Genomic DNA, 68,141 nt, shown 5'->3' on the forward strand with positions numbered 1-68,141 from the left:
CTGGGCACAGGCTGGACTCAGTGTTCTGGGAGTTCTTTTCCAGTGAGAGATCCTGGGATTCTCTCTCCATATCCCAAAGCACAGCCCAGCCAACACAGAAATATTTGTAGGACTGGATTTTCAGGTGCTAAATGCGTTGGAAAGAACAACTACTGCTGGAACGGATCCTGGCAGAGTCTCGGTGGAAGTTTCAAGGAATGAGCCCAACATTAATTCCACACTTTGCCTTCAGCACAAAGCTTGGGATGAGAAGCTGTGAACAAGAAAAAGCAGCACAGTCCTGATGCTGTCTGAGTAACAAAAGGATGCTAAAAATATTCCCAGACGTTGTTATCAGCCCAGATATTATTAAACACTGCGAGGCCTAAAGGAAATTACAACACCCTGGAGATTAAAGGAGCTTTATCCCAGCTGCCTGTGCCGTCTCGTCCTCCATGCTCATGGAACCTCTGGAATGTTTATTTGTGGGATAATGAATAAACAGAGGGAAGTGGTAAAACACTGGCACAGGGTGCCCAGAGCAGCTGTGGCTGCCCCTGGATCCCTGGAAGTGTCCGAGGCCAGGTTGGACACTGGAGCTTGGAGAAACCTGGGATAGTGGGAGGTGTCCCTGCCCATGGCGGGGGGGGGGATGGGATGGATTTGTTCTGGAATTCTCTGATTCTTTGCTGTGCAAAGCTGGCAGAGGAAGATGGATCTGAGATTACTCCTGAAAATTCCCCAGACCCATCCCAGTTGAGCAGACCCCGTTAGCACAAAACAGGGAATCACTGCTGCTCGAATGTAGGGAATAATTGGTCCTAAAAGACCAAAACCTCATGGATTTAAAGGATTTACTCCCCAGGCGTGTTAAACCCTGAGCTGGGAATGAGCAGCAATCCAAACTCCAGCAGGTTCATCACGAAATCGTTGTCTTGGCCAGGGAAGCAAAGACCAACTTCCAGGAAAACATGTGGGGCCTCATTTAAATCCCAAATCCTGTTTAACTCCAGCGTTAATTACCATGGAAAGCCAAAGGCTTCTGTTCACATTTAAAGGGTTTTAAAGCCTTTTTATGCTTCACCTTGAAGGAGCTGCCACTCATCAGCCTCACATCAAAGCTTAATTTGCTCTGCTCCAGCACAAAGTCCTCACTCCTTGCTTGGCAAAGCTCCTTGGGTTAATTACCAGCTCCCAGGAAAAGGACAAATTAAATGTAATTAGCCAAATAATGGAAGAATTTCCTGTTGCATCACACTTTGCATCTAATTAATGACATCACCTCTCTTTTCTCTTCTTTGAATGGATTTGGAAACGTTCGGAGAAGATACGAGGCAGAGGTTTTACTAATTAAGCCCAAATTTGCATTTTCCTTGGAGTAATCCAAAGTAGGAATTATTTCAGCTGTGCATCCCTTGAAAAGGAGGGATCAGCGCTCTCTCTTGTACAACTGATGAACCAAAGCTGCCCCAGTCTCCAAAACTCTGTGTTATTCCTGCTCTTCCCTTTTTTTCCCATCAAAACAGCTTTTCCCAGTTTTTTTTTCTGTGCTTTCCCCTGCTTTTATCACTGTTGGGCATCTTCTGTTCACTTGAGAAGTTAACTGAAGAAATTATGGAATCATTGAGGTTGGAAAAGCCCTTTGGGATCATCGAGTCTAACTTGTGCCTGATTCCCATGTTGAGCGCCATGTCCAGGAATTCTTGGGACACCTCCAGGGATGGGCACTCCAAAGCTCCCTGGGCAGCCCCTGCCAAGGCCTGAGCACCCTTTCCATGGGGAAATTCCTGCTGATACCCAAGCAACAGAAGGAGGACTCCTGAATTTCCCATTTCTCATGGCCTCGTAAGTCCAAAAAAAATCCAATCTGAACAGCACTGGGGAAAAAAAAAAAAAAGGAATTCATGTTTCTCAAGGTCTTGTTTTAAAGATCTCAAGGCAAAACTTTTCCAAATAAGAACTTCACAAATGGAGAGGAAAAGCCTGGAGAAAGTTGCCTCTCCCAGCATTTTAGGAAGATGTCAGGAGGTGATAAAAATCAGAAGGAATTTTCCGAGTGCCTGATCACGGGAAAGGAAAAGAGATGTTTTAATGGAGCTGATCTGTTGGAATGGGTCTTTTTTATCCCCAAACTCGTGTCCACTTCTCCATACTCAACCTCCACGTGCTGAAGGACACAGAGAATATCTGTGCCATGGGAATATCGGCATTTAGGAGGTGACAAATGGCCTGGAGAAAAAATCCTGGGAAATTTGACCAACCAATAGTGGGAATAAAGGCTTTAAAAGACATTTGACACATGGATGTGGCATTTGGGGACATGGGATAGTGATGGGCTTGGAAGTGCTAGGGAATTGTTTGGATTTGATTGTCTTGGAGGGTTTTTCCAACTGGAATAATTCTGGGATTCTAGGATTCAAAACAAAAGGGAAAAAAATTAAAATGTTTTTCCATGCAAAACAGTGATTTCCCTGTGGAATTCATCGCTTTGGAGAGTCAACTAAAAACATGGCAAGAGCTGGAATTAACAGGCGGGGATGAGTATTGGGAATATCCGGAGTGGCTGCAAATTAGTTGTAGGAAAAATACCACGGAAGAGATGAAAATTCATCTTTTCCACTCCAAGTAATCCCCAGATCTAAAGGTAAAACCTCCTTTGTGGAGTGGATTATTCCTGAGCCGTTCATTCCCGCCTCTGCCTTTCCTTGGAGAGATCCATTATAAATTCCTGTATCAGAAACTGCACGTTTTTAATGGGAATTTTGAGACTCGTTCAAGGAATTGGAAGTTTTGACGCTTCAAAAATGCATTTGAACAGGAGAAATCCCTGCAAAGGAACTCTTGGAATGTGTGAGTTACAGGGAACATTTCCTTTTTTATTTCTTTTCACGGCTGAGGTGATTCTGCCCTGGATATTTATGAATAATGCCAGGTTTTTTTTCCTTTAGTCAAGGATTGTAAAACAAAAAGTTTGCAATTTTGTGCTCTGTGTGAAGGCTACAGCTCACAAACTCAAATCATAACTATGTTTAGGGTTTTATGACCAGGTTGGAAGTTTATTTTAGGGTTATCTCTGCATTTTTCCCACTTCCATTCCTTCAGGAGGGCAATTTCCAAGGAAAATTAACCCTTCTCAGTCTGATTTCCCCTCCACACCATCTGATTGATTTGATTTAATATTTAATCTTTCTTATCAGTTGACAATCACAAATTTCACTTCAGCTGTCTTGGTTTTTTTAAAGTATTATATGAAATTAATTTTCTCTAAGTTAAAAAAGAATAATTAGAAAATCAATTATTTCAGTATTCCTGTGAATTTAAGTTTGGAAGAGTCTTTATTTGGGGAAGGTGAGGATGGGATTTATTTCTAATTTTCTTCCCAAAAAAAAAAGATGGATTCAAAGCTTCAATTCCTTCATTTCTTTCAATTGTCCTTTTCCTTCCGTCCTTTGTGTTCTAACAAAATGGGAAGGGAATAAAGGAAAGAGGAGACAATGGAAAAATTGAGCTATTCCATAAAATTATGGGATCACAGAATGGATCGGGATCTTAAATCCCATCCACTTCCATGGGCAGGGACACCTTCCACTATCCCAGGTTGCTCCAAGCCTCATCCAGCCTGGCCTTGGACACTTCCAAGATTTTGCAGGAGGAGGATGAAGCACTTCCAGTTCCCATTCCTGCCTGGATGGGCCCTTGACTGCCCACTGCTTCCCATATATAGAATTTTTTCCATAAAATCTCTTTCCCCAAATGCCTTCAGAGAGGGATAGCTGTGTGCAATTCCCTTATCTTTCCTAGGTGTGCGCTTCCCAGATTTCTCCTGTAATTTTCCCAGCCCTGGTTTGAACAGTTCCATCTTTTTGCTAATAATTTTCCTTCACTTCTTGCTCCCAATTAACCTTTCTGACTTCCTTTAATCCCGTAAACTGCGCTTCCCGCCATTTCCATTTTTCCTTGGCCTAATGGAGTTTTTTCATCCCTTTCCTTTTGATTCCCAGTTTAATGATGTTGTTATTGCTGCTGTAAAACCAGCTGGTTATTGATAACTCCTGCTCATTACTAAATTAAACTCGGCCTTATCAGCGCTCAAGGCTCAGCCTTGATGTGGAAATCAACCCTTCAGTGCTTTCCACTCATTCCCAAGGTTTGATTTCCTGGATATCTGATGTTAAATCGTTCTGCTCAGTGCTTCAAGAAAAAAATTCCGCTGTGGCTTTGTCCAGGCTTTATTAAAAATATGCCCAGGAGATTAGGCTGTCACTCGGGGAGAGGTTCAAGTGTTCTGAAATTAAATTCCTCCTAAATTTTAAAGAAACAGAGGAAATGTTTCACAAAAACCTTCAGAATCACGGGAAAATGTGGAATTTTTTAGTGCGTGTGGTACAAACATCCTTCAAATAAATTCATGTTGCCTTTTGTGTCACAAAGGGAGGAATTTTTATTTGATTTTATTTTCTTGGGCCTACAAAATCCAAGAGCTGGATCTTGGGCCTCCAAAACCTTGCGCCTACAAAACCCATGAGATTCCCTATTTCTTTAGAGGGATAAACCAAATGTTAATTCCCAGATGGTTCTGAGAGAACAAAGCATTGGAGCACTCTGGGATAGCGGGAAGTGTCCCTGCCCATGGCAGGAGTGGAAGTGGGTGGGATTTAAGGTCCCTTCCAACCCAAACCATTCCAGGATTCTCTGATCTCCTTTTCTCTTCCCACTCAGATTTCAATATGGGCATTCCCAGGGATGATTTCCTTCAAAGATGACAGGGCAGGTGATTTTTTTCCCAAGTTTTTTTCTCAAGGATGAAATGTTGCTTTTTCTGTGATCCTGCTTGAGTCTCCCAAGCTTCCAATCCACCAAATCTCCACGATCCAATGCCTGGAATTAGCAGATGTCTGGACACCCTCAGTTGCCAAATAAACTGAGTGGAATTACATTAAGAAGGTAAGAAGGAGGTGAATCAGTTGGAGTGGAGGATCAGAGGAGGCCACAGAGATGCTCCAAGGCTGGAGCTGGGCTGGGAGAGCTGGGAATGTTCACCTGGAGAAGGGAAGGATCCAGGGAGAGCTCAGAGCCCCTTGCAGGGCCTAAAGGGGCTCCAGGAGAGCTGGAGAGGGACTGGGGCCAAGGCCTGGAGGGACAGGAGCCAGGGAATGGCTTCCCAGTGCCAGAGGGCAGGGCTGGATGGGAGATTGGGAATTGGGAATTGCTGGCTGGGAGGGTGGGGAGGGGCTGGAATTGCCAGAGCAGCTGGGGCTGCCCCTGGATCCCTGGCAGTGCCCAAGGCCAGGCTGGACATTGGGGCTGGGAGCAGCCTGGGACAGTGGGAGGTGTCCCTGCCATGGCAGGCGGTGGGGCTGGAGGATTTTTAAGGTCCCTTCCAACCCAAACCGTTCCAGGATTCCATGAAAACTTCCTGAGAAACCCATCTCAGGCAGTTTCTACTCAGAGCAATCTTGCCAAGGCCACACCAGCTGCCCTGACAAATCTTTCTCCTGAAGGATTAGCTCATCCCAGATGGAATTTAGGCAGCTTTTGCAGCCAGAGACAAAGCCCCTTGTTCCGAACAAGTGCAAATCAGGAGTGCAAAGTGAGGGTCAACAGCATGAAAGAGCAGGATTTCTCAAAATTTAGATGTATTCTCTTCCTAATGGGAGAAGGTCATGGAAGTTCACGGAGAGCTCGAAAGGGTGGTATTTTAGGGAATAAGAAATCAAGTCAGGTATCAGCTGCATAGAAATGAAATTAAACTGGACAGCTTTGTTCCTGAAGGAGAAAATGAGTAATGGGATGAGCAGACAAAGGGATCAAAAGCAAGGAGGGCAACTGGCAGGAAATTATATCCAACAATTATTGGACAAGATGGGATTGGAGCTTTCTTACGGCACGAGGATAATGACGGGTCTTCCTAATCTTTCTGAGGAAGAATATTCAGGAAAATGTCAAATTTAGTGTGATTTTGCTGAAATCACTCCAGAGGCTGCTGGAGCCCTGGGAATTCAGAGCACAAAGAGGCTGGAATCCTGTGCCAGTGAGGTGGGAACAGGGAATGGAGCTTTCCCGGCTACAGGAATTATTTCACCTCGGTCAGATGTTGATGCCAGTGAGTTTTACACACAATTCCTGTTGTATTTCCACATAACCTTGTGGCACTTGGAAATACCCCTTCCCTAAAATCCCTGAAATATTTTCCAGTTCCTTCCCATCCTTAGCAGAGTTCCTTTACCACCAGCTCCAGAGATGTCTGGTTATTATCCTTCCTGGAATTTTGTTCAATTATTATCCAGGTGTCCAATTCTTATCCTTCCTGGAAGTTTAACCAAACCCAAACATGCGGATAACTCGCTTTGCTTGTTCCCAGCCACAGCAAAGTTTTAGATCCTGCCTTTCCCTTTCTCCTTTATTCCTCGTATTCCTCTCAAAAAAAACATGGAATTTTGGGATTTTTTAAAATTAGTTTTCAATTTTTACCCTTCCTTCCTGCTTCCCTGAGGACTGGAATGCTTTGAATGATGCAGTGAATGGAAGGGGAGATTCCCTTGTGTTTTTTCCATGGAAGCTGCAGTGCAGACGCAGCTGAACTTCTTCTCCATCTCTGGAAAAATTCCCGCCCAGATGGACTTGAGTGACCTTGCTCTGGGTCTGAGAGTTTCCAAACCTTTCGTTTTTGAAAACAGGGGAGTTTTGGGTTTTGAATAATGAGTGGAATATCCGGCGCAATGAAAATTAATGAGTATTCCCAGTTTTTGATAAATTATAATCCAAGTCCCACTCTGGAAGGAACTCAGGGACATCTCAGACTTCAGGGAAGCTTTTCCCATTTGCACCCACTTGGCTTCTGTCTCCTAAAAAGCTGCTAAGTCCCACCATGAGGCTTTCTGGGGACCTGTCAAGGTGTGCTGCCATTTAAAGAGATGCCAGCACATGGAATTTTCACCTTCCTTAAATTGCTTAAATAGGAGTGAATGCCTGGACACACTGGAATATTCCGGGTTTTTTCCCATAATTTTAGGGATCAGGTACCTGAATGTAACATGGTTGTGTGGGATTTGTTATTCTTTGTGTTGTGCATGGACAGCAGGATATGGGAAAACCTTTAAACACTGTTTTTGATTCACTGGAATCCACCAGGACGCGTATTCCTATGGAAAGCCTTTAAATCATATTCCCAATTGATTGACATTAAGATTTTTCCCACTAATTTAATGCAAATTCTGCAATTTTCTACCAGGCAGCTCAAGTTTTCCATTTGATAACTCCCCGTCCGACAGCACAAACCAAAGATTCTTTCCCTGCCCCTGAAACCTGGGAAAATATTCCTTTAAAATCCATCCATCAGCATCTTTCTCTTACCTTGGATGTCCTTTCCCTGCCCAGGGAGCCCTAAACTCTCCCAGAGCTGGAGGGGGGATGAAACGTGGTTTGCTGAGCCTGAAATGAGAGCAGCAATTCCAGCCCCGAGAGCTCCAGGAGTGGGAGGATTTGCACATCCATGGAAGTGACTCCTGAATCTTCTGAGGATGCTCCAGGGAGCAGCTCCTCCCTCCTCATCCAGGGCTGATTTTCCACATCCTTCTCTGCCTTTTATCCCCAAGGATGAGAACAGGAACTGTGTCAGACCAGGCTGGCAGGTTGCATTTTGCATCTTTCCTTTCACACGGACAAGGCAGCACCTGGGAAATAGGGAAGAAAATCGGGAATGGGATCAACACCTGGGAAGCACAAGGTGAATTTGCCCACACACGTTATTTTCTGATAATATTTTTTGGTTTATGAAGAAGTTGCCATGTCCCCCCTGAGGATTTCCATGATTTGATTTACACCAATCCACATTTGGAGCAGCAAATCTAGGAATTATGGAACTCGATAGTAAATATGGAATTTCATAGGACTGGCTTATGGGGCTCATGGACTCTCCCTTGTCTACACCTCCTTCCATGGAATCATGGAATGGTTTGGGTTGGAAGGGACCTTAAATCCCATCCAGTCCCATCCCCACGGGCAGGGACACCTCCCACTATCCCAGGCTGCTCCAGCCTGGCCTTGGACACTGCCAGGGATCCAGGGGCAGCCACAGCTGCTCTGGGAATTCTATTCCAGGGCCTCCCCACCCTCCCAGCCAGGAATTCCTGATTCCCAGTATCCCATGTATCCCTGCCCTCTGCCATTCTGGATGGGCTTTAAGGTCCCTTCCAGCCCAAACCATTCCATGACTCTATCTTAAGGAAAAGCAGCCCCACCCTGTGCTGTTGGTGGCGTCACCTCTCCTCACCTCTATCCCAGAAATCCACATCCACCGCTCCCCTTTCCACTACACAGAAGCGAACAGAGCATTTCCCTCTATGTTAAGGATCATCCCCTTGGGATTCTTCCCCTTTTCCCAAATTCTGGGTGCTCCTGGCTCTGCTGGAGAGGCCTCATCCCTGGAATGAGCCCGTCTGCCCTCCCAAATATCCATAACGGAGCAAGCACCGAGACTAATGCAGATCTTAATAGGAGTTTTGAACGTGTTTACTGTGACTGATTAATTAAATGTCTCATAAAGAGAGGGAAGGGAGCTGCAATTCCCGTTCCGGAGAAAAATAAATCCACCTCCTGTAATAAATCTGGATTTAAACCTTTATGGATCCTCTCACCTGTGAACAAGCAGCGCCTTTTCTCTTACTGTCTCCAGCAATGAATCAATTATCCCGACGCCTTCCAGCGGATGTTATATCCCAGCCATTCCCAACCCCCTGGCACAAACTCCTCGTTGTTAATGCAACAACCTCTGGAATCATCCATTTCCGGAGAACGGCAGAGGGGGATCAAATTTGGGAGCATAACAACAGTGTCAGGGTAGTTTCTGGAACCATAACAACGTGGGAAGTGACAGCTGGGGAGCCCATTGCGCACGGAATGGATGGCTGGCTCCGATGATTCCTTGGAGTTCCGCTTGCTCCAGAACGGATGGGTGGCACTGTGCCACTCAAAGGAAGGAGAAGCACTCCTGGAATATCAAGTGGAGGATAAACTCTGCTTCAGCAGGCAGGTGGTGGCACTGGAATGTTGATGGGGACGCCCTGCGGGAATGTCGGGAGAGACGGCGGGAGAGGAGCAGCCCTGCGGATCCATGAAGGATCTTAATTCCATAAAGGATCGTAATTCCGTGAAAGGTCTTAATTCCATGAAAAATCTTAATTCCAGGAAGGAAGGGCTGATCTGGGGAGATGATTTTTTATTTACACGGATAGATTTTGGTGGATATCCAGAGTCTGGGCAGTGACACCCCGGCGGGATCTGTTGGGTTTGGGTGCAAAGGTTTCATAGGGGAAAGGGGGAATGGATTAAGCTTCAGGAGGATAAATTTAAATTGGATATTGGGAAGGAATTCTTCCCTGAGAGGGGCTGGGATGGAATTCCCAGAAAAGCTGTGGCTGCCTCATCCATGGAACTGTCCAAGGCTGGGTTGGATGAAGCAGAGCACAGGGTGGAGGTCACCGAGCCATTGGTGTCACCAGCACGTGGTGACAAGGATGCTTCCAAAAGGAGCAGCATTCCCATAGAGGGTTTTCCAGAGGGAATGTGAACGGGGCAAAATGCTGGATTTGAAATGTGACCCCTCAGGGCCAATCTTGGTGTTAATTACAGGCACTGATTAATATAAAATATGGATATTGATTGTTATAAGATATGGATACTTTCCAATTGGATTATGTCATTATTTCCAATTTAATTATTTATCATCACACCCCTTGGAGACAGGGAAAATAGGAGCGATCCTGAGTCACCTCAGCATCCAAGAATTTGGCAGGCAAGGATTTAGGCTAAGGACCAACCAGCATTTCACCCACGGATAAAGTGCAGAAAAAGGCCCTTTCTGAGGGAATTTCATCCTTCCTGTCTTAGACCCCTTTCCATTGAGGTCTTCAAGGCCCTGGCCCACAAGGATGTCTGTTTATGTACCTAAAACCCCATTTATGCACCTAACCCCCCTATTTTTGCACCTAAAACCCCCCAATCTATGCACCCAGAAATGTCTGAGACAAAGGCACAGAATCCCACTAAAATCCACACGAGAACTGAACCCCAAACCCTGCATCTCCCATTCGTGTCCCAGTCAGCTCCTGGATCACATCTGGAGTAATCACAGAGAAACTCCTTCCCAAATCCAGGAAAACTCTTCCCTAAATCCAGGAAAACTCTTTCCTGAATCCAGAATAACCCTTTCCTAAGTCAGGCTCTCCAGTTTCTGCACAAGTCCTAAATGTGGTGCCTTTATTTGCACAATTTTGGTTTATTTGGCATCGTGACCCTGCTCCACCATCGAGGTGACACCAAAACATCTGAGAAGAAGACAACAAAGAGCTGTTGGTTCGTTTAGCCCTGGGGATATTTTTTCATGGCACGGAGGAATTTATGGATCAATGTGGAGGGCGATTCCAAGGGAATCACAACTGGGAGCGAATGGAATGGGAATTACTGTTAATAGGATCCAGCAAATGTGACTTTGGAATTCAGGCCCCAGCTGTGTCATATTTTAGAAATATCAAGTAGAACATGCATCCATCTCTTCCTCCTTTGATTTAATGTCCTTTTTTAAGGATGTTTTGTACATTCCAGTGCCACTTTCGTGCCTTCCAGGATTACAACATTGAAGTGGAGAATTCTAACAGCAAAGTTGTTGTTAACAAGACCCAGCAAAGTGGATCTTGTTATCAATTTTAACCTTCAGATGTATCAAGATCACTTCCAAGTCTCAATTTTTAAAATAAAATTGTTACTTCTTTTAAAATGTTGTTGCAGGCTCCTAACAGGAACGCAAATACGTAAAAATTAAATCCTTTCAGGCCTCCCCAGAGCTGCTGCTTATTTATTTATTTAAATGTAATTCGTGATGGGGAGAAACCTTTTTGATATTAAATTATGGGCAGGGAAACAGAGCTCGGCTCTCCAAGCAAGGTCTCAGTGGTGGAGAGAACTCATTAATGTCATTCAAATAAATTGGTGTGAAATATGATCATCCCAAGCAGTACATTTATTTACACTCGGAAATCAGGAATAATACAGTTAGGATATATGAGGCAGCAATTAGGGAATATGGCTGCAGGTATTCAAGGAAATATCATTCAGCTTCTGCTGCAAAAAAAGGAATATTTTATTGCTGCTGTCTCTGTCTAATTGAATAATGAGGATTCCAACGCTCTTTTACAGGTGGGGCTGAAATGGAAATTTCAATTGAGTAAGGGATGAATTCCCCTGGAGCAGAGTTGGGATAATAAAAGCGTTTGTGTCGGCTCCGTGCAGAATCTTTGTTCTGCTTTAATTGCAAACCCCTGGGGCTGTTCCGGTGGATGTCCTGTTCCATGTGGGGCTGGAGAATGAAATAGAAACAAGGGAATCATGGAATGGTTCAGGTCGGAAGGGATCTTAAAGCCCATCCTGTTCCACCTTTCACTATCCCAGGGTGCTCCAAGCCCCAATGTCCAGCCTGGCCTTGGACACTGCCAGGGATGGGGAGTCCACAAATTCTCTGGGAAATCTGATTTCCGGGTGGTTTAATCCAAATCTTTTCACTCCTGTGCTGCCCTAATTCTTTCTTCTGCCCTGTCCCCAGGGAAAGGAACAGGGCACAGCCCAGGGTAGGGCCAAGAATTCCTTGTTCCCAGGAAGCACCACCCCTGAAGCCACCACCCAGTGATGTCCACAGGGCCATTCCAGCTAAACCCACCTTTGAACTGAATCACAGAATTATGGAATTGTTAAGGCTGGAAAAGACCTTAAAGGTCACCAAGTCCAACCATCAACCAGCACCACCCTCATGGTCACCACTAAACCATGTCCCCAGGTGCCACATCCACACATTTTGGGAACATTTGCAGGGATGGTGAGTCCACCACTCCCCTGGCAGCCTGTGCCAGGGCTGGACAACCCTTTCCATGAAGAAATTTTCCCTAAAATCTGATCTGAACCTTCCCTGGTGCAACTCGAAGTTATTTCCTCAACTGTGGCCCTTCGGAGCAAGAGGAACAAGAGGAAGGAGGCACTGACAGCTCGGAGCCATCCAAAGGGATGAACACTGGGATTGTCACTGCTCCCATCCCACCTTCGGGCTGAGCTCTGGGATTGTCACTGCTCCCATCCCATTTTTGGGCTGAGCTCTGGGATTGTCACTGCTCCCATCCCACCTTCGGGCTGAGCTCTGGGATTGTCACTGCTCCCATCCTACCTTTGGGCTGAGCTCTGGGATTGTCACTGCTCCCATCCTACCTTTGGGCTGGGCTCTGGGATTGTCACTGCTCCCATCCTATTTTTGGGCTGAGCTCTGGGATTGTCACTGCTCCCATCCCATTTTTTGGGCTTTGCTCCAGTTTTATGATATTCCTTCAGCACACAGGGAATTTGGAGACAGCAGCTGGGACATCCCAGGATTTCCGAGGCCTGGAAACTCATCCCATAAAACACCATCCTTCAGCATTACTTCCAGCTTATTCCAAAAGTCAATGGCTTTTCCCTGTGTTTACCCACCACTAGGAAAAGCTGCTGCTCTTATGGGGTCTTGTCCCATTAATATTTTTAATTAATTATATTATAAAGGCCCATGGCAACACTTCGAGCATCAATACCCAAACTTTTAGGAATTTTATAACCACCACAACACCCTGAAATTCCTTTAGATTCCTGGAATCAGTGGAAGCAGCTCAATTCGGGGGATCACAAAGCACAGCTGCGTTAGGCGATTGGGATTGCTCCACGCATCCCTGTCACATCACTCATTGAGCAGTCACATCCTCATAAAGCACCATGAAATTCGTCATTTCCAAGTCAGATAAACGCAGATTCCCATAATAAAGTCATCCCAGCACATGGAGAAGTAATTATGCTCCAGCTTCGTCACTGCAAGGAATTTCTGTGTGCCGGAACACCCAGGGTGGCTTTTTTTTTATTTTGGTTGCTGTTTTTTTATTGATGAATGACCCAAAAAAGCTCTTTAATAACTTCCTTCTGCAAAGGTGTTTTAATACAAATCCAGAAACGGAGAAAATTAAATTCCACTTATTTGAATAACGTAATAAGCAGTGGATTTCTTTGGGAGCCTGTGGATTCATGGCCCAGATCAAAGGACTGAATTCAGCTGTATTTCCATGTTTGTGCACAGAAAGAAGGAATAAGTTGGAGAGTCAGCATATGTTGGAGTGAGGAACAATCTGTTCCGGCAGGAGTTTCATTCCTGCTGTACCACAGCTCATTAGAATCGGTGGATTTTGGTTTGTTCAACCAGTCGTGGGCAAAATATTTGGCCAATTTCACAGCGCTGCCATCTGTGAAGGCAGCAAGGTTGTCCAGCAGCATTGGAAATGTCACTGCTTCCAACAAGGCCCTAATGGGAATTTAATCAGAGGGATCTTTCTGATTAATTAAATGGCAGCTGATTAATGGGATGTGGTTGGGTATGGAATGACTGTGGCCAGGTTTGGGTCCTCTCCCAGGGGTGGGAACTGACTCAGCCCAGCTCTGCTGATACGGAAAGAATTCCCCAAGAAAGCATCGGAATCCTGCCCAGCAAACATCAGGAAATGCCATAATTACGGTGGGAGAACAATCCTGATCCATCCCTTCCATTTTTTCCGGTTGTTTTCCCTCTGGTCCCTCTCAGCATTCATGCAGTGCTTTAGGTGTGACCCTTGGGGACATGGGGTAGCGGTGGCCTTGGCAGTGCTGGGTTGGAGGTTGGGCTTGATAGTCTTACAGGATTTTCCAAGCTCCAGGACTGTGTAATTCCATGATTCCATGTCCTGGAGTTGCCATAGTGCACCTTGAGACACCTCCAGCCTGCTTCCCAAACCTGTTTAACTTCACAGGTTTCTCTTTAACACTTTTGTAGAACTTCTCCCAGCGATGTCCTACTATCCCCTGTATTATTCAGAGCATTCCATGCAAATCCCTCCTCCAAGATGAAGGGATAATACACTTTCCCTCTCATAAATAGAGGATGAGGCAGATTTGTGGTAGGCAGCCAGATGGAGCCATCCAAGGATTGTTGGGAACACTCCTTTGGAAAGAACAGGATGTGGCTGGAGGAGGCAGGGCAGCACTTTTCTGGGAATGCCAGATCTGGCTTCTGGAGATCTGCACAGCCCAGCTCGGGGCAGGAATGAGGCCGGGAAGTGACTGTGGACTGGAGGGGGATCAAGACCACCACAAAGCCCTGGAGCCTCCGACCCATCCCTGACGCTGGTGGGGTTGCCCGAGGCCGCACAGCATCCAGCTGCAGCCGTCCTTGGTGCCAGCTGCAGCCTGCAGGGAGAGCTGGCTCCTTCGCAAGGAGCGAGCCCCAAACAAAGGTGGTGTAAAGGCATCGGTGGAGGCAAAGGACAAGAGAGGGGACTCTGTGTAGGTTCCAGCTGGTTTATTGCCGGTGGAGAATCCAGGGACAAAGACCAAGGAAAAGGGGAGCACAGCATTTTATATGGGGGGGTGGAACAAAGGGAAACAACCAATGGGGATTGACTGAGGAGGAGGAGACAACAGAGAAATAACCAATGGGGATAACTTGGGGGAGGGAATTACATGAACCAACCGATGGGGTATGAAGAAGGGAGACCTTTCTAGAACTAATACACAAGTAATTAGGGGAAATACATAAACATGAACTTATTCATAAAACTGGTGGAGAACCCCTAAACCAGTAACCTTGAAATCTGCAAACTAATTCCCACTGGGATCATGGGAAGTTGGCGTAACTGAGGGGTGAGGGTTGAACCTCTGTGTCCTGGAGGCCTGTCCACCAGCCCTCCGATTGTTCTGTTGAAGTGGCCACTGCCACATGCACCGCAACACATCCCCAGGAAGGTCTGCAAGAAGCGACTGTGCAGAGTACTGATTTCCATAAAAAGGGAGGAACTCTTCAGGGTGGGAAACTCATCCCTAAAAAGGTGTCCCCAAATCCTGGAAGATGCCCCAGGACCCTGCACCCCCACTTTTCCTCCTCCACATCCTTCAGCTCCCAAAATCTGGATATTAACTCCATAAGATGAGTGGTGGTGGCCCTGTGGAAAAGCCCCGATGTCAGGGACATCCTGAACTCCCTGAGGGAGCTGAGTGAATCCTGAGGAGAGAGAAAGGAGGGGATTGTGGAGGAGTGAGGGGATCATCACCTGAGCAACACAAACTTTATGTCTTGACCCGGGTCCCTGGGAGCTCTGGCAGAGGCAGGAACATAAAACATCCCCTAAATCTTGGCGTTGTTCCTTCTCAGAACATCTCTTTTATGACATCTGATAAAAGAGGTTCTTTTATGGTTTTAGAGGTCAACTGCCTCTTCTGATCTGATTTTTCTCTTTTCCAATTAAGTTACTGTGAATCCCATCAAATTTCCAAGGGAGGGATGAAGAACAATTCCTTTCCTGATCCCATTAATGCCCGTAAATATCAGCTGTCGCCCCGTTCCCACAATGAGCTAAAGGTGGGAAGAGGAAGACACCATAAACCACTTTTTACTCAAAGGCAAGAAGTAATAAATGATCTCCGAGTCCTCTGAAACCTGAGTGGCTTTTCCTAAGGATATAAATTTCCTTTTAGGAGCCAGCAGATGGACCCATTTTAGGAGTTCATAATTTTTTTTTTTAATGCCGGTTTTTGGTTTCGGGGATTTTTTGTGTCTCTTTGGTCCTTGAACATCTTCATGCTGCAGAGCAGGGATGTGCTGGGAATTCTTCGTGGGGAGAAGGGCCTGAAATTCTTTCCTGTGTCATATCCAGGGAAAGATCCAAAGGATATCACACTGGGAATGATGGAATCTGTGCCCATCTCCACAAAATTCCCTGTTTTGGGAAACCTTTTCCATGTGTAAGTCTTTACACCAACAAGGTTGTCACTATTTACACCATCCCAAAATTAGACCTGCTCATTTTTTTTTCCTCAAATGAATTAATAAAGATAAATGATCTCTGTTTCATGTCATCCTAATTAATTTTCCCGAAGGATTCACTCATCATTCAGGAGCTATTTGTGGAGGAATCTGCCCTTCTGTGTCTCCTGAGTTCCCACATGGATCAATCTGACAGGAAAAAAACCACATGGAATGTGGGGAGATGCCCAGGAAATGGAAGTGGGTGGCGGGATGGATGGATGGATGGATGGATGGATGGATGGATGGATGGATGGATAAATGGATGGATAAATGGATGGATGGATGGATGGATGGATGGATGAATGGATGGATGGATAGATGGATGGATGGATAAATGGATGGATGGATGGATGGATGAATATAAATGGGAAATCTCTTCTGCAGCTCACACACTCCAGTGTTGCTCCAAAGGCAACAGGATCAGATTTAGAAAATGGGGTGAGAAGGTCAGGTATTCACAGGAATTTTTAAATTCGTTTCCTGTGTTTTTTGAAGTTTGTTATGTAGGAAAAGGGGAAGTGGACTCGGCAGCATTGAAAATATTCCATCCCCAGGGAAAAAAATAAATTTTAGTCCTGTGTCTAAGTTGGTCTCCAACCTGGTTTTACAAAAGCTGAGCCTTCAGAACACACCGAGGGATTCCTTATTGCCAAGGAATTTGCGCCCTGTGGTGCTGTGACACCATACCAGGGATCTCCAGAAGATCCTTCCCAGCTGGAATGTTCCCTGTTTGGGAAAAAGCAAAACTGCACCCACATTCCTTCCCTTGGGAAAAAATCCCTGGACATTAAAGAAGAAAGACATCCATGAAGCACTGGGCTAACTAAATCCTGAAACATGGAGTTATAGAATCATGGAATGGTTTGGGTTGGAAGGACTTTAAAGCCCATCTCATCCCATCAGGGACACCTTCCACTATCCCAGGTTGCTCCAAGTCCCACCCAGCCTGGCCTTGGACACTTCCAGGGGTGGGGCAGCCACAGCTTCTCACCCCAATGAGATGGAATAAAACCAGAGTCTAATAAAATCCTGGATAGAAAATCCATGTGAAACAGGAATTAACAGATTTGTCATGAAATTCCTGCCGTGGTAAAAAATTGGAATGTCTTTTTTGCTTGGATCCGTGTACCAGGACTCACCTGGGAGGGCTTTTGTTCCTGCTGGGATAAAGGTGCTTTATTCCAGGGCAGGAGGCACTGCTTTTATGGGATGCTCTTGAACCCTGCACAGGAGAGCTGCAGCTCCTGGAACTTTATCAAGAATCAAATAAAATTAATTTGTGGCTCACAAATGTGATGCAAGATGAGCCAAAAATTCTCTGTTGTTGCAAACTTCCATTGTCTTTCCCGACAGCTCCTCAGTTTTTATTTATAATCTCCAGGAAGGAGCAGGAAAAGCAAAGCGCCTGCTGGGAAATGCTGGTGGAAATGGAAGTGAAAGCTTCTTTAGATCATATTATTTTTGATTTTAATCTGGTCACTATGAAAAGCCTCGTCCACTTTGAAATCAGCTCTTTTCTTCATGAAATAAAATTAAAAGCCTTTGGGAACTGCTTTTAGCTCCTCAATCCAATAGCATGGGCAGACACAGGAATTATAGGAAACCAAAGGTCTTTAGGAATTCACCTGCTAATCGTGTCACTGCTCCCTGCAGGTCACGGCTGCCACTTCTGGGGACAAAAGCAATCCCTCAATCTCCGTTAGGATGAGCCCGGGAGGATGGCACTGCTGGGAGGTGCCTCTGCAGGGAGCAGCATGGGGGAAGTGAAGAATCTCCAGCCTGGGCGTTTGGAAAGGATCTTTTGGAAGTGCTTTCCTTTGTGGTTGGTGTTGAGGCTCTGGAATTGCGCTGTTTGTCCAGGGAAATTTGTCAGGAATGAAGTTCCATCTCTCGTTTCCCAACCGAAAGGCTGCTCTAGAAAATGTTCCTAGAACAAAGGGAGAGCCAGAAAATCAGCTCACGTTGGTGGCTTCATGTCCCAACCCACCAGTGCCAGGGGGACTCCTGGGCTGGATCTGGGAGGGACCACCAGGATCAGACTGATACAATCATGGAGTTGTTGAGCTTGGATCAAATCCAACCATCAATCACAATCACCACGAAGTTCACCCCTAAACCACGTCCTCAAGTACCTCATCCACAGGGTTTTTAAACACTTCCAGGGTTGGGGACTCCCCCACTTCCCTGGGCATCTCTTCCAATGCTGGACGGCCTTTTCCATGAAGAAATTTTTTGGGATCATGTCTCTGATCAGCACCTTGGGGGAGAAACTGCCGCAGTGGCTGCTATGAACTGTTCTGCTCTGCATCCACAGCCAGACGTGCCTCTGGAGAGATGTCTGGGCTAGGTTTGGATGCTGGGAGGGTTTGGTTACATCCCTTCGTGAGCTATTCCAAAATCCTCATTAAAAAAAGAAAAAAGCATAATTAAGAAACCCAAATAAAAATAGTAACATTCCTCTTCTTTTCTCCCAGTGCAGCTCTGCTGGTGTTTCTTTACAGCCATCAGATTCCTGAACTAAAGAGCAGCTCAGGAAGAGGAATGGTTTTGCCCTTTCCTGGATCCTTTGGACATTGTGCTCAAGCTAACGAGGAATTTGCTTTTTTTTCAGGCCCTGAATGCCTTCAGTGTCTGTAAAACCCCCCTGACAGCAGCTCCGTGCAGACATTCCCATTTATCCACCTCCTGTCAGGGCGCAGATGCCGAAACTGGAGCCGCTCTTACAGCCGTGCTCCAGACAGAGGGAATATTGTTCCCTGCATTCCCGTTCCCCCACCAACACCATGTTGTGCCCCTCTTCTTCCTCCCCTCCTTGCACAGCGTTCTTTGGTTTCCTATGGCCACTGAAGGAAAATAGGGAAAAATATCACTTCCATATAAAAATTTCCCCTTTACCTTCCTGGTCTCTGCATTCCACTGCATTAAAATGTTGTTAAGTCAGGGACAGCTTTTCCAGGGAATCCCCATCCCTTCCTTTTACCGGGCTCTTCTCACTGTCGTGTGTAGTTCCCAAAATGGGATGGTTTCCTTTATCCTACCAGGTCTTCCCGACAGGAAGGGGAAAAGTTACTGTAGTTATCTATGAACTTTAATCCTAAAATAGAATCAGGGAATGGTTTGGGTTGGAAGGGATTTTAAGGATCATCCAGTGCCACCCCTGCCATGGGCAGGGACACCTTCCACTGTCCCAGGCTGTTCCAATCCCATCCAACCTGGCCTTGGACACTTCCAGGGATCCAGGGGCAGCCCCAGCTTCTCTGAGAATTCCATCCCTACCCTCCCCACCCCCACAGTAAAAAAATTCTTTACCTATCTCATGTGGGAGAACGAGAGAAAAAAAAAAGCATTAAAAAATCCCACGCCAAGATTTAATGGTGGAATATGGGCATTAGGATTTGTATCATGGAATCGTGGAATATCCTGAGTGGGAAAAACACACAGGGATCATTCAATCCAGCTCAGACACCCCAACAGTCCCATCCTGAGAGCATTGTCCAACCACTCCTGGAGCTCTGGCAGCCTTGGGAATGTGCCCATTCCCTGGGAAATTGTTCCAGTGCCCCAGCACCCTCTGGGGGAAGAACCTTTTCCTGATATCCAACCTAAACCTCCCATTGCAATCTTCCCACATTTTCTAGTGCTACTAGAAACGTATTTGAATGTTCATATTTCTTTCCCCACCCCCCCCCCAAAAAAAAAGGATTATTCCTGCCTCTCCTGCGCAGCTCTCCGGGAACACACAGCTCTGCCTTCCACATATTTCAAAATATTCATTATTTTTGCCCTTTCCAGCGTCGCCTCATAAAAATAAATTACAGGAATGAAAATTGGGAAGGTGATGGTTTAATTTCTCAAAAGCAAAATAATGACTCAAGCAGATGGAAATTGGGTTGTCCAATAGGAAATGGGGAATATGCAAATGGCTGCGGGTGGGAAGGAGGTTTTGGCACCGGCGGGTTCGGCATCGCCCTGGGAGATTTTTCCCCCCAGCTCAGCACTGGTGATGGGTGTCCATGTCCTTCATGGCCATCATCTCCAGTGAAAGGTTCCCTGCCCATGGCAGGGGTGGAATGAGGTGGGATTTAAGGTCCCTTCCAATCGAAACCATTCCATGATTCCATGCCTCCACGATCCCATGACTTTCTGACCGAGCCGCCATGGATGCAGGGTGACATTTCATCACAGCTTTGCCCTCGGTGGAAGATCAGGGATTTATCAGGAAGATCCAGCATTTATTCCCTGCTGTTTCAGGTAGGAAAGCCAGGCACGAGTTAGGAGCTAACGTTGATAACTTCCGCAGGAAAAAGCTAATCAATCAGGGCATTGATCCTGGAATTTATTTCCTGATCACCCCAGTGGTTTTTAGATGATTTACACAAGAATTTGTCCTCACACCAACAAGTGGCTCCTCCCACCTGGATTTCTTTCCCTTTAGGGAACATTTTGCACCAGTGTGACTTTAATTAATATTTTGCTGAGCTGCCCTTGCCTCTCCCCAGTTTGAAATCCACTGGTTCCAAGAACAAGGATGGCACATCAATCACCACAGGACCATTTTGAAACAACTCCTCTAATTAAGAAACCTGCTGAGCAAAGCATCCAAGCACATGGATAAGTCCATCTGTATTCAGCCAGACATCAGCACATGCAGAAAGTTTGGAATGTGCTTCCCTCCTGAGGAATTGCTGGATGGCTTGGGACTTCAAGGAAACCAGGAGAGATCCATGTGCTCTTCCCTTAATGATCCCGTATTTTATATTCTGGAAGCAGTGCTTTTGCAGTGTGGATTTTCTTTTTCCCTTGGAAGCACCTCCACAGAATATTTCTTGGCACGTTTTTGTCAAGCTTCTTTTGGAATATTGAAGGACCTGGGGAAGAAAAGCAAGTGCACATTTCACTGAACCCCAGGACCTCTGAGGTTGGAAAAGAACTCCCAGATTGAGTCCCAGCTGTGCCCGATGCCCACCTCGTCCCCAGCCCAGAGCTCTGAGTGCCACCTCCAGGAATTCCTGGGACACCTCCAGGGATGGGCACTCCAAACCTCCCTGGGCAGCCCCTGCCAAGGCCTGAGCTCCCTTTCCATGGGGAAATTCCTGCTGCTGTCCACCCTGAGCCTCCCCTGGCCCAGCCTCAGGTCATTTCCTCTTGTTTCCCACCCCTTGGAGCTCTGAGAGCCCAGATGTTGAACCCTCTGCTCCTGACAAGGATGACGAAATCTCTTCAATGTTTCCCTCTAATCCGAGATTTCACATTCAGCAGAAAAGTGGGAATCTTGCAAGGGAAATTCCCCTGGTGACAGCACCACACCCTTCACAGGCAAAGCAAATTTTCATTTTTTAAGCCATTTTTATTATTAGGAAGCAAAATTTGGAGAGGGACTTTGGACAAGAGCATGGAATGACAGGAGCCAGGGAATGGCTTCCCAGTGCCAGAGGGCAGGGCTGGATGGGAGATTGGGAATTGGGAATTGCTGGCTGGGCTGGAATTGCCAGAGCAGCTGGGGCTGCCCCTGGATCCCTGGCAGTGCCCAAGGCCAGGTTGGATGGAACTTGGAGCACCCTGGGATTGTTGGTGTACCTGCCCATGGAATGGGTGGAATGGGATGGGATTTAAGGTCCCTTGCATCCCAAACCATTCCATGATTCCTTGTTAAACCTTCTCAAGTGTGCAGAACTCACCAGAGCAGGAGCAGCTTGGCTCTCCTGTGACAAGAACAAGTCAAATCCATGTTTTCAGTGGGAATCAGGTCAAGCAGCCACTTGGAAACAAATTCTTCATTTTCTGGTGGCTCCGTCAGCTGCTGGGTGACCTCCTGTCCTCCCATCCCACCTGGAACTTGTCAAACCCCATAAATCCCTGGAAAAGGCCCTGGTTTTGGCGGCTTCTCTCCACTGAACAAGCTGCTTTTGAAAGCTCCCACTGAGTGCTATTTATATCCCAAACCTGCTCCTGGGCTCCGTGGAGAACGCAGAGATTCCAAGGAATTCCAAGGTGAGCATTTAGGGTTGTCATCATTTTATACATCACAAAGTTCTTCTCTTCCAGCTCCATTTTTGTCAGGTTCAAAGAGAAAAAGGAGCTTTATAATTTCCAAAAGGCTGGAAAAATCCAAGCTTTTTTCTTCCTGGAATGTCCATAACCAGATCCTTCCCCTCTTCCAATTAGGACACAAGTGATGTCAATTAGTGCACGTCCAGTGATTAAAATCTGTCTCCTCACCTCCTGTTTTCCACAAAAAGCACCAGGATGTGCCAAAAGGCTGTTGCAGAGCCGGGCTGATCCCAGCACTCCAGGAGAGGGGAATTGTGCCAGGAAAACCTGTCAGCTTTGGACACCCAACATGCAGGACCTGGGAAGACCCAGAGCCAAGACCCTGCCTTGGCCAAGGAATTCAAGCAGCAAAATATGGGATTGACTGATCAAAACTGTCCTCATCCACCCAAAATGATCCTTTGGAGAGAGGGATGAGCATGGTGGAGCTGGAAAAGGGAGAGGATAACTCCACATGTCCTCCAGTTTGGAATATTTTAACCTGAGCTCATTATTTCACCAATAAATTGAGGTTAAGAGCGAGGAGTTGGCTCTGCTGAAGAGTTTGAGAGTTCAGGACTCAGAGGCTCCAGCTGTGAACAACCAAACTCAAAGCCAACAATCTTTTGACCATAAATTTTTAACAAGAATTGTCATTTATATCTCAAATGCCAAGAATTTTTAGGGATTTTTTTTTCCCCAGTGACTTCAAATTGACCAGAGGTTCCCAGTCAGAATCTGCCTGGTACCCCATGGTTGTGTTAATTCCTTTTTTCCCCCAAAACAATGCCTGGCAGAGCTCAGTTTTATGGAGAGATGTAAGGAATTTATCAAGGAAAAACCTTCAGAATTCCAAAGTTTTCTGTGATTATTTATTTCCGCACGGCTGTGACAAGATACGCTGGGATTGTGCTTCCATAGGAAAGAAGCCAATGCTGGATAAACTCACTTTAATGTAGAAAAAGAGTCCAAAAATTCCAGCAATGACCTTCCACTTGTTTTCTCCACGAAAATCCACACCTCGCAACCTGTTCTCCAAAATTTATTTGTCCAAACACCTCACAGATGCTTCAGGCCGCAGAAGGAGACCTGTAGTGTAAAATGCAGCCAGGAAAAAGAGGAAAATCCATGAATTTGTGGTTCAGATGGACTTTGATCCAGTTCCTGGCAGGCCCTGATGCAATGCAAAGGCACCTGCCTTCCCTATTTTATTATATTTTCCAAAAATACAAGTAAAACCAAGGGATGAGATATCCTGAGCTTGGCAGATGAGGATCGGATTTGCCACTTGGTTTATGGCTGATTTGGGAGCTGATTGGGAAAGGGAGGGAATGTTGGGAATGGTTATTCCCTCTCCTTGAATCCTCCCAAAGTGGGACAGAGCAGATGGGGCTGAGGTGCAAAACAGACAAAAAACTCCTTAAACTCCAGACGTCGGGAACACACGGAATATCCTAATTTTTTGCACGCTGGAGCAAATTTATTCCTGCTCCAATCACCCTGGAGTCACACATTCCCTCCCTTTTGCCCCTCCAGCTTTGCCATCCCCTCCTCCGGGACTGAGATGTCCCAAATCCTGCCTGGACACTCTCCCACAGAAGAGGCAGCGAACCTGAGAGGGATTAGGAGGGCAAACCCCGTGTCTGAAGTATTAAACACCATCCACTCCCTCTTTTGAATAACAATTTGATTATTCCTGGCTGTGTTCCGGACAGAAGAACTCCTCTAATCCCATTTAACCCTCTTTGGGTTTGGAATTACTTTCCTAAGCTTTTAAGGTAATGAAAAGGCATCGCTGTCATCTGGCACTGTTCCTTTCTCACCACCTGGAAGCCCCCCCAGCCTTGTGATGCTGCTGAGCATCTCCCACAAAGCTGAAAATCCAGGGAATCTGCACAGAGGAAGGTGCTGCTTGCAAGGATCAAGAGGGAATTCTTTCCACAACCCCCAGGCACTTCCAGGTGGGATTTCCTTGAGTTTCGTGACCCTTTGTGGGTTGCATTTATAGTCAATATGAAAAGAACCCAAAATCAAAACGAGCTGCTGGAGTTTGGAAGATTCTCCGCTCTTCTGTCGGATTTGGAATTCAGAGTTCTTTGCTCCCCTGTGTCTCTTTTACTTAAGGAGAGAGGAAAAGACGTGTGTGGATGTGTCGAAAGTCATGGAATTACTTAAAAACCTTCTAAGATGATCAAGTCCAACCATTCCCCAGCACTGCCCAGGCCACCATTGCCCCAAGTCCCCAAGTGCCACATCCACAGGGCTTTAAATCCCTGCAGGGATGGGGACTCCACCACTGCCCTGGGCAGTTCCAATGCCTGAGCACCCTTTACATGAAGGAATTTTCCCAAATATCCACCCTGAGCCTCCCCTGGCCCAGCCTGAGGCCGTTCCCTCTCCTCCTGTCCCTGTTCCCTGCCAGCAGAGCCCGACCCCCCCGGCTGCCCCCTCCTGTCAGGGACTTGTGCAGAGCCACAAGGGCCCCCCTGAGCCTCCTTTGCTCCAGCCTGAGCCCCTTTCCCAGCTCCCTCAGCCGCTCCTGGGGCTCCAGCCCCTTCCCAGCTCCCTCAGGAACTCTCCAGCCCCTTCCCAGCTCCGTTCCCTTCCCTGGACTCGCTCCAGCCCCTCCATATTTTGTTGGGAGGGGCCCAGAACTCTCTCCTTGATCTGAGGTGCCCCAGCTCAGGAGATGTCACTGCCCTGGGCCTGGTGGCCACACCATGGCTGGCACAAGCCCAGAGCCACTGGCTGAGCTCCCAGTTATCCCATTTCTGTTTTTAGGAAAAGCAAGTGGCTCCTCACTGGGGTGTGCCATGCGCTGTTCCCTTCTCCCTGAAACTTCCCAACAGAATTCCCTTTCCTCCTCGCCCACAGTGAATTAAAGCCCAGCTGAAATCCATCCTCCCGCGGGATCTTTCCTCTCACTGCCGTGGCCAAGGAAATAATTTCCTTTGTCAGCAGGTGACACCACTGTGTCCCCAATCAATAAATGGTGACAGAGACGAGCGTCCCTCCCTATTAAACCCTCCTGATCCACTGGATTCGAGTCCCAACTCCACCTCCAACACCCACATGGATCCATTACCATCAATTCCTTCCCCCTGGTGTTTGTTCAGTAGATTGGGAGACACCAGGGGAGTTTTAAATTTTATTCCCAGCCGGGGAGGGATTTTAATGTCATTCCTCACATGGAGCTCTCGGCTCGGCAAACGGGCCGTGGGTTTTAATGGGGGAACTCGTGGTGTGGAGCATTATTTAGGGTGATTGAAGGGGGTATAATTGGATGCTTTGTGTTCATTCCCATCATGGGATGTGCTGAGAACAACAGGGAAGCTGCTCTTTGCTTTCCCACCAGAACACGGAGAGGGTGGGATGTGGGAAGTGGGATCTGTTCTCCAGCTCTGGGAGGTGGAATTGGAACAAAGGGATGCAGATGGCATTTACCTGTTTCTTTCTGGCTCTTTCTGGCTATTGGTTAGCATTGGCAATTTCCAGAGGTTTGGAAAATTCCAGCCTTTTTCATATCTTTTTTGTATTTTTATCTTCCTTGTAGGAATTTTCACACAAAATGGACAGAGTTTGCTCACAGAATCATGGAATCATCGAGGTTGGAAAAGGCCTCTGAGATCATGGAGTCCAACCATCCCCCAGCCCTGCCCAGGCCACCACTGCCCCATGTCCCCAAGTGCCACATCCGCAGGGCTTTGAAATCCCTCCAGGGATGGGCACTCCACCCCTGCCCAGGGAGCCCTTCCATGAAGGAATTTTCCCAATATCCACCCTGAGCCTGCCCTGGCCCAGCCTGAGGCCGTTCCCTCTCCTCCTGTCCCTGTTCCCTGCCAGCAGAGCCCGACCCCCCCGGCTGCCCCCTCCTGTCAGGGACTTGTGCAGAGCCACAAGGTCCCCCCTGAGCCTCCTTTGCTCCAGACCAAAAGGTTCATCCATAATCCCGAGGGATTTGGGGCTCTGGGGCTGCAGTAAATCTCTCCAAGCCCTAAATGACTAAAATGAGCAGGACTCCAGGGGTGCTTTGGTTGGGACTTCCCATTTCCACCCTGGAAGTCCATTTCTGCCACAGACACCTTGGATTGGAGAGGAATTGGTGTCCCATGTCCTGGATGGAGAAGAAGCTCTTCCCAGGGATGTTACACGTTGCATTTTCGGGCTCTTCTTCAATTGTCCAAGTACAGGGTCAGCAGAAGGACTTGGACCTTCTCCTTATTCCAGAGCTCCAGGAGCGTTTGGACAACGCCTCCAGGGAAGCACAGAGTGGGATTGTTGGGGTGTCTGTGCAGGGCCAGGAGTTGAACAGGATGATCCCTTCCCACTCAGGATATTCCATGATTCCATGATTCTCCCCTTCTGCTCCCACCACCTGCGAGTGGGGACATCAGGAATCCCATTTTTTATTTTGATAGGATTGAAAGAGTTTTTTCCTTGGGTTTGTTTCATCCACAACTTCATCATTTCCAGGCAAGGGAAACGTGAGTGAGAAAAGCACAAAGACCATTTTCCACAGCAGGTTTTGATGGAATTTCCCTGTGTTTACAGGTCAAAATCCACGGAGAGGATTAGCCTGGAGCAGCAGGTGTGCTATTTCATTAGGAGAAGCTTTTCCCCTAAAAGAAAAAATGGGAAATCTCTTTTTTTCTGACATAAATTTGGGAGATTTACACAGGAACGTGACAATTCCAACTCACTTATCTGTGTCTTAATCAATCCAAAAGACCCAAATTGAGGGAAACCCTCTGGGAAACTGGTTTTTTCTCAGAATGAGTTTTACTTTGAAATATTTATATTTGAAATATTTTCCCTGCTCCTTCTGGCTTTTATTGCCTTTGGGTGGCGGCGGCTCCGGATTTTGGAGGAAACATCTCCAGAGAATATTTTTACAGAAAGATCCAAGATGAGTCATTTAAAACAACCTTACAAATAATGGTAAAAACCTCAAATTTTCAGGACTAATTACAGAGAAATTGTTACATCAAGGCTTCCAAATAATCGATCATAATTCACACGGCTGCTAATATGACAAGGAATCTGCCAGATAAAGAATAAAATAGAAGGAGTGGGAATATTTAGGAGCGTTTAACGATGAATTAAGGAATTCTCATGGTTCTTCCTGGGGATTTTAATTGGAAGTGGAGAACATTAAGTGCCCCTGATTCTTGCCTCATTTAACTCTAGCAGGGATTGTCTGTTCCTTTGTTTTCTGGATGTGTTCCCTGTGGTTCAACCTATCCTGTTAATGATACTCCATGAGTTTTATTACCCTTTTTTCCCTTCTCCCAGGACAAAAAAACCTCCTTTGGAGAGTGTGGTATTTTCTTTGGAATGGCCCTCAGCAGGGCAGCCTCCACAGAGAAGAAAAAAGGGGAAAAATAGTCACCAAAAACTCCTCTTTCCTTGAAATTAAATGTCAACAACCACTCTATGTGTCCATATATCATGGAATCATAGAATGTTGGGGTTGGAAGGGACCTTAAAGCCCATCCCATTCCAACCCCCTGCTGTGGGCAGGGAGAGCTTTGGTGACCCATCCTTAAAGGGAAGGAGGCACCCTGGATTTGTAGATGGTTGTGGTTGAAAGGGATGACAAAATTCCACCAAAGATTCCGAAGTTTTATAATTAAGTTATACACTTGGGATGGAAACTGGTGTTGGATGGTCCCTGATCTCCTGGGATGAGCCCATGGAAGTGGGGTTTGGATAAAGGGTGGGGTGAAAGGGAACGGAGAGAGGGAAAATGGGATAAAGGGAGATCTGCAGTGCTGGCTCCAGTGCTGATCCAGCTGATGGGATGTGCAGGGTCCTGGGGCTCCTCCCGGGATTTGGGGGCACCTTTTTCGGGATGAGTTTTCCCCATCCTGAGGGAAAAATTAGTTCTTGTGCTCAGTCCGTTCTTCCAGACCTTCCTGGGGATGGGTCGGAGGCTTTGGAATCTGGGATGGTCTCGATCCCATTCCAGGCCATGGGCACTTCCCAGCCTCATTCCTGCTCAGAGCTGGGATGCGCCGATCTCCGGGAGCCAGGACAGGGATGGCATTCCCAGAAGAGTGCTGCCCTGCCTTTTCCAGCCACATCCTGCTCTTTCCCAAAGAGTGTCAATCCTTGGATGGCTCCATCCGGCTGTGGGTATTTGGGACACACATCCCTGAGCTGTGGGACTCCTACACCCCTTCCACAAGAGCGGGCTATGGGATCAGCTCCTTTGGCCCAGATCCTCCACCCTATGCCCGGACAGACTGTGGGACAATGGAGCCATTTCCATGCGGGAATATCCCTCAGTGTCCTTCATGCCAGCCCAGTTTGCGGTGGGAATATCCCTCGGTGTCCTTCATGCCAGCCCAGTTTGCTGCAGGATCTCGAAGGTGTTACTCAATTTATTGCCCAATACATCAGCCTGGGTTCCCTCAAACAGCTCCTGATGGGCTTGGCTCGTGTTCCTGATCCGTAATGAAGTCTGGAGCCAAGCTAATTAAAGCTGAGTTGTGGTTTCACCTCAACTCCATGCCCAGGCTGCCCTCAGGTGAACCTCAGGGAAGGACCAGGCCCAACACCAGCCTTGAAGGACCCAACTGTGAGGGCACAAATGTCCCCAGAGAGGTCCTGCAGGGCGCAGGGACCAATCCCTGGGAATATCAACTGTTTGTGCCGCAGTGTTTTTGATGGGCCAACATTATTTGTTCTGATCCCGTGGGATTTGCTGGATTTTGCCTGGAATAAAGGGCAGCAGGAGCAAAAGAGCTCCTCAGAGCCTTCCTGCATCTTCTTGCAAGGGAAGGGTGGGATTTCACTCACAAATTAAGGAGGCAGAATCATGGAATCACGAAATTGTTTTGGGTGGAAAAGCCTTTGAAGATCATGGGCTCCAACCATTCCCCAGCACTGCCCAGGCCACCACTGCCCCATGGCCCCAAGTGCCACATCCACATGGATTTGAATCTCTGCAGGGATGGGGACTCCACCCTGTCCCTGTGCCAGGGCTGGACAATCTATTTAGGGAAGAAATTTTCCCAACTATCCAATCTAAACCTCACAGAATCCCTGAGGTTGGAAAAGAGCTCCAAGGTCACCGAGTCCCAGCTGTGCCCGATGCCCACCTTGTCCCAGCCCAGAGCTCTGAGTGCCACCTCCAGGAATTCCTGGGACACCTCCAGGGATGGGCACTCCAAAGCTCCCTGGGCAGCCCCTGCCAAGGCCTGAGCACCCTTTCCATGGGGAAATTCCTGCTGCTGCCCACCCTGAGCCTGCCCTGGCCCAGCCTGAGGCCGTTCCCTCTCCTCCTGTCCCTGTTCCCTGCCAGCAGAGCCCGACCCCCCCGGCTGCCCCCTCCTGTCAGGGACTTGTGCAGAGCCACAAGGTCCCCCCTGAGCCTCCTTTGCTCCAGCCTGAGCCCCTTCCCAGCTCCCTCAGGAATTCTCCAGCCCCTTCCCAGCTCCATTCCCTTCCCTGGACATGCTCCAGCCCCTCCATGTCCTTCTTGTCATGTGGGGCCCAAAATAAGATAAAATTTTGCCCTTTCTCTGCTCAGAAGAGGCATATCAATCCAGTTTTAAACAACACAGCCTAGAAAAAATCTGTCCTGGGCACCAACAAAGGAACGAGGGCTCTTCTCTTTTGCTCTTCTCGTTTCTGAAGCTTCAGCCTGATTTGATTTATTCCCTGTACCTCGTGGCTCTTCTTCCTTTGGACAAACAGACTCCTTTTTGAAGCAGTTTGAAAAGATGTTTTCATCTCTCTTGTCTGGGCTGAATTGACATCACAGCTGGTTTGTCCCTGACATCGCTAAACAAACAAATGCCTTCTCTTGGTGTTAAATATTAAAGGAGTATCAAGCACAGAACAGGTGATTAATGACTCGGATGCTTCCAGCTGGCAAATTGAATTACTGGGAATATTGGACAGCACAAACTTCATCATAAATTGATTATTCCATCCTTACTTAGAGTGGAAGGAAAACAATCCCAGAGGACTGGGAATGAGCCATTCAAGCGTGGCCTCAGACCGGAGACTTCCCTCAGATCCTTTTGTTGACCTGCTTGGAAAGCTCTGAATATTTCATGAGTGCCAAACCTTGGAAGTGGGAATGGTTGATCCATAGGCAAGTCCTGGTGCAGGCAGATCCTGCAGCAGACTGGGTAAGCCTATTCCCGAAATGAATCATGGAATCATGGAATTGTTCAGGTTGGAAAAGTCATCTAAGACCAAGTCCAAACATCAACCAGCACCATCATTAAACCACGTCCTCAAGTGCACATCTGTGTGTTGTTTGAACTCTTCCAGGCAGCTGTGCCAGGGCTGGACAGCCTTTTCCAAGAAAAAAATTCCCTAATATCCAATCTAAACCTTGCATGGAGCAGTTTGAGGCCGTTCCCTCTCCTCCTGTCCCTGTTCCCTGCCAGCAGAGCCCGACCCCCCCGGCTGCCCCCTCCTGTCAGGGACTTGTGCAGAGCCACAAGGTCCCCCCTGAGCCTCCTTTGCTCCAGGCTGAGCCCCTTTCCAGCTCCCTCAGGAATTCTCCAGCCCCTTTCCAGCTCCCTCAGTAATTCTCCAGCCCCTTCCCAGCTCCGTTCCCTTCCCTGGACACGCTCCAGCCCCTCCATGTCTTTGTGGTCCTGAGGGATGAAGCTGGGAATCAAATTCCCTTTGATTTTGACTCTTCCTCTGCATTCCCCACCCAGACCCTTGGTCACCCACTAGACCTCATTACTCACAGACAAATCCCATATTCGAATTGATAACAAAACTCCTTCTAAAGATGGGAATTTGACTTTTACAACCTTTTCCTGCGTTTTCCTGGTGAAGCACCCCCAGCACAGCAACCCCAGCTCACTCTCAGCTTTATTTTGCCATTTTCCAACACATCTGAGATATTTTGGGAGCAGCCAGAGTGCCCCGTGCCAGGCTCTGGGTGGGCACAAGCCCAGCCTGATGTAAACTCAGTTTTGTCTGAGCTTTTGCTATTCCTAAACTCTGAAGTGACACCTCCAGAGGGAATTCCAGCTTTCCCACACACGGCTGATTTCCAAGACCTCCGGAAAACATCGGGGTTTTCTTGATTTCCAAACAAAATGAGGCAGAAGGAATTTTCAGAGCAATTTTTAATTTGCTGCTCAGTGTCCTGCCCGCACCCATGGACTCTTCTCCCTGGGTGACTTATGGTCTCCAGCTCCAAAAAGTCCTGGAGAGGTCAAATTCACCCCGTCCACATCTGGTGGTGGGATAATGGGAATGGGGCACCATGGACATAAACTGAGGTGTAACAGGGGAGAAATGTTTGTGTTTCTTTCCCAGTGTTGCTCCTGAGATTTCCTTCCCCAAGTTCCTGGTATTGTCTGGAGGGATCATTCCATGACCAAGAGTTTTTTTCCAGAACCAGCATCCCTGGCTTTTTCCTTCCTCTGAAATGGGACAAGATGGAGAGAAGTGGTGAATTCAAATTTACAGATTCTTATTTTTTTTTAAAGCAGAGGAGTCATTCATAGGGATTGGTCATTAATTCACGGAATTCTCATGGAATCAAAGAGCCATGGAGTGGTTTGGGTTGGGAGGGATCATAAATGCCATCCACTTCCACCAGGGACACCTCCCACTGTCCCAGGCTGCTCCAAGCCCCAATGTCCAGCCTGGCCTTGGGCACTGCCAGGGATCCAGGGGCAGCCACAGCTGCTCTGGCAATTCCAGCCCAGCCCCTGCCCACCCTCCCAGCCAGCAATTCCCAATTCCCAATCTCCCATCCAGCCCTGCCCTCTGGCACTGGGAAGCCATTCCCTGGCTCCTGTCCCTCCAGGCCTTGTCCCCAGTCCCTCTCCAGCTCTCCTGGAGCCCCTTTAGGCCCTGCAAGGGGCTCAGAGCTCTCCCTGGATCCTTCTCCTCTCCAGGTGAACATTCCCAGCTCTCCCAGCCTTTCCTCCCAGCAGAGTTTATATTTTCTGTTCTCTTTAAAGGAAAAATTATTCACAACAAGAAGTAAAAAGTCCCCAACAACTGTGAATGGCTTTAAAAATCCTATTTCCCTTTTCCTCCCTCAAAAATGAAGGTTTTATTGCTTCTTCTGGTCAGGCCTGAGGCAGGATTTGCTGTTTGAAAACAAACTGCCAGCAGCCTCCAGCAAAGACAAGCTGCAGCCTCTGGTTTCTTCCAGCTGCCTGTGATTTCCTTGCCTTTGTAAATATTTTTCCCAAGCAAGAAATTCCGCAGGATTCCTTTAATCAGCCTCACATTCCTGCACAATCCGTTGGGGAATGCCAGGTAGGATTTGGAACCGGGTCCAGGAAGGAAATGGGGCTCAGGGAAGAATGACTTTGGAGGGGGGTTTATCCCATCTAATCATGGGATGTTCCCATTTTTATGGGATGTTCCCATAATAGATGATCCCGTCTAATTATGGGATGTTCCTCCTTAAATCCTTAATGCAGTGAATTTTGGGAATATCGATGACATTTCCTATTTGTCAGGAGGCAGCTCTGTGTCTTTCCTGAAAGGAAGGAAGTGAGGGTTGCCTCCAGTGTCCATGGAAATGTTTTCCAGGTCCCGGTGCTGAGGAGCAGAGTTGGGAAAATCTCTTGGAGAGCATCAAGTGCCAGCCAGGATCCAGTGGAGGATGCGGGGAGGAGGTGGGAAAAGGATTTGATTTTAAATGTGGGTTCCTAAATCCATCCCAGAGCTCAGAGGAGGAGCAGGGTGGGATTTTGGGGTTTCCCATGCAGGATCAGGAATTAGACTGATGATCCCTGCGAAACCAGCTCAGGTTATTCCATGATTCTGTGATTCGTTGGAGAGTCAGTTCATGCCAAAAAAAGGTGTTTTCTCTCCTGGCTTTTTTTGGAAATTCCTAAGAATTCCTGCTCAGAACAGCTGGTTCCATGAAAAGCCAGTGAAGTGGTGGCAGCTGCAGGCACAATCCTGCCAGGAATGCCGGTGATCCCGGCTACGCCTGGGACTGATGGCTCATCTGGGCTCCCATCCACCCTCTGTGCCTCAGTTCCCAGCTTTCTCCATCCTGACGGAGCTGGAGAGGGATCTGGAGGGAGCTCCCATCTCCTCCTGCTGCCCTAGGCCAAAACAGCTTTTCCTTAGCGCACAGATCCAACACTGGAGCGTGGATCTTCATCTGGGAGAAACTCTGGATGGAGGCAAAAGGCACAGCCAGCTTCCCAAAAATCATAAACCAGTCTGGAAAAGGTTTGGAGAAAAAAAGGGAGCAAATATTAACCACGGGTGAGCTTCTGGCTTATATTCCCGTTTTTCCTGATTTCTAGGACCCATGGAGCATTCCAGGGATGCTCCAGGGCAGGAAATATGGATGGCTCCAGACATTTGGAATTTTTGGTTTACTAATCCCAGAATGCCAGGATGGGTCAGGCTGGCAGGGACCTCAGAGGGTCACTGGTGCCACTCCCTGCTCCAGCAGGGCCATCCCAGAGCCCAGGGCACAGGAGCATGTCCAGAGGGCTCTGGAATATCCCAGGGAGGAGGCTCCAGCCCCTCTCCGGGCTCTGTTCCAGCCCGGGCCCTGCCCAGGGCAGCAGTTCTGCCTCCTGTGCAGGGCAATTCCTGGGCTCAGGCCCTGCCCGTGGCTCTGGGGCCGCTGCCGGGCCCCGGAGCAGATTCCAGTTCAGTTCAGGGCGATTTCTTTGCTGTTTGGGAAAAACGATGCCCCAAATTCCACACCGAAACAGACCTGGCTCAGTGGTTGTGCCCAGCTGTTTAAGACCAGAATTAAATCTTGAGGTTCCACGGAAAGCCTCAAAAAATTGCTCTTTTTAAGATCTCCAGCCTCTTCTGGAAACCAAAGCAGGAACTATTAACCAACAGGAATGTGCAGTGTGGGCCCTAAATCACCCAGATTGCTGCGGGTTTGCACTTCTGCTCAGCAGCTCGGCCCCGCTGCCTCCCCAAAATGTGCCAAGTGCTGCTCCTGCAGCAGCTGAGGCAGCACAATCCTCCTGATGGCCCCTCTGCCGCCCTTCGTTCTGCTCCAGCTGCTCCCGAGGCTTCATTTGTTCCACCCCTTGCTCCATTAAGGATTTTATCCCAATTACTGAGGCTCCCCATCCCCCTGGCAATGGAGTCTCAAAGTTTTTCCCTCACGGGGGTTGGGAGTGGAACTTCCTCAGCCTGGGAGAGCTCCGAGCCCCTTGCAGGGCCTAAAGGGGCTCCAGGAGAGCTGCAGAGGGACTGGGGACAAGGCCTGGAGGGACAGGAGCCAGGGAATGGCTTCCCAGTGCCAGAGGGCAGGGCTGGATGGGAGATTGGGAATTGGGAATTGCTGGCTGGGAGGGTGGGGAGGGGCTGGGCTGGAATTGCCAGAGCAGCTGGGGCTGCCCCTGGATCCCTGGCAGTGCCCAAGGCCAGGCTGGACATTGGGGCTGGGAGCAGCCTGGCACAGTGGGAGGTGTCCCTGCCCATGGCAGGGCTGGCACTGGGTGGGATTGAAGGTCCCTTCCAATCCAAATCTTCCTGGAATTCCAAGATTCTCTGAAACTTGGTGTCTGTGGCCCTGCAGAGCAAAGGGAGAGCAGGGGACTGCAGAGTTCATTTCACTCCCTAAATCAAAATCTAATCAAAACCTAATAAAAATGGACAAATCTCTAATTGTGTTTTGCGCCGGGTTTCCTTTCATGGCCAGAGTCAATATTCCAACAATAAAGCTGATCCCAGAATAAACCTGGATTATCAAATACGTTTGGTTTGTTGGATAAATGAATCATCAAGCCCTCGATAATCCCAGCAGCTCACGCAGATTTGTGCAGCACTGCAAACAAAAGGCGCAGTTCCATCTTTATTTGCCTAAATGCTCATTAATTTTTCCTTCCTTTCCTCCTCCTTCTGAGACTTCTCCACCCACTCTTGGAAAATCAAAGCATTTTAACACCTTTTCCCCTCCTTCCTGCACAGTTCAGTGCCTTTGCCCATGTGGGGCTGCTGGAGCTGAGTTAATTTTTAACAGGAAGCCCCACAATGTCTGAGGTGGTTTGGAGACCCCCAAAGATCATCCCAGCTCCATCCTGTCCATGAAGTTTCCCCAGATCATGGATCTTGGATCCTCTGGTACCACCTCTCAGGCAGGGAAGTGGACGAATTTTGGCTTTATTAGCAATTAAAAGTGGTGTTTGTGCATTCCAGGGGCAAGGAATTCCAGCCTGGATGGAACAGATGTCATGGATTGGTGGAACATCCCCCAAAATGCACCAGACTTGGGGCAGGACACCGGGGTTTGGGGCTTGGGATGAGGTTCTGTTCCTCAGGATGGCTGGAATTCCTTGTTCCCAGCTAGTTTTCTGAGGGCTCCGGTTCACTGGGTAAATGAACAAGTTTTGGGAGCTGCAGAAACTGAAATCTGGCTGAGGGGACACGTCTGGTTTCATTCGTGTTCTGAAGAACAAAATCTCGGGTTTTGAGCTCAGATTTGAGGCCGTGTTGCTCTGATGAAAATAATGTAAAATAAAAAATATAACATATAAAAAAAATTATAAAATATAAAATATAACATATAATATATTATATAAAATAAAGTATAAACTATAAACTATAAAATATTAAATACTAAATATAAAATATAATATAAAATATAAAATATCCAATATTAAATATAAAATATAGAGTATAAAATAAAATATAATATAAAATATGATATATATATATTAAATATAAAATATAAATTATAAAATATAAAACATAAAGTCTAATATAAAATATAAAATAAAAAATATAAAATATAAAATATAATATAAAATATTACATATTAAATATGAATTATAGAGTATAAAATATAAAATATAAAATATAACATATAACATATAAAGTATAAAATATAAAATATAAAATATAATATAATATAATATAATATAATATAAAATATAGACTATAAAATAGAAAATATGAAATATATAATATAATATGAAATATAATACAGAATAAAAATATTAAATACCATAAAAATATTTTGAATATAAAATATGAAATATAAGATTTAACATATAACAGAAAATAAAAGTATAGAATAAAATATAAAATATTAAATATAATATAGAATATAGTATAAAAATATAAATAGAAAATAGAAAATAGAAAATAGAAAATAAAATATAAAATACAAAATAGAAAATATAATAAAAATATAAAATATAAAATATAAAATATAAAATATAAAATATAAAATATATCAGCTTTTCCCTGTTCCATTGATATCCCTGAAACCAAATCCTTCTCCTCTGCTGAGCCCAACATTTCCTCACTTAACACCTCAGAACTCGATGCAGTCTCGTGTTTGGCTTTGGAAAATTTAGGGAAGGTCAACGTTTAGGGAGAGATGAGGGATCACATCTGGCGGAGCTGAAGCAGGGGCTGCAACAACGGATAAATGACGGATAAATCCCATCCATCCCAGCAAGGAGAGCCCCTGGCGGCTCCTCACAAACTTCCCAAAAGCTCAGACACACAAAAAGCTCACAACATCCGAAGTTACTTAAAATAATCTGAGGAAAAAAAGCTAAAACCAGAGTGGACAAATCCCCAGCTGCTTTATAATCCCATTTTTTGGGGGATTTGTGGAACAACCTGCTGCTGCCGTGTGCCATAACGACATGCCCACCAACTTCAGAGCTCTTGAGGGGCTTGAATATTCCGATATTTAATGAGGCTCCCAATTAAGCCGAAGCATGGCCATTAGTGCTGCTGTCTCTCCCAGAAACCGGAGGGATTTGAGTCCCTGACTCATTAGGACCTCGACATGTAAAGCCTGAGTGGGGTTGGAAAATAAAAAAGAGAGAAAAAGAAGTTCCTTGGTGCTGTTCTGATGGAAAAGAGGGGATTAGGAAGGGTGGGACAGGAGGGCTGGGGACAGAATTCCTTGGGGAGTGAAGAAAGCGAGGCAGGGATCATTCCACAGGTGAGGACACGGAAAAATTGGGAAAATCTTGGCCTCTGCAATTTGCATCTCCCTGGATGGAGCCAGATCCATTCCAAGTTTCAAAGGAAAGTTGTTCAGCCTGGAGAAGAGAAGGATCCAGGGAAAACTCAGGGCCCCTTTCAGAGCCTAAAGGGGATCCAGGAGAGCTGGAGAGGGACTGGGGACAAGGGATGGAGGGACAGGAGCCAGGGAATGGCTTTAAGATCGAAAAGGGGAGATTAGGCTGGATCTTGGGAATTGGGAATTGCTGGCTGGGAGGGTGGGGAGGGGCTGGGCTGGAATTGCCAGAGCAGCTGGGGCTGCCCCTGGATCCCTGGCAGTGCCCAAGGCCAGGCTGGACATTGGGGCTGGGAGCAGCCTGGCACAGTGGGAGGTGTCCCTGCCCATGGAAAAGGGGGTGGGATGGGATGGGCTTTAAGGTCCCTTCCAAGCCAAACCAGTCTGGATTCCAGCCCCACTGATGGGTTTAGGGGAAGTTATTTCTAAAGCAGCAGCAGCCAAAGCAGGAAAATGATGTTCCAAGGAAATTTCCAAGGAACAGGGACCACGGATGTGCCTCGTGCCCCCTCTGAGCCTGTGGGAACAAATCTGGCCGGGACACTGTGACAGCAACGCCGACATGAGGTGGAGACTTGACTGCAGCCCCCCATCCAAAGCTGACTCCTTGGAAATGTTGGAAGTGGACACAAATTGTGCATCGTGGATCTGCTCCCAGCCAACGTCGTGTGAGCAGCACCAATTCCATGTGCTGCTGGATTTTGGGAATGTGTTGACCAGAATTCCTTTTCAGAGCTCATTTCTTCAGGATGAGGCCCATGGCACCAAATACCAACAACCCGCTGGGAATTCCAAAGACTCCATCTCCCAGGACAGGCGTTATTCCAGGTGGAACCACCCTCTGTGACAACATCTCGTGGAACTTCCCCCTCCCAGACATTGTTTTGCTCTTTCCTCACGGAATAAATCGTCTTTTGGGATCTTAAACCACTTCCTGGCCTCGGAGCTCTCATCTTTTATTGACTGAAGCTCTGCTGATGGCTCTGAGGACAGCAATAAATATTTGCAGTCTGGATTGACTCGAATTTATTGCAAAAAATTTGGAAACCTTGGGTTTGGAGGATTCAAAAACCCAATTCAACAATCCAAACAAAGCTGGATTTGTGTGTGGGGTTTTTTTAATGTTAATCCTCCAAATTATTAATATGGACAGGCCGTGGTGGTGGGGGCAGAAATTCCTTCTGTTCAATGATAAATAAAGACATGTTTAAATATGTACGAGATAAAGCAATTAAATTAATATTATTTGAATATAATTAAAAGTCCAGCTGAGCATGTTCAGGTTATTCACTGCCCACAGCTGCTGCTCACCACCCCACGGGTGCATGGACACCAGATTTTAAATGAGCTGAGTGTTTAAATACTCAAAGTCTGAATTAAAAAATCGGATGAAAAGAATCCTTTTTATATCCCTTTATATTAATAAGAAGTGTTATGGAAGGGACAATTGTTTTATTTGTACTAAAAGGGAGCAGTATGGAATAAAGGGAGAGGTCCATTTCACAGAATTCCTGAAGGATTTGGGTGGGAAGGACATTAAATCCCATCCCATTCCCTGCCATGGGCAGGGACACCTCCCACTGTGCCAGGCTGCTCCAAGCCCCAATGTCCAGCCTGGCCTTGGGCACTGCCAGGGATCCAGGGGCAGCCCCAGCTGCTCTGGCAATTCCAGCCCAGCCCCTCCCCACCCTCCCAGCCAGCAATTCCCAATTCCCAATCTCCCATCCAGCCCTGCCCTCTGGCACTGGGAAGCCATTCCCTGGCTCCTGTCCCTCCATCCTTGTCCGAAGTCCCTCTGCAGCTCTCCTGGAGCCCCTTTAGGCCCTGCAAGGGGCTCGGAGCTCTCCCTGGAGCCTTCTCTCCTCCAACCTTTCCATCTGCAAAAGCCAAACCGAGAAATTCCCTAAATCCCATTTTTTGGGTGTGTTCAGGTATCCCTGCAGGCCCAGTTCAAGGCTGGAACATTCCCCGGGATCTGCAAACAACACCGAAAAAATTCCAGGCATCCCAAAGCAAGGTCAGATCTTCCCACGGAGCAATGTGGGCATGGATTTATCACATCCATGGGGCGGGAGGACCAAGAGGGAAAAGAAGAAGGGAGGAAGAAAGGAAGGGAGGGAAGACATCTCTCGTAGGATATCGATGGATTGAGCATCCCACAGGTGGTTTTTCCATATGTTTTTTGCTTTTTCCCTGACCTCTTCATGCCTTTCAGGCTGTCCCACCTAAAAATTTTCCCTGACATGGACAACGAGGCTGCTGGAAAAGGTCTCCTTTTCCTGCACTCTCCCACTACTGGCAGGAGTGAGGGATGTGGAATTACTTCCCAATTTTCTGCAATAAAAATTCCTCTCTGGGCAGCCACAGAGCTCTGAGTTGTGCTTTCCCAGGATATTTCAGGAGGCATCAAACAATATCAAACCTCAGGGCTATTTAAGCAAATACCAGGGAAATAATTGCTGGCAATTCCCTGGCAGCTCCCAGCAAGATTCCTGGGAAGTTAAAACAAATATTGGATGTACAGAAAACACAACAAAACCTCTGTGTTTATGACGCCAATTTTTAAACAGTTTCCTTGCTCTCACTTATATTTAAATGTAGGGAATAAATGGATGTAACTAAGATTCCCAATGTAGGGAATAAATGGATTTAAATAAGATTTCCTGTGTAATATATCCATGATGCAGCTTTTTTATTCCTTTATTTGAGCAGGAACTTGCTGGACGGATGGAGTTGATTTTTCCTGCCAGGAGTAGGGAAGAAAATACGGCTCAGGCCTTTCCAAACCTTATCAGCAAATAGTCTGGGATGTTTCCAGCTGTGGATGGGAAAATTCCACTGCTCCTGAGGCTAAAATCCAGCACGGGATGAGGGTGAGGCTGTGTGCAACCAGCCAGGGAAATGGGATGTGATCCACAGGAAAACGTGGTGATAAATCCAATAATTACTGATTTTTAAGGAACCTGACAGGCAGCCTTGTCCCAAGAAATCCTCCTGTTCCGGAAAGGGGGTCAGGCTCTGGAATCTCCACTTGTTTGATCCGGCTGCAGCATCTTTTAAATGAGCTCTGAAATCAACTCTGCTCCAGCTGGGATTTGAAGTGGAATTCCCTGGAAGTGTCCAAGGCCGGGTTGGATGGGGCTTGGAAGAACCTGGGATAGTGGAAGGTGTCCCTGCCTATGGAAGGGGGTGGAACAGGATGGGATTTAACATCCCTTGATCCCAAACCATTCCATGATTCCGTGATTCACCAAGTGCTGTGATCCTCATTCCTGGACGGTGGGAATTCCGTGATCCAGGTAAAACTGGCTGTACCCACTGATATTTCCCTACAAAGGTCACCAACAACCTGCTGAAGGTTTTCAGTTTTGTGGATAAGAAATTCCAGCACCTTGGACAAGTCCCTGCTGCCCAGCTCGGGAATAGAATGTTCGACCAGGTGGAAATAATGGAAATTTTCCATAATTTCCTGACAGGAGGGGGCAGCTGGGGGGGTCGGGCTCTGCTCCCAAGGGACAGGGATAGGAGGAGACGGAACGGCCTCAGGCTGGGCCAGGGGAGGCTCAGGGTGGATATTTGGGAAAATTTCTTCATGGAAAGGGTTATCAGAAGTGTTATTGTTGTCCCACCTCCCAAACCTGACCAAATCCATAGAATGAGATTCCAACATGCACTTCCCAAACTCCCGGACATCCAGAGCTGGGAAGAAGCTCCTCATGGAGTGGGAAGTGAGGGAGAGGTGCAGGGAAAGCTGGAAATTTAAACCTTTGTCCTTTCTGAAGGGCCACACGACATTTTTGGCTGTTCCCAAAGTGGAACCAGGGCTGGAAAAGTTGGATCAAATATTCCCTTTATTTTTGGTCGTTTGGCTGGCATCAGATTCCCGAAGCACAACAAGGCTTTCCAACATGGAATTATGGAAGTGCCGTTGCTCCCGCAGCAGCTGGAACAAGGAAAAGCATCAGGGTCATGTTGGGGTTTATGGAATCCACTTATTTCCTGTCCTTAGGAATTTTATCCGAGTGCACCGGGAGCCTTCAGGGTGCAGGAAGTCACTTCTGTCCTTTTTGTTGGGAAAAGCCAAGTTCCAGATTCCTGTGGCCAGGAGGGGTGGATGAGCATGGGAGATGTGTCCCACAGATCCCACCAAACTGGGAAAAATGGGAAGCTTTTGTCGCTCTTTTTCCCCCCTCATGCTTCCAGGATAACAATTTAACGGAGCTTTTCCAGGAGGGATTAAGGATGTTCTCTGTGTCTGATTTGTCCCATGAATCCCACCAAACCGAGAAAAACAGGATGCGTTTGTTGCTCTTTGTTTTCCCCTACTCCCAGGATAACAATTTAACTGAGCTTTTCCAAGAGGAATTACGGATGTTCCCTATGTTTGCCCGAGTCAGCTCAGATGGAGGGAGTCACGATTCCTGCTTTTACATTTCCTTGGGTTTTTTTCCCTAAAATTTTATATATTATTATGATTCCATCTTCCAAACCTGAACAAACCCATAGAATGATATTCCAATAGGCACTCCCATATTCCCGGAGCTGGGAAGAGCTCCTCATGTGGAGGGAAGGGAGGGAAAGGTTCTGTCACAGCACCCAGGAAAAATCCCCCGGAATTAATTCCATGGATGCAGAGCTGGCGACTGCTTCCCATGGCAGCTTTTCCAGCATCCCAATCTCCCTCAGCCCCAGGAAATGTGCATTATAATCTCCTTCTAGGAATAAAAATATCCGGCATTATAATCTGCTCATGCTCCCTCTTCATCCCTGGATTTGGGAGAACAGAATAAAGCGAACACGTTTTATACAAATAAACAAAATGACTCACCCAGTAACCCGGGATTAATCCGGAACATTGCTATTCTGGGATGTGCCACGGAATGAAGGGAACCTTTAGACGAGAGGACTTGGAAAGGTCAGGAGTGAGGATTGGGATGCAGCTGCCAGGAGGAGGGAAAGGAACGATTCTGAGCAGAGGTAAAACAAAACAGAAGGAAAGGTTTTTAAAAAGAAATAAAAATAGGAAAGGAGGTGCAGGAAATAAACTGGGATTTGGGAAAATCGTCCTCAGCAGAGGAATTTCACCACATTCAGATATCTTGGGGTTTGGTCCCAGATAGAATCATGGAATTATTTAGGTTGGAAAAGCCCTCCAAGAGCATCAAGTCCAAGCTGTGACCAGTCCCCACCTTGTCAGCAGCCCAGAGCACTGAGTGCCACCTCCAGGCATTCCTTGGACACTTCCAAGAAAGGGCTGGAGCCACTTTTCCCAATCTTTAGGAGTTCCTTATTGATCTTTGAAATTCTCCTAAAAAACTGGTAAAAAAGTATTGCCTTCATCCTTTGGACACCTCCAAGAAAGAATTGAAGCCACTTTTCCTAATCTTTAAGAGTTCCTTATCGGTATTTTCAATTCCCCCAAAAGAGGAAACGATTCCCTTTATCCCTCTGGATGAGGCTTGGAACAAGCTGGAATGGCAGAACCCATGGCAGGGCATGGAATGAGATGATCTCTTCCAACCCAAACCATCCTGGGATTCTGGGATTCCATGACCTTCTGTTATTTCCTAGTGCTCCGAACACCTTGGAGAAGAAAAGGGATAAAAAGCCAGGCAGGGCACATTCGTATGGGCAATTATGACCCCTAATTTACCGCTGTAATTATGATGAGAGTGCATTAAAATCATGTAATTTGCATGCATAATGAGCAATTAGGGGTGTGTGGGGATATGATCAGAGCACTTCCACGTTGAACCCTAGAATCTGTGTAAATATTTTCCACCGTTTTCACAGGATTTACTCGTTTTACCCTCACAAGAGTCCTCAGCATCCTACAAAACCCCACTGTTTTGTATAAATATAAATATAAATATTTAATTTAATATGTATTTATATTTATATTTATATTTATTATTTATTGTTATATTTATATTTGTTATAGTTATAGTTTTACTTTTTATTTTTGTTTTTATTTTTATTTTTAAATTTTAAAAATTTTTTAATTTTAATTTTAATTTTTATTTTTATTTTTGTTTTTTAAATTTTTATTTTTATTTTTATTTTTGTTTTATTTTTATTTTTATTTTTATATTTTTATTTTTATTTTTATTTTTATTTTTAGGTTTTCCTTCCCAAAATGCTGCATTTTCCTCATGGAAAACCCATGGAAGGAAGGCAAATCATTCTGGATTTCCTGGAAATAACTTGGTAAAATTGAATTTTGGTGGATTTGCTCCTCCAGCTGTGGGCAGTGCTGGGCAATCTCTGGTTGCTGTGTTAGAAAATCCCAATTTAAAGGTGATTTACCAACATGAAGAATGATCCATGGAGCCTGATCCTCATGTTTATTTATTCCAGAGGATTATCAAATCCACATTATCCCTTGTTTATCTGTAATTAGGCTGGAGCAAGGTTTGCTTCATTCATGTTCCACCCATTTTCCAAAGTGTCACCTTAATCCGCTGTAATTACTGAGCGCTTCACACATCCAGTGGCTTTTGAAACCCATTAAAAATCCAATTAATGCAAAACCTTGGGAATTCCTGCCTTGCTGGGGCACTGCCTGCAGCCCTTGGCTTGGGAGTGAAGTGCTTTGGCTTTGATGCCGTGCTCTGCAAGGATCACTCGTTTCTCGAAAGGCTCGTCAGCCCCCGCTGCAGAGCTGCTGCTAATGGGGCGCTTGAATTTCATGAGCTTCCCAAGCAAAACTTTGGGATTGAATTTCGAGTTGAGCCAAGTTGGATAAAGTCGGATCTTTGCTCCTGTTTATCTGCTCCTGCCTCTGGTCACGCTCCCAAGAAAGATCCTCAATGTCCGCATGCTCCAACCTGGATCTTGCTGTTCACAGAACACTGTGGCCACAATAAAATTCATCTTCCCACTTCAAATTCCATCATCTGCTCATCCAGAGGTTCCAGATATTTTCCCACACCTCCCCAAACATCTTTCTTACAGCACCTGCAGAGTTTACTGCCCCACCCATGGTTTTGGTGTCCATGATTTGCCTCCTCTCCACAATTATTCCCATGGCTTTGGTGTCCATGATTTGCCTCCTCTCCACAATTATTCCCGTGGTTTTGGTTTCCATGGTTTGGTTCCTCTCCCTGGTTATTTCCTTGCCTTCCTGACCTACGCAGGAGCAGCAAGCTCAGCTTATTCCCTCTCCATCCTTCACTCTGTCCTTGGCCAGCACCTCCAAACTCAATAATCCCATTGTCCCCACCTCTCCAGAGAGCTTTTTCCCTCCTCTGGCCAAACCTCAGGATTGCAGCGAACCTGTTTCCATGGGATCACGATCAGCAGGGATCCAAATAAAAGGTTGGCCCCTCCTAATATTTGGGAACAGCCCCCCAGTCCTTCTCACTGGCTGAAGGAGAATCACAGAACCATGGAATGGTTTGGGTTGGAAGGGACCTCAAAGCTCATCCCATTTCCACCCCCTGCCATGGGCAGGGAGACCTTGCACTGTCCCAGGTTGCTCCAAGCTCCATCCAACCTGGCCTGGAATATTCCCAGGCCTTTTCCAACCCTAATAATCCTAAGATTCCATGATTCCGACATCACTTCCGTGTGCAGAAGTGGTTGTGGAAAACCAGACCTCGATACTGTTGGCACAATCCTGGGAATTAGGAAGGAGTGAGGTTGGATTGATGAAACCTCTCTATCACTGCCCTTAGCAGCAGGACAGAGGGAGGAGAAAAAATGAAGGTAAGAACTCATTTTGGGATTCTTGGAGTTGTCCTGTGCAGGGCCAGGAGTTGGAGTTGATGATCCTTGTGAATCCCTTCCAACTCAGGGTATTCCATATTTAGGGAGAGGGTGATTTCCTAGGACACATCACTGATTCCAGGCACTGAAAGGGACTCGATGCCGACAGAGCAACCTGAAAATCCTTTTAAATTCTTATTTTCCCTGATTAAACTGATTCTCACAGAGGATAAACAAAATGTTGGGAAAAAACTCTATTTCAGCTGTTTTCCGAATGAAGAGTTGCTCAGCTACGGTGGTGTTGTGTCCCAAAGGTCCCAGAGAATCAAACAGATTGCATCCCAAAATATTGCACCTGGAAAAGGCATCAGAGTTGGCATTATCAGTGCTGTTGTACCCTTTAGTGTGGAGGTCCAGATCTTTTCCAGGTGTCCTGGAAAAAAAAAAAAAGAGATTTAAAATAAAGTTAGACTGGACCCCTTATCATAAAAAAGGGATTTGAGGAATTGGAAAGATTGGGGAGAGATGTCTGAGCTGATCCAGGGATTTTCACTGGTGTCCAGTGGTCTGTCCATGCCAAGGAGGGGGTATCTGGGACAGATGGGATGGGAAAAGGTCGAAATTCAGGGAAGACGGGCAGAGCTTTATCCCTATTCCATAAAATTTTTCCAGGTGGCTCCCAAAGTATGAGGAGAGCCATGAGACGCTGGAGCCCCTCTGCTCTGGAGCCAGGCTGGGAGAGCTGGGAATGTTCACCTGGAGAAGGGAAGAATCCAGGGAGAGCTCCGAGCCCCTTGCAGGGCCTAAAGGGGCTCCAGGAGAGCTGGAGAGGGACTTGGGAGCAACAGAAGCACCTGGAAAAGCCCTGGGAAGAACTGGGATATTGCTCCAATGGCCAATTCCCTCTTCAAAAACGAGCAACATCAGGGTCCTATTTCCAATCCGAATTTCCTTGTCCAGCTTCACCTTCCAGCCACTGACAGGTATTTTTTCCCTACTCCCTTTTTCAGGATTTATGTCCCCTCTCCCAGTAATTTTTCCGTGTAGGAATCCCTGGATTGTGTCCTAGTGAACTCTTCCCCTTCCCTTTGTCCAGCTGAACACTCGGAGCTGCTCTGGGCTCTCCCTGGAAGCGAGGAAGCTCCAGGACATGATTATTTTGTGGAATTCCGTAAATAAGAGGCTCCTTTGAGAATGCTGAGGGGGCACAAGGCGTGGAGAGGATTTAAGTGGCACATCCCTGATTTCTGCAGGCAGCAATTAGGGAATACTGACAGGGTTGAAAGGAAAATCCCATTAATGGAGGAGGTGTTCACCCCAGGAATGACCCCGCAACCTGGCTGCCCTTAATGAGGGCTGAGGAGCAAACTGCAGCCACAAACTGCAGGAAAATATTCCTGGAGCTGAGACAGGGAGCTCTGGGATCGAGTTCAAACGGCTCACGGAGAGTCTCGGCTCTGCCGCAGGAAAACTGCGGAGATAGAAATTTGGGGAAGCTGCTGGGAGGTCTCAGCATCACCTGGAGAATATTGAACATTGATTTCAGACACACAGCATGGAATTGTAAATCTTGGAATGGTTTGGGATGGAAGAGAACTTAAATCCCATCCCATCCCATGCTCTTCCATGGGCAGGGACACCTTCCACTATCCCAGGCTGCTTCCAAGCCCCATCCGACCTGGCCTTGGACACTTCCAGGGATCCAGGGGCAGCCACAGCTTCTCTGGGAATTCTATTCCAGGGCCTCCCCACCCTCCCAGCCAGGAATTCCTTCCCAATATCCCATCCATCCCTTCCCTCTGGCACTGGGAAGCCATTCCCTGTGTCCTGCCCCTCCATCCCTTATCCAAAGTCCCTCTCCAGCTCTGCTGGAGCCCCATTTCCTGTCTGGAAAATGGCTCCAGGATAAAGCTATCGAGCACTCAGAGGAACCATCCATCCACCCACTGCTAAAAGCAAGGAATCCTTGGATCCCAGAATCACGGAATGGTTTGGATTGGAAGGCACCTTAAAGCTCATCCCATTCCAGCCCCTGCCATGAGCAGGGATGTCACTCATTGGTCAATCAGATGGATCTCCCATCCCTGGTGGGACTCAGTTTTCCCAGAAAGATGCCAGACTTGGACTAAACCAAGAATTTCCCTGGATCAAAAAGAAGCCATGGGAAAGACACTTTGCAATTCCAGAGTTAATCCTAGAAAAGGTCCTAGGATGAAGTTCTATGTGGGAGAAAAATGATTTTAAAGAATTCTTTATTAATCCGAAACCAGACATTGCTCACGTGACACGTGACACGCTGCCACCACCAGTGTCCCCTGCCACCACCAGAGTCCCCTGAAAGGAGGACAAGGACAAAACCTGGATCATGCCCCTGGACAGCCTTGGTGAGCCCAGCTCAGCCCATGGAGCTGCCTCAGGAGATGTCACCGAGTCCCTTCTGGGGAGAACTTAAAACCTCCATCCCAAAGGCCCATAAATACACGGATTGATTTCCTTGGACCAGAATAAATCCCTGGACTGAGCAGGGCCGTGCTGATTTACTTCCACCAGGAAATGGCCGATAAAATGATGTTTAATCACTGTCTCCCTCCTTTCATGGGACACTTGGATCATTCCCATGCTGTGACCGACAGCTTGGACTTCTCCAAGCCCCTCCAGATGGGAGGAGGAGAAATGGCAGCATTGCCCACATCATTCCAGAGGGAACTTCCCTTGGGATATGTCTCATTTCCACCCTAATCTGGCTTTAAACTTCCACTTTTAGCCATTGCTTTCCCTTTCTGCCATGTTAAACACTTGGAATCCAAAGCCAAGGGTTCTCTCAGGGTTTTGCTGTGCCTGGTGGCGATTGGGATGGGATGAGCAGCTGTGGCTGTTTCCTTGGGGACTGAGAAGGAAAAGGGGAATGAAAAGGAGAAAAGGGAAAGTAAAAATGGAAAAGGAAAATGGAACAGTGAAAGGGAAAAGGAAAGGGAAAAGGGAAAGGAGAGGGAAAGGGAAAGGGAAGGGGAAGGGAAACCCACATTTTTCCAGTACCTAAAGGGGGCTTATAAAAAGGAAGGAGAGAGACTTTTTACATGCACAGATAGTTCCAGAACAAGGGGGAATGGCTTCCCACTGCCAGAGGGCAGGGATGGATGGGATATTGGGAAGGAATTCCTGGCTGGGAGGGTGGGCAGGCCCTGGCACAGATTCTCAGAGCAGCTGGGGCTGCCCCTGGATCCCTGGCAGTGTCCAAGGCCAGGTTGGACACTGGGGCTTGGAGCAGCCTGGGATAATGGAAGATGCCCCTGCCATGGCAGGGCTGGGACTGGATGAGCTTTTCCATCCCAAACCATTGTGGGATTCCATGGAATGCTCCTCTGTGGCTGCCAGCAAAGGCTTCTCTTTAGGGCTGTGTGAAAACCCCTCTGGGAAGAGGCACAGAAGCTGAAAATTCCCTCGTCCTCACTGGAATCTGAACCGGACCAAAGTCAAGATCACATCCATCGGAAAGCCAAGTCCTTCATGCTCTGCCTGTGGAGTGGTGCTTTCCACATGGAGAGAGAAATTGGATCAACCTGTTCCCAGAGCCCAAACCTTAACCCAGTAAAGGGAAATAAAACCCCACACAAATAAATTGCTACGGTTGCAGTTCTTTTATTGGCAGGAATGAAAAATCCCACTCCAGCTATTCCGGTATTTGTTTTAAAGATAACTTGGTCCTTTAGGGAAGGAATTTGGAATAAACGGAGCAGATTTATCCAGCTATTCCGGTATTTGTTTTAAAGATAACTTGGTCCTTTAGGGAAGGAATTTGGAATAAACGGAGCAGATTTATCCAATGGCAGGGAAGTATAAATCTTCCCTACTTAAGCAGAGCAAACATTCCCTGCTTTTCCTGCAGCCAGCCTGGAAAGCATCCTGAAGGGCATCACTCCCAAACTGGACTTGATTAAATCAAACCTGAACTGCTCCTTCCATGGGAAAACTGTTCAGGAAGAACCAGATTTTGGGATTTTTGTGGGATGAGGAGCCCTGAGCTGTGGTAGAGCACTTGTGCATCCCATGGACCTGTTGGCAAGAAACTCTGCAGGACACACAGAGAATCCCAAACTGGTTTGTGTTGGAACAGACCTTAAATCCCATCCCATCCCACTCCCTGCCATGAGACACCTTCCACTATCCCAGTGTGTGGAAAATCCCGCTGGGAAGAGCCAGTGTCCATAAAGGAGACAGAGGAGTCCTGCAACTTTACTGGAATAAAGGCAGAGAGCCCCCTGGGCCACAGCCCGCGGGGTTTTCTCTCTCTGGGTTTCGGAGGACGCAGCCTCCTTTTATCCCAAACTCCGGCTGCACGGGGCCCTCTTCCTTCCCCATTGCTGAGGTACCCGGAAGGTGCAGCCTTCCCAAACCGCCTGCCCCACATCCCCCCTTAAAGCTGGCATTTGACCCCAAAATTCAGAAGTTCCGGCTCGTGCGGCCCCATTTGGCTGTTTCGGGAGCCGAACTGGAACAAACCCACGGCTGGAAGTGGGAACAGACATCCAGCCCCATCTCAAAGCCGTTCCCACCCATCCCCTCACCCACGGGATTGTTTGTACCAACACCAGTGCACACCTTCCCTATCAATCCCTCCTCTTCTTATTTCTCAATTTGTCTTCACAAACCTTTGTTATCATTAACTGAACTTCTTTAAATGCCTGGCGTGGTATAAAAATGAACATTTGAAACGCCCCCTCCCAACTTTTCCACCCGTGGTCCCTGCAGCCAGTGGGGCAAGGAAATCCAGAGAAACAACTCAGCCTAAAGCAGCAATGACAGCTCCCATCAGCCCAGAATCACCAGAGGTCCCTGTAACCACAGTCCGTGGTTACTGAAAGCCAAGGTCTCCCATCCTTCCCTCCTGCTGAGAAGTCCCAATCTCCGGGGTTTTAGAGACCTTGACCCGAGTGCGATGGATCCCCCCCGTGCTCAGCTGTCCCGAGCGCTGTTCCTGTGATCCTGGCTGGATGTTCTGATCAGCAAAGTCCAAAGGCAGTGTCTGTGCTCCCCAGGCTCCCTGTCCCAGAGATTTCACTGACGCGGGATTCTGGCCACAGATGGCTTTAAATACACATCACTTACCTCCACCCCCACTGTGCTGAGAATTAACTGGGTGAGAATCCCAAACGTTCACTCAATGGGGAATAATTGAGTGTCTCCTCGGGGTCTGGCTCTTACTCGTGCCAAAGCCAGCAGCAAAAGCCATACCCAGGGCACCTCAGTTTCTGCCACCAGCTTCAGAAGGTGTTTCTTTATTTGTCTGCTCATCCTTTCTGTTTGACCTGAATTCTGAGGGTGCTGGGGGTGTGGACGTCCCACTGAATTCTCAAAGCAGCCATAATCCCTTGAAGGATCCTCCTGTAAAATGAGTTCCCCTGCCCGAGTCTGCAGCCTGCACTATCCCACATTCAGAAATCATTTATTAATGATCCAATAAACGCTGAAGTGCCCAGAAACGCCTCTGGTCACCCTGCTGTTGGAAAATGATACAAAATTTAAAATTTTTTGTAACTTTAGTCAGTCTCATTTGCCTTTGTCCTGGGGGAAAGGAATTTTAAATTTCTTTTCCAAGGACTGTTTCATCACTCAAGGTCTGATGATCTGAACATCTCAACAGATTAGGAGTAGCACAGAAGATGCACAGAAGATACACAAAAGATAATGACCATTGACAACCATTAATGACCATTAACGACCATTAACGACCATCAACGACCATCAACTCCAAACATCACCCCTGGCATGGTCAGACACCTGGTCTGGGAAAAGATCAAGAAGAATGAGAACCGAGTTAACATCGGAGTTGAAGAAATCCGTATCCAACAGGAAACCAATACTGAGAGCAGCGCAACTTGGGACCAATGAACATCGAACCAGGGAATTTGTCTGGGTTTGGACTGTATAAAATATGTGAAAAATCTGGTAAAATCCATGTTTCCTGGAATGATTTTCTCTGCACAACCTGGGCAACGTGTGGATGAAATGATTTCCGTTGCACATCCTGGCCGGAATAAAGCGATGCCTCAATTCTCTAACCCTAAAAATGTTGGAGAGTTTTAATTTTTCCTGTAGTTTCGGTGACACTTGGGTTCTCCATCCAGGATTTGAAGAACAAGAGGTGTCTGTGCAGCCAGGGACTCCTGATAAATTTCTGCTCCATTAATTATTCCAGCCTCCCTCCAGAGCTGTGCACTCTCCTTCTGGAGTTGTAAACCCTGGCAAAAATCCCTTTCTCTTGTTGGTTTTTCCACAAAATCCCTCTCTCCTTCGTATACCTCCAGCTGAGCCAGAGGAGGTTGGACTCCGTGCTCCAGACAAGGGAAAAAAGTAATGTTGATTCTATTTCATGAAGAAAATTTCATGAAAAAAATATCCAGTCTGCCTGACTCTCTCCCTTTATTTTTCCATGAGCTGGGAGTAGTGATCCCTCCAAAAAATTCCTCCTGCCCTTTGGGACTGCATTAAGTGGTGCCTGAGCAAGTTGCAGCTGCTGCCTTATCAGGAAGATAAAGTTCTGGAGAGGTTGGATGGGAAAGAATTGGGAAAAACTTGGGCTCTGCCTGTGCTGGAAGGCAATTCCTTCAATTTGTGCCTTCCCTTCCTTTTCCTTGTGTGCCTTGGAAGTGACTACCCACAGCAGGGAATTGGTATCCAAATAAAAACTCCAGGATTTATCCCAAAGGATTGGTATCAGCAGGTCCTGGTCCCTCCTGTTGGGTCAGTGCCACCCCCTCGCTGTCTGAGCCCCAGATGGGCTCAGCCCACCCAGATCTGGTCACTTTGTGTCCAAAGAACTCCAACAGCAGCAGGATGGGCTGGGAACATCCAGGTTTGCAGCCCTTGGCCCTGCAGGATTCCCAATCCCAAATCACAAAACTATTGTGGAGTTACTTTAGGATTTCTCTCCATGTTTGGATGATCTCAACGCTTCCACTCACCCATCCAAAAGGGAATATTCCCAATTTTCAAGCTGGAGGTGTCCCTGACAGGAGGAACATGGAATACCAGTTTGTCCCAGTTAGCCCAGTCTCCAGCAGGATTTTGACCCTTCTGCAGGTGAGACAGATCAAGTCCTGCAAAGCCATATCCCAAAAAATGCCACTGGGCACCCTCCAGGTGACCTGGAGAGGAGGGAACAAGAGGTCGGGAACACAGTGTCACATTCACAGCCAGCATTAATGTCATTAGTGAGATAAAATTTAATTAATTCATTCATTAATCAAGGAGAATTTCTCCATGGAAAGGGTGGTCAGGCTTTGGAATCAGGCAGGGAGGTTTGGAGTCCCCATCCCTGGAGGTGTCCAAGGAATTCCTGGATGTGGCACTCAGTGCCAGGGTGGGGACAAGGTGGGGATTGGGCACAGGTTGGGCCCGATGATCTTGGAGCTCTTTTCCAACCTCAGAAATTCTGGAATTCTCTATTAATGACCTCACTTGCACTGATCAGACACAATTTTGGTGCCCACAGTGAAAATTCATGGACACCAGGAGCACAAAACCTGGAAAACTGCTGGGATGGGTTTGTCTGGAGAAGGTGTGGAGGTGTCCTGCTCGTCATTTCCAAGAACCTCCACGGGACACATTTTCTGAGGAGAGGCCTCTTCCCACCAGGAATAATTCAGGATAATCTTTAGCACCCAGACCTGGAAAATCTCAGCCTTGAAATGAGCTGGAAATTTTAACCAGAAGTAGAATTCTCCACTGAGATTTTCCATGGTTCTGATGCCACTTGAAGGCCTGAAATCCAGTTTGGATCCTGCATTTAGCAGGAACTTCAGGTGGGAATTTTGGGGAAGGGGCTCTGAGAGGAGAAGGAAAGAACCCATCCCATGGACCAGCTCAGCTCATGTGACGATTTTTAATTTGTTACTTCTGACCCCCAAAATGGCCCATTTTTAACGGCTTTAAATAAGAGGAATTTAAAATAACGCAGCAAATATTTTAAAATAAAGACATGTAATGCATTTAAGGAATTTGAGCTTCGAAGGAAGCAAAACTTGAGGATTTTTCTTGGATTTCAGCAATATCCAAGATCAGAACAACAATTTTCCTGAATATTTCAGCTCCTGGTTAAACGCTGCCAATATTGGCAAAATTCCTAAAGGTCTTGACCAGGTTTCTGATCCTTTGAACCTCCAACATTCCAGGATATTTGCACAACTTCTGGATTCCAAATAATGACCTTCATTCTCAGATAAACACCTGGCTCCTGTTTTTGCCTTGCTCCTCTCTCCGCAGAAACCGTAATGTTCCTTAAAATCCCGATTTTCCACTCACTGGAGTGTGGCAGCCACGTCCCATTAAAAGAGTTATACCAGGAAAATTATCCATGCCTTTAAATAGGTCATGCATACACTTAGCATATGTTCCATTATTCTCCACGTGCAGCCAATCCTGCCGGATAACTGAAAATTTCTGGAGTCACGAGCAAATAAAATCATTCCTCTGATCATTAACAAGGAGGAAGTGTGGGAAAAACATGGGAAAAAAGAAGCAGGGGAGTGAAAGAAGAATGAGGTTTGGTAGGAAGTTCTAGAAGAGTTGTGTCTTGCAATGGGCATTCCAAGTGCTGAAGGAATTTATGGTTAAAAATAAAGGTGCCATCGCTATCCCCGAGAGCACCTGGAAGTCCTGGGCAGGGAAGGATTCCTTGGCATCTTCCACCTGCTTGGGTGGGATGGGATTCCAAAACCTCCCTGGGCAGCCCCTGCCAAGGCCTGAGCACCCTTTCCATGGGGAAATTCCTGCTGCTGTCCACCCTGAGCCTGCCCTGGCCCAGCCTGAGGCCGTTCCCTCTCCTCCTGTCCCTGTTCCCTGCCAGCAGAGCCCGACCCCCACTTTTAAAAATGCTTCCAAAAAGGAGGAAGAGGGAATTTTTATATGGATAGTGACAGGACAAGTGGGAATGGCTTCCCACTGCCAGAGGGCAGGGATGGATGGGATATTGGGAAGGAATTCCTGTCTGGGAGTGTGGTGAAGCCCTGGAATGGATTTGCCAGAGCAGCTGTGGCTGCCCCTGGATCCCTGGAAGTGTCCAAGGCCAGGTTGGACGGGGCTTGGAGCAGCCTGGGACAGTGGGAGGTGTCCTTGCCCATGGCAGGGGCTGGATTGGATGGGATTTAAAGTCCTTCCAATCCAAACCATTCCATGATTCCATGGGCTGGAGTGATGCTGGCACAGTCTGGAGACATTTCCACGCAGTCCATCCTCATCTCAGCTGCTGAAACTCCACCTGGATTTTACAGAAGCCTGGAGGCTGAGCCAAAGCTGGATTAACTGGTGATGGATATTCTGAACCTGCCCACGGAGCAGAGCCCAGACCTGGCCCCACACTGGGCAGGAGCACTGCTGATCCCACAAATAACAGGAATTCCCACATGGATTCATTTTAAGTGATTTCTCCATCTGACTGATCCATGGCTGTTGGTTTGTGCTGCTGGGAGGTTTGGAGCTGTGAAATAATAACTTTATGAAGTAGGACTGGGGTGGTGGCTATTAAACCTTTTCGGCCTTTGCCCTTCGGGGAATTGTTTGACACGGCCCCATTCACCACCTCACTCCATCTTTATTCCAAAGGGTACCAGCAGACCAGAAAATCATTTCAGATTTCACAGGAGCTTCATATCTGGAAGGCGCCTCTGAGTTCCCTCATCCATGGCCGTGTAGAGGGAAGGATTCAGAGTGGCAACAACAATCTGTGTTCACTTCCAGAGCGGGATAATCCAGGGAAAAACATGATTCTGATGGGATTCACTGAGGAACAGCTCCCTGAGAGAATTCCAGGTGCCTGGGGAAGAAATGGGAGCCGCATTTCAACCAAGTTCCTAAATCATCACCATCAAAAATGAAAACGCAGAAATCCACAGTCAGTGGCAGCTTCGGGTCCCCGTAAATGTTTTAAATAATGTTTTCTTTTCACAATTCCAGCTGTTTATGCACATTGGAATTGCTTGTCATGGATTATTATTCATGGATGCAGCGTTGTTCCTTCCCAAGTGAGGGGCCTGAAGGCTGAAGAGTCCCCTCAACCCCAACCACCAGGTGAGCGAGGATGCTTTCACCTAAGTAATCCAAACCATGGGAACAAACCGGATTTTTGGCAGAATTATAGAATTACGGAATATCCTGAGCTGGAGGGATCCACAAGGATCATGGATCCAACCCCTGGCCCGGCCCAGACACCCCAACAACCCCACCCTGGGCATCCCTGGCAGCGCTGTCCAAACGCTCCTGGAGCTCTGGCAGCCTCGGGGCCGTGCCCATTCCCTGGGGAGCCTGGGCAGTGCCCAGCACCCTCTGGGGGAAGAGTCTTTCCCTAAAATCCCACCTAACCCACAATTCAGGAATTTGGTGTCCTTGACCCTTCTTTTATTCCCATATAACCATCGCTGTTACCGTTTCCCCTTCTTGTGTTTGGCGGCAGATTTAAGGGGGCAAAGCAGAATCCTTCAGTCCCGGAGGAGCTCAGTGGCCCCCCAAGTTGTCATAAATCCTGCTAAAAAGGCCACATTCTGGCACAGCCCCTCTAATTTATTTAAGAACTTCCATGGCCTTCATCGCCATAATTACCTGAGTGCTGTCATTAATGAGTTCATTAAGGTTGATGAGCTTTGTGTGATTTTAGCTGCGAGGGGAAGCTCTGCTGAGGGAACCAAGGCACGAGCAGAGGGACACGTTTGGTGTCGCACCAAGTGTGAGCATGAAATGAAACAAGTTCAGGGCCACAGCTGCAAAATTTATTTGTTTTCATCTCTGAGGATTGATTAGTAACATAATTAAAACATAATTAATGAAGATTCTCTGCCCCAGAGTGAGGAATGCCCCAAAAACCACCACGTGTATTACAACTCTCAGGACTCAATGCACAAAAATGTTTTATTTTGAGGTGGTTTGGGTTTTTGGGCAAAGTTTTGGTGGCAATGGGGCTGCAGGGGTAGCATCTCTGAGAAGGTGACAAAAGCTTGCCCCGTTCCTGATGGAACCAATTCCATGGGCTCCCGGTCAAGGAATTCCACCGGCTCCACGTCAAGGCTGAGCCCAGCAGCAACACCAGCAGGGTTTTGGGAATAAAAGAGTTAAGAAAGGGGGAGAATCCCGTGGAGAATCCCACACTGGAGCAGGGGATGTGGCCAAAGGAGGTTGTGATCCTGTGGGAAGCCCAGCCTGGAGCAGGGTCCTGGCAGGACCATGGATAGAGGAGGACAGCCTGGAGCAGGGTCCTGGCAGGACCATGGAGAGAGGAGGACAGCCTGGAGCAGGGTCCTGGCAGGACCATGGATAGGGGAGCACAGCCTGGAGCAGGGTCCTGGCAGGACCATGGATAGAGGAGCCCAGGTTTGCTGGTGGGATTTGTGACCCTCCAGGGAATCCAGGCTGGAGCAGCCCGTTCCTGAAGGGAACACACGATTTTACAGGATTTTACACCACCTTCACCTGTGGGGGTGGGAGGTTTTAGCCATTTTCCAGGTGTGAAACTTCCACTTTCTCCAGAAGTTCCCAAGACACGGAGTTCCGACCCTTTCCAAAGGAAATAATTATTAGGGCTGAACAATTATCTTTTTTTTTTTTTTGGCCTTTTTGTCTCCCAAACCCCACCTTGGTGGAGCCAGCTCTGATTTCCCATTCCCAGAGGTTTTGGGGTTTTTATTTAAGATTATAAGATTTTGGAGGGTGTGAATAAAGTCCTGGCTCCTTGGGAAAATTGTGCAAACAGATGAAGCGGGAAAAGTTCTTGGAAGGAGAAATGTGTGAATTCATCCTGACTGTAAGAAGGAATCTTTATCCTTGGAGATATCCAGAAATAAACTGGCCTGAACTCGGGGTTACCTCATTTGACTTTGCACTGCTTCGAGAGCAAGGTTGGGTCCAAGGAATTCCATAAATCCCTCCGAACCTAAATTACCCTCAAATTCCGTGAATTTAAAATCTGGTCAAATACCACGGATGGCAAAATTGGGGTGAAGTTACTTCCTGTGGAATTTGGGAAATATTCAATAAATCCAAGGATTAATTCAGCATTTCCATGTCCCACCTGGCAAAGGGAGGATGTGCTGAGCTGGATGAGCCGGGGCAGATGGAAAAGTCCAAGGCTGGATGAAGTTTGGAGCAACCTGGGATAGTGGAAGGTGTCCCTGCCCTTGGAACATGATGGGATTTAAATCCCTTCCAGCCCAAACAAATCTGGGATCCTCTGGAGCCAAACTCCTTGGGACAAGCACCTGTTATATCCCAAATTTCCACCCTGGAGCTCTTTCTATATAGGATCTGTCCAAGGCAGAGCAGTTCCCTCTGCATCCCATGAAATTCCTGCTCAGCATAGATGGACCAGCTGGAAATACAGGGATTAATCCCAGCATCTCCACCTTTAGGAATAATTCCCTGTGGGGAGAAAAGTCAAATGCTGCCCTTAAATGAGATCACTTGGACCAGCTACATTTCCCTTATCTAAGAACCTGTTTCCATATCTGAAAGATAAGAAGGTGAGCGATGTCTCTGCTGTAATTTAACTGAGATAAACGAGGATGGAAATTATCCTTTGGTCTCCTTTGCTTCCACAGCCTTAATTACTCTTTCCTTTGGGAAGAACTGGGAGGCTGAGCAGAATAATGAGTTATCCAATCAATTTTAGAACTTCCCAGGCCCTTCCCAGTGGTTTTTTTTGGATGTTTTAAACCCACCAAGATCTGACTCTCAAGATCTTGAGAGTAGAATTTTCTTTTGGGGTTTTTTCGGTACCAAAAGGAGTGAAAAATGCAGCAAGATTAAAATCCAGCTTCTCCACACGCAGCACTTGGAGGTTTTCTTGCCTCTCCTATCCTGCAATTTTGGCTGCATCACTTTCATTTCAGAAGGATGGAGGGTTCTGACTCCTGGATTCCTTCTCCTTATGGAAAACAAAGGGAATTTCATGCAGCATTTGAGTTTTCTGAATTATCTCTAATTTCCTTCCTATTTAGCCCTTTTTGTGTGCACACCCACATCATCTGTTGGCCACTCTCATTTTCCTTTCATCCTTTCTGAGTATAAGAATTGGCCTTTCCAGACATTCCCTGCTGAGAATTCTCTGCTCATTCTCAGGATCCTTGAGGTTCCTGTACTTCCAGGGAAATCTGTGGCTTTACCCAGCTACTGGTGGGGTGTTTGATCTCCTGGTGGGAATATTTTAGGAAGGAATTCCTGGCTGGGAAGGTGGGGAGGCCTAAGGGTGCCCAGAGAAGCTGTGGCTGCCCCTGGATCTCTGGAATTGTCCCAGGCCAGGTTGGATGAGGCTTGGAGCAGCCTGGGACAGTGGGAGATGTCCCTGCCCATGGACAGGACATGCCCAGAGGAATCTCTGCTCTGAACCAGGCACGAAAATTCCCAAAGACATCTCCTTATTGAGACAATTCCTCCAAATCCTTGCACTTCCCTGTGGGATTTCCCTGGTGGAGGACACCAAAGACTCCAAGTCTCTGTTTCCACATTGATATCCAGGATTCAATCCTTAAAATTCCTTTAAAACTGTGCCTGGAAAGCAAATTCTCAGTGGTGTTTATTAACACAGAACCTGTTTTCCAGTTCTTCCCGTGTTTTCCAGCTCTTCCCGTGTTTTCCAATTCTTCCCGTGCTTTAATCGGGATGGAGCTGCCTGAGGCCAAGCAAAGGTGCAGCTCTGAGCAAACTGTTTAATATTGGGAGTTTCTTCCTCGTCCCTGTTGGGAGAGAGGAGAACGAGCTCCTCTTATCACATTTGGATAATTAAAGGAAAAAAACAAATCCCAGGGAATTCCCGAGTGTGGGATGCAGTCAAACACAATCATTTATCAGCCCCAGCTTTGGAGAAAATCCTTTATTATCCTTTCCATCAAAGGCAGAACTATCCCATGGCTAAATCATCCCGACCTTCAACCCCTCTTTTATCCTTATATTTATTTTCCCTCATGTATTTTCCCAGTTTTCCAGGCTTGGAATTATTCAAGGTTTTGCTTCCATTCATTTTGATGGAGGTGGGAATGAGGAAACTCAGCTTTTGCTCTGGGGGAGTTGCTTTTCCATCCTGTTGATGCTGGCAACTCCCAGATGGATTCCAAGGTCCATTCCAAGCTTCCTTTCATAGGGAAAACCATTCCCAGTGCATTTTTCCTTCATCAAGAAGACCCCACAAGCAATACCAAAAAACCCCTCATATTATCCATAAAATCTTGATTTTTTTCTCAGCAAACTGCATCAGGTCCTGATTTAGGCTCCTGCTGACTTCAAAAGTCATCCCAAATGAGTGATTTAGGGTCCCTCAAAGAACCACCATCAAGATTTTTACCAAAAATGGGTTTAATATGAATTTATGCAAATGTGACTCGAAGCTGGATGGCAAAGTGACCTTAATTATTTACGACATGGATGAAACACAAAATAAAATCAGGTTAGAAATGATTTTGGAATGATTTCCACAGAGACCAAAGATGCAAAAGGGTAAGGTTGAACCATGAGGCTCAGGGTGGAAAAATCCTGCTTAAAATCATGGAATATCCCGAGTCGGAAGGGACCCACAAGGATCAGAGTCCTGGCCCTGCACAATCCCATCAATCCCACAAAACCACCTCAGAGTGGTGCCTCTCCGACCTCACTGACGGCTGTAAAACTTGAGGAGAACCCAAGGTATTCTGAAACAACAGCAAAGCTGAATAATTAAATCAGGACAGCAAATTCCGAGCCCGTCTCCTCTGAAATCTGGCTCAAATCCTAAATCAAACCCTTTCGCCCCAGAAACTGGGTGGAAACTCCCAGTTCCAAGTGAAAATAATCCAAACCATCTCTTGTGGAATGAAGAGTTGTCCCATCTGAAAAGTGATCTTTAAAATTCCGTAATTTATCCTCAAATAATTGTTGTATGGGAGGGGATTTTTTCCTTCTTCCTGCTCCCACTTGTGCCCTTCAGTAGGGAAACCCGCTTTGCTTTTCTGGTTTACGAATAATACAGGAATTCCATAAATAACTGATAGCTTGTTAATAAAGTGGCCAGATATGTTTTGCCCTCAAAAGGCAGGAATTTGAAGAGACTATCAAAGATTCCGAGAATAATTGATATTTGAATTTATTGGGCAATTCCTTTGAGGAGTAGCTCCATGAGATTCCATATCCCTGATCCTCCATCACATCCACCACCAACTCCTTCCCCAGTTTGTCCAGGAAGATTGGTGATTGCAAAAATCCAAACTTCCCTTCACGCTGACTCTGAGGATGTCCATCATGGGCTGCTCCTTCCTGCTCATCCCATTGGAAAAGCAGGAAAATAAGGCAAAGGATGCTCCAAACGGATTGGATTTCACCCAAGCTGAACTGAAAGAGGTTCCCCCTTTGAACCCAGCTTGCACAGATGAAAAAGAGACATTAAAACGGGGAAGGAAAAGCCTGACTCATCTGGAACAGGAACAGAAAAACATCTTGGCTGAAAAGAGATGAAAAAGGAGCAATTAATGTCTGGAATTCACCTGGAGAACTCGTTGCCGTGAGCTATTATTGTTCAAATTATTAGGCAGGTGTGTGAAGTGCCTCCTAAACTGGAGAGAAATTAAAAGACAGATTTTGCAGCAAACTCGGTGCTTATTACACAATTACAACCCCGCGTGAGAGCCAGGAGCCGTTCCCGTCCATTTCACCTCGACTACGCCTCGAAATGCACCTGATGCCAAATTCCTCCCGATTTTAGTCTCAGATTCCTTTCATTGGCCTGAATTGGGAAAAATAATTGGATTCAGAGCGCAGGGGAGGATTGCAGGGAGGGTCTTTGTCCTGGGTTGTCAAGGGGAGGGCTGTGCTCGGTGTTTGTGCTGTTGTTGTGGGACAGACAAACGATGGTCAGAAGGTCACAGGCAGTGAAGTCACCATGTGGAAGGGGCTGGAGCCCCAGGAGCGGCTGAGGGAGCTGGGAAGGGGCTGGAGCCCCAGGAGCGACTGAGGGAGCTGGGAAAGGGGCTCAGCCTGGAGCAAAGGAGGCTCCGGGGGGCCCTTGTGGCTCTGCACAAGTCCCTGACAGGAGGGGGCAGCCGGGGGGGTCGGGCTCTGCTCGCAGGGAACAGGGACAGGAGGAGAGGGAACGGCCTCAGGCTGGGCCAGGGCAGGCTCAGGGTGGACAGCAGCAGGAATTTCCCCATGGAAAGGGTGCTCAGGCCTTGGCAGGGGCTGCCCAGGGAGCTTTGGAGTGCCCATCCCTGGAGGTGTCCCAGGAATTCCTGGAGGTGGCAGTCAGTGCTCTGGGCTGGGGACAAGGTGGGCATCAGGCACAGGGTGGACTCAGTGGGCTGGGAGGGCTTTTCCAACCTCAATGATTCCATGATTCTCTGGGAATCAGTTCCAGGGCCTCATCATCCTCACGCCTTACACCACCTCAGCTGGGAATATTCCAAATCCTAATCCAGCTCCACAGCATCCACGCTGCTGGAATTTTATTAACACTTTTTTCCAGGCACCTCTTAGCTCCCTGTCCATGGCCAGGAATCACCAGCGACACCTGAAGTGCAATAACCCAGGGAAAATTTAATTTGTTCGTCTCCAGCTTCCTGGCAAATGTGAGACTGATCCCTTAGCGCCTTCCCAAGAGGTTCCATCCCACGTGATCCAGGAGGAAACTCCCGGCATCCCATCATCTCCCCTCAAAACTGGATTAAAATAAAGATATTCCTTTTCATCCTTAATCACTGTGGGTTTTTCTGGAAGGGGAACTGATTCCTGCATGGATTTGGGGTTGGAAAATAAAGCAGGATCGGGTGGTGCTGAATCCCTTGGTCCATGTCCAGCAGAGTGCACTCCAAAGTCATTCCATGCCCATGGAAAGATCTCCTGCTAATCAAACCCATCCTGTGTTTAGCATGGAGTGGCTGCAGCGAGGAGCTCCTGGAACAATTTAATTGTTTCCCCCTGAATGATGGAGAATGCAGAGGCTCCGATGGGATTTCATTTTATTCAGGGAAATAAACTCACTCTGATTGAGTTATTCCAAAGAATTCCCAAGGTTCATTTCCATAGTGCAACGGGGGCAGCTTTGGCAGCAGGAGTGCTGTGGATTGATATTTCCCTGTGCCTTCACAAGAATTCCCTTTTTTCCCTGACTTTTTCTGTTGATAATGCACAAGACACTCATTATTTTTGGAATGTCAGCCATCCTGGAGTTCTCCTCGTTCACTCCTTCTTTGTCCAACAAATTTTTGGGAAGGAGCACATTTTTAACGTTTTTTTTTTCATGATTTCCAGGATGGAAAATTCCGATTTTGTTGCCATCATTGTGGCCACCCAATGGATTGAGCAGCCCCGTTTGTCACTGGTTAATTAAATGGGATCCACTTCTTTCCCAAATCCCAGGGATTCGCTGTTCCCATGCCAGGGAATGTCGGCACAGCAGGGCACGGGATTCTTTTGATTATTTCACAGCACAGGGCTGAGTTTTGCAGCCAGAGCTGGGTGTGAACCCACAAAACCAGGAGCAGGAACATCCACATCCTGCTGGGTAACAACAGCACCATGGGCGGGAGCCAAATCCTGAACAATTTCATCCTCCCATGGCAGGGTTTGGAATGGGATGCTCTCGAAGGTTCCATCCCACCCAAACCAGTCTGGGATTCTGTGGTTCCATCATCCAGCTCCAGGCAGGATGTGTCGGGTGGTGAAAGGGACTCGAGGACATTGAGGCCTTTCGGGAGTGATAAAAATGAGGGAGAGGGAATTTTCCATGGGCATGGAGCGATAGGGAAAGGGGGAATGTTTTAAACTAAAAGAGAGTGGGTTAGGTGGGACATTGGGAATTGGGAATTGCTGGCTGGGAGGGTGGGGAGGGGCTGGGCTGGAATTGCCAGAGCAGCTGGGGCTGCCCCTGGATCCCTGGCAGTGCCCAAGGCCAGGCTGGACATTGGGGCTGGGAGCAGCCTGGGACAGTGGGAGGTGTCCCTGCCATGGCAGGGATTTGATTAAACGATCTTCAACTTCCCTTCCATCCCAAACCATTCCATGATTCCATGATTCTATGGAACAGGAATGTCCCTTTTGGTCACCCCACACCGAATCCCACGGGAACTCTTGGATTTGCTGCTGGTTTGCAGCTCTGGGATCAGCAAGAACCACCCTTTCCATGGGGAAATTCCTGCTGCTGTCCACCCTGAGCCTGCCCTGGCCCAGCCTGAGGCCGTTCCCTCTCCTCCTGTCCCTGTTCCCTGCCAGCAGAGCCCGACCCCCCCGGCTGCCCCCTCCTGTCAGGGACTTGTCCCCTCTGCCCCCCTCACGTGGATGTCATTGGATGAACTTCCAGGTCCCTTCCAGCCCCAACCATTCCATGATTTTTCTGGGCATTCCCAGTGGTTGGGCTCCAGCCACAAGGGCTGCAGCCAGTTCCCATGGAGCTCCTTTTCTCAGTCATTCCTGAAAAATCTGAATCCTGAATTCCTGGATCAGGAATCCTCAGCTGTTTCTGCTCTCCCAGCTCTTTTCCCCATGGATGCACCACCCATCCGAGGTGTGGTGGCCCTCTGGGCACGCTTTGCCCGAAAGAACCCACACCACAAATTCCAGCCATGAAGGATCCCACAGACCATTCCCTGATATTATCCTGGGGTGCTTTGATCTGGAAAAACGGGAGACCCCCCCCAGGGAGACCCAGCCCAAGGCACAGCCTAACATTAAGCTTGGCCTTAGACCCGCGTCTATCCCACCAGCAGCACAAATTGTTGCATCCACGTAAATCTTTGGACACCAGGAAGATTCCTCTTAATTCCAAACGATCGTGGGGAGCAGAGCGGGGCTGACACAAGGAGGTTTGATGGGATTTATTATCATTTAAGTGATTTTTAATTTAAAATTCTGATGAATTTGTTATTACTAAATTAGATTTAAACTGCAGCACTGAAGATAACAGGTTAATAACTCCGTTATTTATCCCAAAACTCCATCCCTCCCAGGCTCGGCCCTAAACATTGTTCAATGAGCCTGTTCCAAATTCCAGGACAAACTCCATCCCATCAGGAGAGTGGGAAAAGCACAAGGCAGAGCTGCTGGAAACTTTGGGGGACCTGGGGCCACTTAAAATGGGCCTTTGGTGGTGATTTTAAATTCCAGCATCTGCCCCAGAAAGGGGAAACCTTGCTGGGATGGACTGAAATCCAGGGGCTGGGAATAAAGTTGGGAAGAGCCTGGTCAAGTCAAGAGTCAAGTGCTCTTGACTTGTTCCTCTGCCAGTCTGAATGGGAAAAATCTGTGGGAAAAGTAAAAATTCCGTAAAATATTTCAGATCATGGAATTCTGGAATTGTTTGGGATGGAAGGGATCTTAAAGCTCAGCTCATTCCACCCCCTGGGACACCTTCCACTGTCCCAGGGTGCTCCAAGCCCCAATGTCCAACCTAGCCTTGGACACTTCCAGGGATGGGGAATTCACAGTTTCCCTCTTCCGGGGCTTCCCCACCTCATTCCGGGATGATTTGTTAATTATGCATAATCTGTTCCCAAGCTAATCACACCCCAAATCCATCAGAGTTACGAGACCAAGTGAAATCATTGAGTTTTCCCTCAATTTCATTGGAAGCTGGAATAAGGAGGGACTCCAGCACCACAGAACTCCCCCACACCACCCAATCCCTCTGGATTTTAATGGGGATTTATGGTCTCCTTCAGTCAAATCCCAAATATTTGTGGACTTGCTCCCAACTGGGAGAGGAAAAAGAATTTGGTTCTGATTGCTGCTGGATACAACAGAAAAGCTGCTCTGAGAGCTCCTGGGATAAATGGCTGCTGGAATGTGGGAAGCATTAAAATCCCAGAATTTTTGTTATTTGAGTAAGACTAATTCAGACTGATTTGATTTGATTTGATTTAATTTGATTTGATTTATTTGCAATAAAGGTTTAAAGTTTGTTTTATTTGCTCCCTCCTGCAACAGAGGGGTCTGGAACACACCCTTGGTGCTCCACACCATCCATAAACCTCTGGATCCCGGGAAATTCCAACGGCTCCTCATTCCTGAGGGGAGAAAAGCACAGTCAGGGATAAAACTGGACTAGGAAAGTTTTATAGGAAAAACCATCATTTTTCCTATAAATAGGAAAAGTGCTGCAGGTGAATTCCTTGGGATTCAAGGTGTTTTTATAACCCACCCTGATATTCTGATGGACCAAACCATTCCAGCTGTGATCACCCACTGGATAATCCTTGGAATGGGAGGGATGGATAAAACGAAGGAGTTAAAACCAGCCCCCAGTGCCTGCTACCAATATTTTCATTTCCCCCTTTTTATAAAGTGAGAACAACCTGATGGATGCAAAAAAATTCCCAGGATTTTGTGAAAATCAACTTTTCTCGTGAGCTTGGAGAGCTCTGCCTGTGACCAAGACACCCCACGAGTCCCTGGCTGCGTCTCTGCCACGCATGGATGAATCCCAGATCTCCCGATTCCCTCCAAGGGATTCCCAGTCCAGATGCACAACTCAGGAATCCTTGGCTGCTGCTCTCCCAGCTCTTTTCCCCCATGGATCCCATCCGAGGAGTGGTGGCCCTCTGGACACACTTTGGGTGGCTCCCATCAGCATGAATTCTCATGGATTTGGGATCAGGAACAAAGCCAGGGACTTGTTTTGGGGTTAAGAGTGCCCGATGAGCCTCATGGGCTTTCCCAGGGATAAATGAAGCCATGAAGTGCAGCTGGGGGGGGGTTGCAGGCTCGGAATTTCCCATTGTCTGGGAAATGTTTTCCCACAAGTTCTGGAGCTGCTGGAGCCCGACCACAAACCCCAATCCTGCTCCTGGGAACATTCTGGGACCAGCTGAATTTCATAATTCCCAGCTAAATTATTGCAGCAGGGAGCAACCCCATATTTAACATCACAGAGAGTGATTTGGGGCACTCAGGAAAATCGGCTCTGACTCGATGAGTTATTTTAATTCCTCCTTTCTCCTCCCAGTCTGGAGAAATTCCTGGATTTGGGATCACAGCTGAACATCCTCAAGCAGATCTCAGCAGGAGCCTCAAAATTTCAACTTTTAGGAATAAATACTTTCAAAAAAACCACCTCAGATGGAAATAATTCAGGCTCTTACCCCACAGAGATTTGTGCGCCTGCTTAAATCCAGGCTGGGAATTATTTTCCCCAATTCCAAGCGAGGTGTTTTGTTTTTTGTTTTTTGTTTTTGTTTTTTTTGTGAGGTTTACTCCTCGTTTTCCCTCTGCAGTGCCAAAGGCTGAAATTCCAAGGAATGCTGTCAGTGGTGTGCTAACAACCCGCTAACAACTTCCCTCCTAAGGGCTGTTCCGTGGAGAGCAGCAGCCAGTTAATGATTCCAGCCTTCAGGATCCAATAACATCTGGCTGTGCTGGGAGGATCTTGGAATTAACCATGGGAAGGCTGGAAATAGGGAGAGAAAGGCTCCGTCCTTCCCGTGTTTTTGATGTTCAACCCACAGAGCAGCCAGTGAGGAGCATGGCATTTTTCCCGGCATTTCCACGGGAAGAATTCCAGCTTTTCCTCCAAAACCTGCCCCTGGATGGGGCTTTCCAGGTGAGGAAAACACTCAGAGAGGTGAAAAAAGCTTTTGGGGCACGGCCACGTTGGGGTGGTTTGGTGTAGGAGTAAGAAGGGAAAATAGGGGGGAAAAATCCCTGGGAAGGGACCAGAGCTCTGGGAGCACGTCTGGGCTGGGATGGGCACAGCCCAGATGTGGCCCACATGTTGCTTGGAGGGCCAGCTGGGCACAGGTGTGCCAGGAAAAAGGGGGAAAAGTGGAAAAAAAGGGAAAAGGGGAAAATGGGGAAGGTAGAGAGAAGCCAAAGGCAGCTGAAGGTCACGCTCTGAGTGCAACCTCTGGAGATGTTCCCAAATTCCCCTTGGAACTGAAAATCAGGGAAAAAGGAGCATCGGGTGGACCCAGAGAAGCAACCTGGGAGTCCCTTTAAGACAGGAGACCAAGCCGTGAAGGCGATGGGATGCAGCCAGAGGCAGGGAGAGGGTCTGGAATGGCACAGGACGGTGTCCCCTGAGGAGGACACGGGATTTGAGCACAACCACGGGGCTACCTCAGCTCCACCCTCAGCTGGCAGCAGGCTGGGGACAACCTCTGGCCAGCGCTGGGTGCCAGCCTGAGCTCTGGGGGCACGGGAATGGCACAGAAAAAGGGCTGCGCCCATCCCTTCTCCCATTTCCCACATCCTTACAGGCTGGGAGTTGGGAACAGCCCCGGCTGGGACGGAATTCAGCTCCTTGCGGGAATTCCAAGCGGTGGATTGGGTGCTCTGAGCCCTTTGCGGGTGGAAGCACAGCAGAGCAAGGCACTGGATCATCCCATGGAGATGATGGAAGAGCTCAGCCCCTGGCAGGAGAGCACTGGAAGAGTCCTGGCCTCGTTAGCAGTGTCCTGTGGGGTCACAGCAAGCCCTGACAGTGCAGGTGTCCCTTCCAGAGCGCTGTCACCGTGCTGGCCCGGAGCACTGATCCGTAACTGGTGCAGGCAGACGAAGCTGAATTTACAATGCCCAAGGTGCCCATGGGTTTGGGGCAATCCTTGCAGGCACCAAGGAAGAAGGGAAGAGGACAGGGGCAGTCGTTTGCCCAACAAATCCTTCTGGGAAGCTGGAGGGGAGAGACCTTCACCAGCACAAATCCCAAAATGTGGGGACATCAGGCAGGCTGGGAAGGTGCTGGGAGCCAGTGGGGGGTCTTGGGTACTTGTGATCACTGAAGAGGGGATGACAAGATGAACACCCCGCGGCTCAGGTGTGCTCAGCCGGATCAGACACACAGAGCAGCCCGTTTGTCACCTCCCCGTGTCCCCTCTGTCACTCCCGGGTGGTGACCGGCCCTAGCCCCCTGCCCTGGGGCAGCACCTTGGGCAAGCACAGGGTTTTTAGGCGGTGGAGGCTGGGGCAGCAGCGGGGTCAGAGCCCGGGGGTGCCCCAGAACCGGGCAGAGAGGGAGCAGGGTGGAATGGGGGGACACAGGGGGACAGCGGGCTCGGAGCCGGGAAGCGCAGCCCGGGACGGGCAGGATGGACCCCTCGGGCCGGGAGCGCAGCGCGGAGCCAGCGCGGGCTCAGGGCGCCCCTCACCGTCCCCACCGCACCGCGGCACGCCGCGCATCCCGGGACAGAGGGACCGCGCCACAGCGCGCATCCCGGGACACGGGGGGATCGCGCCCGGAATCCCGGGACAGAGCTGGACCGCGCCGCTCATCCCGGGACAAAAAAGAACCGCAGCAATGACACGGCGCATCCCGGCACAGAGCGGGACGCTCCGCGCAGCCCGGCTCTGTGCGAGCCGCACCGCCCAGCGCATCCCGGGCCAGCGCGGCTCCCAGCGCTCCGCGCGTCCCGGGAGGGAGCGGGCCAGACCCCACATCCCGGCTTGGCAGCGCGGCTCACAGCGCTCAGCGCATCCCGGAGCAGCGCGGGTGCCACCGCGCATCCCGCCTTGGCAGCGCCCGCGGCCACGCGCGCCCGGCGGCGGTGGCGGAGCCGCGGGGCCACGGGGGGCGGCGGCGGCGGCGGCGGAGGAGGAGGAGGAGGCGGAGGAAGGCGCGCAGCAGCAGCAGCC

The 68,141-nt window shown here is 47.8% G+C and overlaps 1 long non-coding RNA gene across 1 annotated transcript; it reads right to left on the reverse strand.

Moving 5' to 3' along the window:
• Nucleotides 1–30,759: 30,759 nt before the first annotated feature.
• LOC121673990 lies at nucleotides 30,760–60,533 on the reverse strand. Its single transcript, XR_006019386.1, has 4 exons — nucleotides 58,153–60,533; nucleotides 44,938–45,015; nucleotides 41,704–41,842; nucleotides 30,760–31,305 (listed from the first exon to the last, which is right to left on the reverse strand). It is a non-coding gene; the product is annotated as an uncharacterized LOC121673990 (long non-coding RNA).
• Between the last annotated feature and the right edge of the window lie 7,608 nt (nucleotides 60,534–68,141).

The sequence above is a fragment of the Corvus kubaryi genome, unplaced genomic scaffold, assembly GCF_017639235.1.
Source record: "Corvus kubaryi isolate FWS band 111438036 unplaced genomic scaffold, C.kubaryi_AGA036_p1.0 66, whole genome shotgun sequence".
Lineage (NCBI taxonomy): Eukaryota > Metazoa > Chordata > Aves > Passeriformes > Corvidae > Corvus > Corvus kubaryi.